Raw genomic sequence first — 72,089 nt, forward strand, 5'->3', positions numbered from 1 at the left:
GTGGTGCTTGCACATGTATGTTTGATTTATTTCACTTATGAGTATGGTCTCTAGTTGTGACCATTTAAATATAAAGGCCTCGAGTTTATCTTTCTTTATAGCTGAGTAATATTCCATTATATAAAAGTACCACAATTTTCTTATCCAATTCTCGGTGGATGGACATTTGGGTTGCTTCCACATTTTAGCAATTACAAATTGTGCTGCTATGAACATAGGTGCACATATATCACTGTGATACGATGTTTTTAGATCTTCTGGGAAAATACCCAGCAGGGGGATAGCTGGGTTGAATGGGACCTTCAGATGACTATTTTTGGATTGGGTCTTTGAATTTGGGGGTGCAGATGCTTTTTAATTCTTTATATGCTCTAGATAGAAGACCTTTGTCTGAGGCACAGTCAGCTAAAATTTTTCCCCAATTTGTGGGTTTACTTTTTACTCTGTTGTTGATTTCTTTAGATGTGCAGAAACTTTTCAGTAGGATGAGATCCCAGTTGTTGATTCTTTCAAGTGTTTCACGTGCAATTTGGTTTTTGTTCAGGAACTCTCTGCCCACCCCTATGTCTTCAAAGTTTTTACCTACTTTCTCTTCCAATAGATTTTAGTGTTTCTGTTTTAATATTGAGATCTATGATCCATTTTGACTTGAGTTTGGTGCATGGTGATAGGCTTGGGTCTATTTTCAGTCTTTGACAGGTGGCAAGCCAATTTTTCTAGCACCATTTATTAAAGAGGCTACCATTCTTCTGGTGAGTTTTTTTGGCCCCTTTATCAAAGATTAGGTGGCTGAGCATGTTTGTGGTTGTGGCTGTTTCTTCCAGTCTGTTCCATTGTTCCTGAGGTCTATTTTTTAACCAGTACCAGTCAACAGGATGATTGTGATTCTGGTCCTCTCAGGAGATAGCAGCTCCTGCTTCTGGGATAGTTTCACTAATTGTTCCCACATGGGTGTGAACTCATCATGGGGGGGGGGTCAGCAAGGTTCTGCTTTTCTTGGAAACAAAGGTGAGTGAAGGTTTATGGTGACTGGCTTGGAGGCACTGCTCAAGGAGACCTGAAACTGGCTGTAGTAAAAATTGGTTACTGAATGTCCTGAAAATTAGTTTAGTTATTCTTACCATGGTATCCTTAGTTGGGAAGCGGTTGAGAGAGACTAGGTCAATTTAGAGGTGGTAAACCTTGTAACACAGACTCTCCCTGAGTGATTAGCATGGCAGGGTACAGAGCTAGCAAGGATCTGTCTCAAAGTTTTAAGGTGATGAGGGAGACATAAGTGAAGGCAAAGATGCCTGGCATTATCCTGATTGTAGATACCCACTAGACACCTACAGGCCCAGCAACTCAATGCCTGTCACAAAGCCACTTTCAACTCACATACACCAAGCATGTGATAAGAAAACACATTTGAATAGGCTTATTAGGAAATTCAGATAAAGCATGAAATCAAATATTGATAAGGTCATATTAAAATGATAGGTAATTTTTATTAGAGTTTAAGTTTAATCCCTCTAAAACAAGGACTACATTAAGGGTTTTATGCAGTTTAATTTTTTAATATGACATTTACATGATAAAAATATCCATAAAAGTGATAATGAGAAAAATGATTAAAGAAAAGACAAATTCAGTGCCCCCAATATCTGTTTACTTTTCTCTTTTTTAATGCTTTTACTATAAATTTCAATGTCCCAGTTGAAATGTATTCACTCAAAGAGGTACTTGTCACATAGGGAGAAAGAAAAATGTTGGGTTATAACTGAGTAAACTGGGAGTCTACAAAGATAGGAAAAATATCCGTACAATCCAATAGAGAAGCAGAGCAAAAAGTATAGAGAGTTGTCTGCCATAACATGCAGATTGCAGCACTTAAATTTTCTTGATTTTCCAGTTCTATGTTTACATTTTCCACACAGGGAAAATTGTCAGGAGGCAAAAAGTTAATGCAAAAATAATTTTCCCTTTTGAAATCCACAGAAAATATATACACTGGACTGAACACATATTAAGTAATATAGAGCAGAAGCCCATAATCCTCTCCTCAAACTTAAATCTGAATTGATCTGTTTGACTCGCAAGTGTCCTGGGTTTGTTTGCTTTGTCTCTTGTTTTTGTTTTAAATTTAACTACTAAACATGATAACTTCTGGCTATTACTTCAAAAACTGTTGATAATTTTATCATGAAAGGTTTTTTTTTGTGCTCAGTCATATCTCCTTGGTTCTTGGAGCAAAGCCCGTAAAATTACTGGAAATTTGTAAATAATAGAGCATCTTATGTTATTCTTAGTGAGCCCCCCTTCAACCACACCTGAACTTATGCTAATGAGCTGGGCCTTGGTGAGCCTGTCAGTAATTTCAGGAGGGGGGTTGATTGCCAAAGGAACTTGCTGTTTGATTAGAGAAACATTCAGCCTCATCTGTCAGTCTCTGGGGAGAAGGTAGATGATAGATTTTAAGTTCAATCACCAGTGACCAATGATTTGATCAATCCAGACTATATAATGAAATTTCCATAAGAACCCTAAGCAACAACATTCCAGCAGCATCCAAGTTGATGAACACTGCAAAGTTCTCAGAAGAGAGCATCCCTGGGGAGGGCATGGAAGCTCCCCTCCATCTACCTTGTCCTGTGTATCTCTTCTGTGTCTGAGTTCTAGCCTTGATAATGAATGGATTATCACAAATTAGATGATTTCCCATGTCCTGTGAGTTGTGCTATACAATCATCGGACAGGAGAGGAGGGGTCGTAGGCACTCCTGAGTTTACAGTTATGTTATAAATATTGGAATCTCTGCTTTTATTTCTGGTACTGGGGATTGAACACAGGGTCTTGACACTGAATTACATACCTAGGCCTTTTTTTACATTTTTAAACAAGGTTTCACTAAGTCACTCTTCCCTAGATTGGGCTTGAACTTGCAATCTTTCTGCCTCAGCCCCCCAGAGTGGTAGAATTGCAGGCACGTACCACTAAGCCCAACTTCTGCTTTCATTTTATATTCTTCTCATATTGCTTTAAAACTAGATTATATCCCTGCTTGGCTCCCCATATAAGCATATTTTATTAGTCACTTTCCCATTGCTGGGACAAGACACCTGACATCTGCAATTTAGAATAGGAAAGGTTTTTTGGCTCATGTTTTCACAGGGTTCAGTCTATGGTTAGTTGGTTCCAGAGCAGAAAGATCAGGTGAAGGAGAGCTGCTCAACTCAAGGCAGCCAGGGCGCAAATGGGGGAGCAGTGCCAGAGAAGAAGTAGCCAGTGCAGATACAGAATACAAGGCCTACCTCAGGCCCATCCAGGCCCACCAAGGGTGTGCTTTTAGAATCACCTAAATCACATTGAGACAATTGAGTTCAACCACCAAACATACTAACAACTTAAAGATGGTCTACATAATGTTTGTTAGCCTTAAATTCATTTAGCCTATCTCATCTTCCTTCAGGACAGAGGGCACAAAGATCAGAACACTGAAAATAATTGTTAGGTTTTGCAGGGATGTCAAAATGCCAGCATTTGCAGTAGAATTGATCTGTAACTGATTCTAGACTCCAGCAAGTGATATCTAGAAGTCTCCATCCATTGTCCTAAGCATGTGATCACCTTGAGTTACAGGAAAAGCAGAGCCTTGCTGGCCATTCCTGATGGGCTCCCTGCCCCATTCTGAAACCACACCCCATAAAGTGAGGTGAGGTTGTGTCCCCTCCCCCAAGACAGGAGCTGTCTTGCCCCTCTGAATGGGCACTGAATTGCCCTTAAAGCAATGACGTCTCTCTCAGGACCATATCGATACTGATCAACCATACAACTTGGTCAGGAATGTTTCTGCTGTCAAGTATATAAATACTTACCTATCTACACACTTGGCTTTGCTTTCTGTAAAACCCCAAAGTTTCTGTTGGCCTCTTGGAGACAGATTTTGGCCTATTGAACCTCTTTGTGCTTTCCAGCATGGCTAAGATGATTCAACCTCTTTTTTTGCCTCTCTCCATTGGTCTCTTTGATTGGTGTTATATAGTCTGTTGTTAACCTTGGTCTTCAGGACAGCTGGACTTGGGCGTTTTCCTCTGGTAATGGTCATTCCTGCAGAAATGAAGATAGTCTGATGCCCCATTCTCCACTGGCATTTGGATGGGGACAGCTTTGTGGGAATCAACTCATTATCTGAACTCTTTACTTGAAATGTGGGTCTATCTTTACATACTTAGAAACAGAACTGAACTGAATTATTGGACACACAGTTAGTGGCAGAGAATTAGAGATTTAGGTTATATGAGTAGCAAAAATCTTTCAAGTCTACAGGCATTAAATATTTCCTAAACACATGGCTGAATAGTGAAATGATTCTCAACTCATGCCAAAATTTTTTTTCTACTACTAATGTCAAATATCAATTTTTTTGTCAATTGACACAATAGAGTAGGTGATGGGGAAATTTATTTTCCAGGAACAACTTGTATGATAAGCTAACTGAATGTATAACATTCATTTTATGTCCAAACTCATTTATCATGCTGTTGTTATTAATAATCTGTATTTATTGATCCTCTCTTATACTCTAGGTCAAAAATAGTGTTTACACATTTTCACTATCTATTAAGGATACAAGTATGTCCTAAAATATAGTAAACATGTAGTATATGTTTATTGATTGGCTTACTATGAGATTTCTATAATGGAAAATGTTTTCTATTACAGTCCTGTTTTTAAGGAGTCTTAATTTGCACCTAGTAGCTGGCCCATGGCAAGCTGCTGATACTGAATTAAAGAGAAAGGGAAATATTCAGGCTGGAGACCTCATTTACCTACCCTCCTAAAATGTTGGTGACCTTGGCTGTCAGAAATGGTATGCTCTCACAAACACCAACTCAATGAAGTTTACTCAGAGAAAATTGAGAACCCATATCTACATCTCTTAAAATATTTAGTATTTCTTGGTATTAAATATATCTTTTTTTACTCTACAAGGAAAATAAATTGTTCTTGCTGTTAATATGACATCTTGCTGACCAGCAGGATATAATTTAAATTACAAATCCCCCTTCATTTTCCTTTATTCTTATTGCATAATCACAGCTTTATTCAAATGAATAAATTTGTTCACAATGAACAAACACATTTAAGAATACATAAACCCAACATTTTGCTGGTAAATTCTTCCTGGGAGGGCAAAAATAAAAGCTTATATCAATATTTGATTTTCTTTCTTTCTGTGTATTGTCTTGAATACTTTTTCATTGTTTGCATAAAATACTTTATACCCATGAGTTAAAGGAGGAAAGGTTTATTTTGGCTCACAGTTTGTAAAGATGCAGTCCATAGTCAGCTGGTACAAGGTAGGGTATCATAGAAGAGGAGAATGACAGAGGAGAAATAATACATGGTGTGGCAGGCAGGAGGCACTCCTATTGATTTGTGCCACCCACACCCAGCTGGGTCTTCTATCTTCACTCAATCCATTCAGCCACACCCAGAACTATGCTAATCCAATCAGTGGACTGATACAGTTATCGCCCATATAATTCACATACACACACCCTTGATCAAACCACCTTCAAAAAGTTTCACCTGTGAGAACGTGAGTCTTTCCGAGGACATCTAGATACAAGCCAAAACATGTAATAAAGCACCATGAAAGAGACATGAAAATAAATTACAATGCCACAAGCAAGGAAGTGGCCAGCACTGTAACATTTGGGCAGACAATCAGGATTTGGAAGAGTAGAGGTGAGAGACGACTTTCCAGGAGGTGACTTTCCTAGTGCTGGTTATAAACTTACATTGTATTTCTCACACCCTTATTTTTAATTGAATGAATTTTGAAGAATATTTAAGATTCCAAAAGGTAATGATTATTCATGTAGAAATATTATGAATGTGGAACATAATAAGTTCTGTGAAAATTTACTTACATATAATTCCTGTTTTGAAATCTATAGATGTTTTTAAGAAAAAAGCCCATTAAACTCTTTTTGCTGAGCAGGTTGACATTTTCATTTTAGGGTCCAACGTCCCTGGTAAGATATGTCTTTAATACTGGATCAGAATAAAATACCAAATAAGTTTCTTTTACATGTTAAATAGTTTTTAAAAATAACAAAGAGGAACAACACTGAAATATTTACTATCTGGTCTTTTTAAAAAAATGTTAGCTAAACTATGGTCTAGAATACTATGTGTTGACATTTTTCAAAGAGATTTCAAAAGACATTTTTTCCATGTGAAGTATGTAAAAGTTCTTTGCTTAGACTTGTATGTGACACTATTAGTTTATCATAGTCCCAAATAATTTAAAGAAATCTCAGATTCTCGATCTTATATCACTTGGCTAAGAAATGTCCTGCCTCTCAAAATAGCTTGGAAATATGCATTAAAGTCAAGTCTAATTGATTAAATTTTTTGCTTTCTTTAAAAGTATGTTTTGGGGTTTGTTCTATTTGAGATATATTTTATTCTGTCATATGAACCTGCTAGCTTATATTTATCTTTTTAAATAATATTATGAATCAGTTACCAATGATTTTCAAGGGTTTAGGATACAGTTTTTATTTTAAGGAGATTGCTAAAGTCTTTTTCTAAAGTGAAATAGTTCCACGGTGTCAAAATTGAGCATTAAGTTTTAAAAATTTATAGTCATAGTAGTGCTACAATATTCCTATTTTCTTCCTCCTTAAACTCCAAATTTAAATTTATTAAATTCCCCTTGTATTCTTATTGATTTACATATATAAAATTTCATTGATTTAAAATTATATTAATATTTTATCTGGGAAGATAATTGTATTATTTTATTCATAATTTAAAATAATCCTTATATATATTAATGAGTTCAACTTGATTATGAATCTATAAGAGAAATTTCTAAATTCATTGAGTGCAGCGATTTAATTCTACTGGTCATAAAATTTGTATTTGCTGTGGGTCTCATCTACTGGCCATGATGTTTACACATTTTATTGCATTAAATAATAGAAGCATAATTACTATTTGTATCTATGATTCAATTTGTGTCTGGTTACATCTCAAGGAGATATTTTTTGAAAGCATGGTTTTTATTTTGTAGTATCCATCTGTCTCTAAATATATGTCTAATTTCTTTTGCTACCTTTACCTCTCTTGCATTGACCTATTCATTATGTATACCCAGGGGCCTGGGGTTTTAGCTCAGCGGCACAGCGCCTGCCTGGCAAGTGCAAGGTTGTGAGTTCAATTCCAGGTACCAGAAAAAAACAAAACAAACAAACAAACAAACAAACAAAAAACCATTATGTATACCCAAGGTAAAAATATGATTGACATGATTACTGTATCTATTGACTAGGTACACTAATGAAATTTAAGCACAGGAAATTCTGTGTATTCATAAAATAAAAATGTATTCTATCCATGGAGATAAGCGTCACAACAATCCTTTGGATGAAATTATATTATCATTCCCATTTTATTGTGATGATAGCTGAAGTTCCAATAAGCTTTGTCATAGTGTCTTAGTTCCAGCTTCATGACCATGGCCAGTTGCTCATTATTGTTCTAACAAGCTGACCTGCAATATGGAATGCCATGGTGGTACTAGACATATGCTGCCTAGTCTACAGGCATTAGGAGCCTGAGACTACAGTTGAGGTTGATTGTGTGTGAAAGGATGAGGAATCCTGACATTCGGGTGTCTTTGGACCTAGGCAGCCAAACATCATGTGTTTGGTTCAACTTTCAATACCTTGGGTGTAAAAAAGGAGCAAATGTTTCATCTTGGCTTAGAAGAAGGCTATCAGTTCTATTACAGTCTATTTGTCTGTTTATTGGAATGGGTTTATAGCAAAGCAGAAACTAGTCGCATGGTAGATAAAGTCAACAACTGCAGGACCAGTGGACTTGAGCGTAGAAGAACTGGACCTAAGTTAAGCAGAGCTGAGATTCTGCCAGGTGGGTGGGTATCCTTGAAGAAATGTATATTGCAAGTCTTTACATTAAAGAAGTATGGTGTCATACAAGAAGGAAAGACAAGCCATTTATATTTGATAGTATAAAATTTTTAAGTCCTGATAGCCTTGAAATATTTTCAAAGTAGGGAACTAGATTCTGTAAACTTGAAAAAAATAAGAGATAGTAACCTGACTATGACATAAAAATCTAGTTTCTAGAAGTGGTGCATTTATTGGTAATGACAAGGTCCAGGAAATAACTGTGGGAGAGAGACAGAGACTGAAGTACAGTGGAGATACAGATGATTGAAACTTACATAATCATTGCAAAAGTTCAGGGATCTGTAAAGTGTGATTTCAGATGGTTTCTTCTCTAAGTTAAGACTACTCTATCATTCCAGTTGCCAAGATCAGAACACTTGGCAACATTACATGTCCCTCTTTATTGTCCGAGATGATCTTCAATAAATCCTGTCCTACTCTTTATAAAATCTTGATTCCTCCCACTTCCCTCCATCTGTTTTTGCCTTTTATCTTCTATTCAGTATCAACATGACCAAATTTGTTAAACAAGACCATTCAGATCATGTCATCATATGCTCTAAACTCTCCGATGGTTTCCCATTTAGTTGAAAGAAAAGCCAGATATTTTCTATATGCATCCGTTATCTATCGTCACAGTGATGCTTTGCAACAAAATAGCCTAAGTTTTAATTAGCCCTACAACACTTTATATTTGTGGCTTTGGAGTGCATGGGGAGGGGTATGGTAGTGATAGCTTAGGATCAGGTGCATTTGTTCAAGTTGGAGACTGGGTCCAGTTCTCTTCATGCACCCCTTATCTTTACCACTGCATCCCATATGACAGGCCAAAATCAAAGTACAGTACTTCAATATAAAGACAAGTCAGTACTGTCCATTTAGATATTCTGGAATGCAGATGTAATAATCAGATTAGGCATCCAAAAGACTCAGCTGGGGGAGACAGGGAAAGGTAAGGATAGAGACCAGTAGGAAGTAGGAAGAACTTTGAATGCAGAATTGCAGTGCAGGTCTGACAAGTGCTCAGGCAGAGAGAGAACTCAAAGAAATGAATATGAAGACTCACACATTGCAATGGGGTTACAAGAAAGCTTCAACCAGATCAATGCAGAAATTAGAGTCCATAAGAGGGAATTTCAGACCACAGAAGTATGCTGCCATAGTACTCATATGATGCTCAGTGTGCAGTGGGCACTGGCTATGAAGCAAAGCCTCTGGATGACATAGGGGACGGATCTTCAGGGCAGCAGTGGGGACTTTCAGCCTAGTTCCACTCCCTGCTGCAGGTGCTTTGGAATAAGATCTGAGCAACACCTTGGCTGCAGCACTGGTTCCATTGCCACACTAACATTGTTAGGGCAAGAAAATATGACTTCCCATGGAGGTAGGAAGATAATATTGTTGAAAAAAATCTAATTAAGCACAATGTTATATGCATATCCATACAAATCAAGTTTTTTCACCTCTCTGACCTCATTTACTCCCTCATTTATTCTCTCATTGATCCCCCTGAGCCACAGCATGTCTTTATTTGTGTATAGTGCACACCAGATACGTTCCTAACTTTTCCCCAACATGCCTGCATGTTTCTGCTCATCTCCTTCTGATGCCTATTCAAACTCACCCTCTCAACAGGCTTTCTTTGACAACTTTTCTAGAATTTCAGTCCCCAACAACATAAAGCATGGTTTCATACATTGCTTTAAAAATGGATCCTATTCCCTTTTCCAAGTAGAGGTTCCATTAGGCAAGAAAAACACATGGAACACATAAATTCTCACATTTTGATGCTAGTCTCTAAGCTGATGTAGGCAGCAGGTAACCTAATTACTTCTAGAAAATTGCACTATGAATAATTAAACAAGTGTTTCCCTTCATGAAAGTATTGAATTCAGGGCATTTTGTAAATAATTCAATAAACAGGAACAAATACTACAATCGTTACTTTTTAGGAAAATTGTGCAAACACAAGGAAAAGCTCAGTGCTTCCCTTTCATCAATTCCTTTACCCCCACTGGAGGTAACCAAAAAAATACACAACGGCTGGATCTTTGATTAGCAAAGATAACGAATGATTCAGGCAAGTTTCCTGCTGCTGCAGAGGGTAGCAAATAAGTGATGTGATGGATCGGTCTGTGTGTCAACTCCACAGGCTATAGCACCCAGTTACTTAATCAAACACTAATCCAGGTGTTGCACTGAAGTCCTCTGTAGATGTGATTAACATCTACAATCAGTTATCTGTGGGTCAAGATGATTCCTGATAACATGAGTGCGCCAATTCTTATCAGCAGACCTGACTTAACAGAAGATGTGGGGTTTCCTCAAAGAAGAAGAAATCCCACTGTGTAGTGCAGCTCAGTGGCTCAGCATTTCCAGCTCGCCAGCTCACCATAGGGAATTTGGACTGCCAGCCCCCACAACTGTGTAAGCAAAGTTTTAAAAATAAATCTACTTATTTATATAAAGTACAATCCATATTTTAGACTTAATAGGTATGTGTGTGTGTACAAATATATACATACATATAGCAGTGAAGGTTCTCCCAGAACACAATCTGATTGGTACATACACCAAATAAATTCTTTAAGCTCAACACAAATGTCTAGATATATGTATTTAAAAGTTAAACTCTTTAATATAAAGAGACCACTGGGAATTGTTCTGAAGGTACTCAAAAATGAAGTGAATTTTAAATGAGAATGCTATTACAATTGAAGATACATTGCCATTACTCCCCCACAAAATACTTGCCATCACTTTGAACACATTTATCCCATCTCCATTGCCACTTTCTGAGGCAGTTCTGGAGCTCCTCTTTCATGTCTTTTGTTGCACTCTTGTAACTGCCTCCATGTCTTGAATCCATTCAAAATATTTACCTTTCTTAGTTATTCTGACTTTGGGGAAAAGGCAGAAGTTGCAAAGTTCAAATCCAGTGAATGAGATAGACAGGGATACAGCCAATATTTTCTGAAAAGTGTCAGGTGCTCTATTAGCTGCTTACACATGCTATTTAATGTTAAACCTTTTAGGAAAACACTCTTAGGTGGATCACACTGCTCAGCTCATGGTGGCTGGGAAGCAAAAAGAGAAAAAGGGGACTTGGGTCCACTTAGAGGGTCCTCCTCCTTCAGGAGACCTCCCACCAGGCCTCACCTCTGATAGTTTACTCCACTTCCCAATATTGCCATGGGCTGGGGACCCATCTTTAATACTCAGGTCTTTGGGGGATCCTTACTTGAACAGCAGCAGACTCTTTTTCCTCATCTCTGATATGGGAATGACAGGACCAGACTAGCTTATTCTGGTGGTGCCTACTATAATTACCATGTGTAAATCATTAACTTTCTGTACGGTGTTCAACAAATGTTTGCATACTTAATTTTCTAGAAATCAAGACATTCCTTGATCAGTCTTAAGCACTCTGCTTCTTCTCTTTCACAGACCTGTGCAGAAGATGCATAAGGCATATAAATAGCCCTGTAGTTCTCCGAGTCCCCACTTTCACCCTCACCATCAGTAGATTGCCCCATCTTAGAGGACCAAGGCATTGGTCAGAGCAATCCTGCCCACCACTGCCTCAAGACCCATTTTAAACTCTGTTTTTCTAAAAGTGGAATTACAAAGGACTGACTTAATTCTTTGGATATTTTATCCAAATGGTGACAGGAAACAAATTCCCAGATTCCTGAAAAACCATTCAGGTGAATTTATATTGGGACTTCATAATCCCTCAATTTCAATCCCTCGACTTTCAATCCCTCGATTGAAACACGTGACATAATCAATCACTGCTATTTGATTAAAAATTATAATTTATTATTATAGACAGCTAAGTTAGGTATATTGCAGGCAGTCTGACAGGGCTAGGCCCTTGAAAGAGCCACTGCAGAAGACAGGATACATTACAACTGTGGGAGAGAAACACTTCTAGAGGAGGGCCAGACTTCAAGACAAGAGATGAAATACATGCACCTACATATTTCCGCTAAAGATAAGGAGCACTGACTGATATTCTAAATAGGTATCAATAGGTATCGATCACCTTGAGAAAGCCAGGAAAAGCCACTGACCTGCCCCTCCAGGAAAAGTCCCTGTTCTGTTTCATGCCTGCTTGCTGCATGACTTTGTTCCCCATTTGATTCCCATTTAATCAATATTACCTGAGCAGTTTCTCATCATCCTATTGACTGACAGTAGTTTCCTCCCACCTCACAACCATCTTGTGATGTCCCATTTTCCCCCACCTTGGACCCACCTTACCTCGTGATTTAGCTCTATAAAAATCCCTAGAAAAAGCAGGGTCCTTGGCAATCCATTCAGGACCCCCTCTATGTCTCTCTTAGATAGAAACTTTCTTTCCCCCAAAATATATTCTACTCTTACCCTCCAATGTTCCTGGAATTCATTCTTTGATTTTAGAGAACACAAACTAATACTGCACATCTAGCAGGTTGGAGTTTCTTTCCCTATATAACTATGTTATTTTCTAAACAGTAAGATTTTGGGCTTTAAAATAGTTGAGTTTTTCCTATCTCACTTCTTTGAAAGAGAGAAAACAAAGCAACAATAACTAAGTTTTCATTTGTATCATTTTTTTTCTTCCTTCAGCATGAAATGATTGGATTTGCTGATGGAAGGAGAGTACTTAGGAACTGCAAGAGCACGCCTTCTGATAAATTCTTCATCAGCTCAGAAAAATGGAAACAGTGAAAAAAAGCAATAAATTCTGTTTATAGAGGAAGAAGCCAACTAACATTTTGCAATATTAACTTCAGAAGAATTTTCCAGCCCATTCTTGCTTGATTCTTGGGCATCTTGGTAGCGACACCTCCTTTCTGCAGAGCTCTAGGGAAACTCCTGACAATCTCCATCTTCAGCCCTGTGCCAACTACTCGTGGACCAGATGAACACATGGCTGATTCTTCAGTGCACCTACATCTTGACAGCAGTCAGCCTATGACCATGTATGGTGCTGACCCAAGTATTAAGCCAGCAGTGCCATGTGCTGGCTGGTTGTCTAGAGTACAGACAAGTGACTTGATCTCTTTGATTCTCTACTTTCTGGTTTATAAAATAATGCTTGGACCTGGTAGGAAGTTGCAAGAATTAAAAGAATATATGTGAGATATGAAAGAAAAAGGATGGCATGCCTTTTGTTGTTAACTATTCAGATTATTAAAATCTCTATGGAGGATATTTTTTGTGCTTGGGAATGGGTTTGATGTTTATGTTTGATGTGAAGTAAGTCTTACGTTAAATATCAGATCTAGTTCTTGGAGACTCTGACAGACTGGGAAACCTTCATGTATCTGTTACTCACTCATCTCATTAGGATAGCATCTCTTATTTCAAGGGGGTGTTCTACAAATTAAGATGTAAAATTAGAGTCTCACAGAGTTATGTCAATTACTTTATCAAAATCCTGAAGATATACTAATTAGTTAGAGATAATTATAGCCATTGTACCTTTGAAGAGGCTGAGGCTCCTGACTTCCAAATAAATTATCCGTGGACACTCAGCTGACAGAAGAAAAATTTGAATCTTGTTCTTTCTCATGTTTGAGCCCAAGCTATTTCTGTAATAGAGCTGGAGACAATGGTCCACCAAAAATTTGAGAGCTGTCTTGACTTTGTTTCTTTTCTTATACCAAAACCAAGCCACCTGTGGCTTCTTTTTAGTTCTGTCCTCAAACTAGATCCAGATCTGAGCACCTCAGTTCCATATCCATCACACTTCCCTGCAGCCCGTATCACCAGCTCTTGTCTGAGCATATGAGAAGTCTTCAAACTGGTTCCCTTTCCTGAGAAGCTGGACTGATCTTTACAATCAGATGCAAGATCTGGTGAGTAGCCTCTCATAACCTTCACAATGAAAGGCAACATTCTTACCCTCAGTAGGACCTCAACAACCCATCTTTCACTGACCATCTGACTTCTCTTATGAAAACATGGCTCTTCATCATTTTGTTCAGCCACACCAGCGTTCTTGCTGCTTCCTAAACAGGCCAAGGACTCTGCTTCTGAGTGTTTGCACTCTCTGCTACCACTGTTTTGAAAACATTTCCACAATATTACCTTGATTTCTTTTAGGTACTCAGAAGTCACCTAATCAGAGAGTACTCCTGGATACTGTATTTATGAAGCAACACTTTCTCCCTCTCCTTATAACCACCCTTGCCTTTAAAATTTTTTTGCCACACAACCTCTCTCTGTTAGCTGAATCCCAGAAAAGTCTCTTTTGTTAATCCCTGAGACAAATGGCTGTGCCTGAAACATAGCAGATATTCATCAATATTTATTGAATGAATAAATAAATGAAATAACTACCTGATCTTCTGTGTGGTGTATAGCCAGGAGAGAGGTTTGATAAATTGTGTTTTTCTTGATTCCCCGAAGAACTGCTGAAGGGAGATTGAGGCAATAAAAACACAAATTTCTCAAGGGAATGACCAGACAGAATCCTATTCGCCTCTTAAGTAATTCGCAAATTTAATGAATGAAACTTTGTCCTTCCTGGAAACTTTCCAGAGGCAGGGAGGCAATATAGGCCTGTCTCTACTTAATACCTAGTGGGTCCTGGCAGCACAGCCCCATGAGTGTAATTCTCAATTCTTGTTCAAAGAACTGAGAAGAATGAGAAATGTGCTGCACAGAATTAAGGAACTTGTATTCAGTTGATTAATTTAGTGGTATTCATTTTGCTCTCTAAAGAGATAAATGAAGTAAATGATAACTAGTTGAAGTAAATTTAGGGAAAAAATAAATAACAGTGAGTTCTTTATTAGAGTTTTATCTACAGGAATTTTATAAGCGGTGACAGGAAAAACATCTACCCACCAGGTGTCAGTTTGTGCTCATCAGATAGCAATGCTTGCCCACCAATCACAGCTCTCCCACATTCACTAATCTTCTGAGGAGGAGCTGGAGCTGCATTGCTCCAGGCTGTCAGCTCAGCTCTCAGCACCAGAGTGGAAAATGGCTTGTGCTCCAGCACTTTTCCAGCAGGCAAAATGGAGACGTTCTTCTTCTACGGGATCCGTGGTCTTTGGAAGCACAGTTAATAAACAGAACAGTAGACAAGGTAATGCATTTAAAAAATTATCATGACACTCAGAAAAGGGCCAAAAGAGAAGGATGCCTTCCCCTTCTAATTGCCAGATAACTATGGTGCATCCCAGAACCTGGAGGGAGCTCAGTATCCTGCCTTTAAATGAAGAACATATTGATTTTAAAATTGCATCTGACTTAATAACGTGTTCACATTGATACTGCCGTACATCATGGAAATGGATTTACAACTCTGGGATTTGGGTTGGTAAGTAAGTTTTTAAGAAAGAAAAAGGAAAGAAGAAAAGATAAAATAAAAGCTGGTGGAAAAAAAAAACAGTAAAAAGAAGAAGGCAGTGTGCATTTCTCCCTGCTGTAAGTAACACCTTGGAAAGGTTCTTGGGAATTAGGCAGTGTGGTAGTATTGGTCCTCTCTCCCTTCAGAACACCCTGGGGAGTGGACAGGGACTGATCTTGTTTGCGGACTTCTACAATGAGTGTAAGAAGTAATCTGGATAGAGAACCACCATGTTGGCTTGATCTTTGGAACTGAGAGAAACTGTTCGGTCCAGAGTCACAGGAAGCCAAGATGGAAACCCAGTTTTTAATCTCTCAATTATAGTTCACCATTCAGTATCATGATCTCTGGATTCAGTCTGACAATTTGATTATGAGTATATGCTTTTAGGCTGCTATGAACTACCTGCCAAAATTAGGCTGCCATGAATTACCATATCTTCTCAAATTTAAGAGCTTGTATTCTTCATGTACTATTCAATCATGAGAGTCACCATATTAAGTCTGCAAACTCATATGCTTCTACTCATAAAGATAGACTGATAAAAATATTATTTTTAAGAACTAGGATATCTATCACTTATATGACTAGGACTATATCACCTATACTCACAATGTGGTGTCAGCCACACCTTTTTCTACTGTGCACAATACTAAGATTTTTACCTTGTGTCTGACTCAACCCTGTGGAAAAAGATTAAACACACGCACAACAGAGGGCAGGCACTTCGTATAGTGGTTCTGGACTTCTGCTGCTATGGCCTTGGGCTTTGTGAAAATGAACTGTAATTCCTCGTTAGTATGCACCCACACACCCCAAGATGTAGCTGGGAAGCCAGATGATGCAATTCATAATCTCAGAATGCTAACTCAGATGCAGAAATGTGCTGGACATGAATTTGGTCTACAGGCAGAGGCTCGAGCATATGATATGCTGTGACATTCGTCACAGGACAAAAGCCGGAGCTCCCTGCCCAGAAACTCCCATCCATGACTTCACCAATCTTTCATTGCTAAATGCATTCTTGCCCTTTTATATAGTAACGTATGATTTTCTTGCCTATGTAGCTTTTGCAATAAGGAGGTTATTGCTATGTGATTTTCCCCTTTATAAAATGCAGTCAATTTCCATGGTCTATTTACAATATGTATTTATATTTGTGATAATTTAAAGTAAGAAAATATTGCATTTTCATGTTAACTAATATATAAGGTGCTCAGAGGAAATTTTAGTGGGAGATTTGATGTAAGTTTTGCTCTAGAGGAATAAAGGTGAAGCCGGCTAAAGTGTTACTCATTCATTTTCTTTAAATAGTTCACAAGGTGTTTGGTTACTTTTCTCTCGTTGCTGAGACAAAATATCAAACCCCCAAAATTAATGAAGAAAGGTTTATTTAGCTTACAGTTTGAGGAGATTTCAGTCTATTCTTGGCTGGCTCCGAGGCAGAAGACAGCAAAGCAACAACAGCAAAGGAGGGAATGGCAGTGCGAACAAGCCTATTTCCCTCCCTTATATTGTAAGAAGGCTACCTCCATCAAGGGGGCGGCACTCACGTAGTTAACCTCCTACACTTCTCACATTGACACAATGAACAACATCCTAGTGCAGGAAGGGCATGTCCTTTGCACCCTAAGATGTAGAACTGCTGAGTCACTTAGCCAAACCTTTAGAATTCCCAAGTTGACACAAGGTATCAACCATAACACAAGATTTTTCTAAACCTCCCTTTACGAATGCTGACTTCACAATTACCTGATGAATGTCTCTCTGCACTCCAAAAGAGCTGCACGGATTACACTGCAGTGGGTACATGTGTTAGAGAAAAGGTGCATTAAGCCCAAGCCCTACGGAAAAAAGAAAATATCCGACTACCAAATTTAGTTAATAGTCATCAGGAGTCACTCACCTTGTGAGGTAGGTCTGAGCAGCACTTTACCAAGTGTATTCCTTGTGCAAGCACGGTGCACGCAGGGTGAGCCGCTTGGCAAGTGTTACTCTTTAGGACGTGTGGAATAGGTTAGAAGTACAGAAATTACTGTCTCCTTTGACAGAAGAGAAACCCCAAATGGACGTTCTATGACTTCAGTTTTAACTACCTAGTAATTAAGTGAATTTTAATTTTGTAAGTCATAAGCTTAGCTTTGGGAAATACATTAATGAAATTAAAGATATTGCCGTTACCTGTCAATATGCCTAATAAGTCATTTAATTAAAAAGCCATCGTTGCTCTCCAAAGTCGTCTACCTATAAAACCACTGAATACTCGAAAGGGGTCAAATCCCTTACTTTACATTGATGGAGCAAAGAACGTATAACTTATCTAAGCCTGCACAATTCTTTAGTACTAAATGAACATTGATGACAAGCCTATGTAATGTTGTGCTTAACTAGCATTTTTCTTAGATTAGAGACAAGCTACCTTTTGGTTTGCTTTTATAGATACTTTGAAAGCTGGCTTTGGCAGTGTCACTGAGAAGCAAAAGAGAAATGGCAATTGGGTGTTGTTTTTATCGATACATTTTATAAGGTACAACATTTCACACAGGGACTACAGACTTTTTTCTCCATATATTGTTCTTGTTAAGAATCCATTTCAGTCCCAACACCCAGAACAAAACTACAAAAGCCAACCCCACCCCTTGACAGACATCCTGCTCTAATCTAATTTGCCCCTGACAGGCATCCTGCTGTAACCTAATTCACAAATGTCAACTCCTCCTGAAAATATCCTGTCTGTTCAAACAAAGCCAAAGTCAAATCCACTCCACCAAATCCACTCTGCCAGGTTTGGCACCACTCCTAATCATCCAGCCTCTTTATCTCTATATAAACCTAGCTCCCTTGCTCCTAGGCACAATCTCTATCCTTAGAGACTCGCCCACCACCTTTGCTCCAATAAAACTTCCTTTTACGTGCTTCCTCCACTGACCTTACCGTTTTCTGCTCTTCCTACCTTTCTTGTCCTCGATATAAGTAAAAGAAGAAATTTATTCACGAAACCATAGTCCAAATGTTCCATAATTTCATTATTCATGTAACTACAACAGTTCCCCAGTATTGGCTATAGAGGCCGAGAGGCCCTGAACAAAAAGCATCCACAAAGAAGAGAGGCCAGGAAAGCAGTTGCTAAGATCAGAGATGTGCGTTTCAATCCCATCCCCACTGCGCACACCTATACCACTATCAGTTGTGTCAGATTAGGTTATTTAACCTCCTGCTGCCATGGCACCATCTTTGAAAATGACCTTGAATGCATCTCATAGGGAGATTTAAATAGAATGAGTTACATAAAGCAATTATTACAGTACCAGAGACATAGCATCAAAAATATTGTATATTTGTTTTACATCAAATCCCATTCTACCTTTTCTTTTTTTTTTTTGGTATTGGGGATCAAAGTCAGGACCTTGTGCTTGCCAGGCAGGTGCTTGCACCACTGAGCTATCTTCTCAGCTCCTCAGATCCCATTCTAAATCGCATTTCACTCATTATTTTATTTTTCCTCAGAGACCAAAGCCCATGTTATTGTCTCTGTGTTACAGGGCCCCCTATTGCAATCAAGAGAAGCTCTTGAATTTGACAGATCAATGTCTGCATCATTGCTCTGCCTCTTATGAGCTATGTGAAAAGGGAAGGATCTTATTCATGGGCAGAGATGGGAGAGGTTCTGATCCTCACTTAAATCTACAAAATATAATTATCTCTACCTTCAGTCATTCTTTAAAATGTATAGCCTTCATGGGAAGAACACATAATAAGCATTTCATGGTTTCTCACCAGTGGTAAAAGGCACTTTTCAATTTTATTTTCCACAATTATTTTTAAATTTCAATTGAAATATAATACAGTGCTTTCTTATCCCACTGATCATTAGTGGCACTGTTACTTCAGAGATGTTAGGTGTGAAAAAGAAGTATGCATCTTAGAAGTAATAAAATGCAATAATAATCTCTAATTTCCTGTCCAGGAAATAAGGATGCACTCATTGCCCAGGAAAGAGCTGACAATCTGTGAAGGAAATTTTCATTCTATTATATGCTGATATATTAGACACACTATCCCTTCATTCTTCTCTCTCTTCTGGAGTATTATATATCAACACTCTTAGCCTATCTTCTTTGCAGTCTCTCCTTCCCCCTTGTCATTACACACGTTTGTGAGACTTCACAAACATGGTCAAACAAACAGGGTCACTGGCCAGCGTGGACTGTAGCTGCATGTAAAACAGAAATCAAACATAGGCTAGTTCTGGAGCCTACTGTCAGCTATCACGGCTGTCTGCTGTATTCTTCAGAGCCTGCTAAAGGGGAAGGTCCCCTATATGCTTCTTACATATTACCATTGCGGAAGGTTCTTGCTCAATCTATACAGATATCAAGAATTGGCAAACCACAGCTCATTTAGTACGAACAGCCGTGGACCTTGAATTATCACTATTTTTAGTGTTAATTGTCCTGAGCTTTAAATAACCATGACTGCAGGCTCCTTTTTCACTAGAAACCCTAGGCTGTGAAAGACAGTGCCTATCAATTCTCAGAGTTAGTGGCCTTCCTCATCACTTGGAGTATGCTGATACCACAGGCCTCAGGAACTACTTTGGCCACAGGAGATGGTGACTGTTCTAACTGTTCTCTGCTGCTAGCTGCCTTCAGTGTCAATAGTTCCAGCTGCTGGCAGCTTCTGGTACCAGTGTCCATTTGTGTTACCAGATCTTAGTGCACCAGCTCAACATGCACCACTGAAGATAGAAATCATAGAAAGCAAAAATATGCCATCCAAAAAAGGTTTTATTAGGACCTATGCTATAGCAGAAGGGGGAAAAGGGGGCATGGACTGAACCTACTAAAGTGTGTGGGGAGGTTGTTTATAAAGACAAAAAGATGGGCTCTTTCATGTGCAATGTCAGACTTTCTATTTCTTCTTGGGTACTAGAGAGGTCCCTTGGAGACTCAGTTGAGGATGGCTACAGAGAAACAGAATCATCCAGAGAGACTGAAGGAGGGAATTATTTAAGATAATCATGCAACCACAGCTGCTGCAGCATGCAAATGTCTCCCAGGGTGGCCCAAGGGGAGCCTGTGTAGTCTAGCTCATGCAAACCAATTGGGGAAGCTGCTAAAAGAAAAATATAAAGGACCACGTGGAGTTCACTGGGCCCTTTTCTGCTTCACAGGATCCTCCAACTTTGTACTCCATGGAATTGTGGCTGGGTAATTCTTTGCTAAGGAGGGCTCCTGTGTGACAGCACCCCTCAGCCCCACCCACCAGATGTTGGCAGCATTCATGTGCCCTCTCTATATTGTGAAACCAAAAAGTCTCCACACAATCAACCATATGGAGAACTATTAGATTATAGGACGTTGGTGAAGCATTCCATGAATAAAGCTTGAAAAGTCATCTGTAGTATGTCTCGGTCCCCTCCCTTTTTGCAGAAAGAACTAATATACCCCCCGTCCCCCTGATGAACGCAGTCATTACGTACTGCAAGCATGTACTAATAAAAACAAACATTTTAGAAAAGAAAAGAATTATAATAGTATGCTGCAATAAAAGTTATTTTTAAATTTTCAAAAGCTTATTTTTATAAGGGGTCTTTCTTCTTTCTCTGGGTTTCCTGATATCAGCTGAGCCCATCCCAGGCCATGAAATTCCATTGTTTTATGTTCTTGATTCACTCTTCCCTTTGTGAAGAACAAATCATGTGGTAATTTCTGAGAAATACTATATGGGCAAAATTGTAGAATAGCAAACTTAGAGACATTTTATAGCAAAAGTTAAAAAATCACTTAATAGCCTGTGACTATGCTCACACTGCCTGTCACATAGTTAGACTGCTGGGCTATTAATCTTCATTGTCCACCTCCAGCTTCTTCTTCCACATTACCAGCCAGGTCAGTTTGACCCCTCCCAGCTGCAGTGTCTGTGTTTTTCAACTTAAAATATGTACATATGTAGCTTTATTTCTGCTTGCTTCAAAGACTCTGTACTTTGTGCCCAGAATACACTGGCCCAGTCAAGGACAATTTTTACTTTATCTACTCTTCTCAGGTCCTCTCCATCCTAGGATGGTCCTGTCTAATGGTAAACAATTCCTTTTAAGTAGTCCTGCGTGGGACAATTCTGCCTGACAATTTATGGCATAATTCTTGTATTCCATGTAACTAATCATGTAATAACCTGGTACCAGCTTTGTACTTCCCACTTGAAAACTATATTTAAATAGAACTCAAACTTGACTCTGGGCTGATGATTTGGAACTGGTTCCTATAAGCCCACTAATGTAATAAAAATTGCCTTCTAACTCCTTGGGGCAAAGATTCTTTCATTTGGTTTGATATTGGTTTTTCTGCAACAATATAATATTCGTAGTTTTGTAAAATTATAACTCCAGGTTGGAATACAGTCATACCTTGGTTCATGAGCTGAATCTGTTTTATGATTTGGGAAGATGGTCATGTTTGTGTTTGTGTGGGAAAGATGAGTGTGATTGTGTTTCTCTTCCTAGGTGGAGTTTGTGGACAGAAGCAAAATTTTCTCAAATACTTTTGTTTGAGAATGGAATTGTTAAAGCCGGGCTTGATGATTCATGCCTGTAATCCCAGCACTCGGGAGACTGAGGCAGGGAGGATCATTGCAACTTTGAGACCAATCTGGGCAGCAAAGTGAGCTCAAGGCCAGCCTGAGCTGCATAGTGAGATCCTGTCTCAAAACACGCACACACACACACACACACACACACACACACACACACCCCAAAAGAGAGAATGGAATGGTGAACAGAAGCACTTGAGAACCACGGTATTTGGTATTATTTAATTCTCATGCAGAATGCTGAAGATTCTGTTCCAGCATCCTCCACGGCCAGCATTTCAGCAAACGTAGCTTCTGTGCAATGTCCTATGGCTCCCGAGTCCTCTGGGGAGCCTGCTTTTGCTTTCTTGTTCTGGGGCTTCTTGAAGAACCTGAAATATCATCACATTATACCTCAGTATTTTACTTTTGTATTTATTGAGCTGTATAATTTGAGTCTTGGCTTTCCACAATAACTTTGGAATTTTAATGAGTGGGAAATTATCCAGTATTATTACTTATTCAATCTTTTTAGGGCTGTGGAGATAGCTCAGTGGCACGGTGCCTGCCTGGGAAGAACAAGGTCCTGAGTTTGAGTCCTGGTACCAAAAATAAATACACAAATAAATAAAATTTAAAAAATCCTCTTACCCACTTTCTCTTCTTCCCATTGTTGAGTTCTTATGAGACAGTTCTGAATGTCTTCGCGTCCATTCTACAAGGTTTCTTTTTTTTACCTTTCTTTTGCATTTAAAAAAAAAAATATATATATACATTTTCAAGAACTCTATATTTTATTTTTCTTTTTATACTACTGTGCATTTTCTTATTTCATGGGTTCAATATCTTTTTATCATCTTGTTAAGGAAAATATAAATAGATTTATTTAAAATGCTATGCCTAGGGCTGGGGATTTAGCTCAGCGGCAAAAGTGCCTGCCTTGCAAGCGCAAGGTCGTGAGTTCGGTTCCCAGTACTGGAGAAAAACGAAAAAAATAAAATAAATAAATAAATAAATAAATAAATAAAATGCTATGCCTATACTTATATTTTCTCTTTTTTGAAAATAATTTCCTCTTTTCTGCCTTTTTCCTCTCTCCTTCTATATTGGATATAGAAATGGATCCTTCTATACAGTGGATCCTTCATGCAATGGATCCTTACATCGATGATGATGCCTCAGTTCACAAACTTAATTCTTCCCACAATTTGGGGACAAACCGTTCAGTTGTTGTCTAGTTCAGTTTGTGACCAGAATTGTTTGTGGACAGAATTAGATTCATGAGCCAAAGCACCATTAATTATTTATTCTTGACTCTTCAGTTGCATCTGACTGCAGTTCTGGAAACCTGAGTGGACCCTAACATTCAGGGTCTCTAATTGTTTTATTTCTTGATAGTCAGTGTTAAGAGAGGACTCTTCTGCTTTTCTTCCTGGGGGTAGAAATCTCACTGCACCATTTAAATCTGAACAAAAGCAAGGGGGAGTATTGTCTTAGTTACTTTTCTTATTGCTGAGACAAAATACTCAACACCCAAAGTTAAAAGAGGAAAGGTTTGCTTAGCTTATAGTTTGTAGAGGTTTCAGTCCATAGTTGGTTGGCTCCAAGGCTGGGTATGTGGCAGAGAGGCATTAAAGAGGAGAATAATTCATGGCAGGGAGAAGGTAGCCAAACAAGCAAGGAAGAAGGAAAACCTCTTTTTGTCCCTTACACTGTATCCAAACCACCAGGATTAAGGTGTGCCAAACCAACCAGCGGGCTGATTTATTAATCACATACTCATAATCCTAGCACCACACACTATAGATCCAGCCATCTCTGAAAAAGCTCTGCCTATGACAGCATGAGGCTTTGGCAGACATCTAGACCCAAGCCACAACAAGAATGCTTTCACCACTCTGCTAATGTTAACAGAATCCTTCTATATTCAGTACAGCGCATGATCTTCATCCCTAATTGCTAGTAATATTCCCAAATCCAAGACTGCACTCGTTTAATTGCTCCAAAAAGAGGTGTTTTGGAAGTGGTGTTTTCTGGGTGATATACTTTAGTATTTTACTAATAAACTAAAGTTTATTTGCAGAAGGAGGGAGACAAGATGAATTCAATGTCACATAGGTAGCAAAAGACTTACCAGGACAGAGGAGAGGAGCAAAAGGATCTAAAAGTCAAGCTGAGCCTTCTTAAATAACAGTCAGGTTCTCTAGCCCCACAACTGCTAGAGCACATACTGCCATGGCTTCCCAGAGGATATGCTGCTCTACCTCCAGAACCCTTTTGAGATTCTACAGCAGGAATGAGTTCATTTCTTATAGGCTTCCATAGCTCATCCTCAGCTCTCTCTTCTCCGAGTTACCTTTTTCTTCCATCTACTGTTTTTCTTCCAAAGCTTCCTGGACTTCTTCCATCTCCTCTTTGTCCTCACAGGTTCATATTTTCTGTATTCCATTGCCACTTCAACAGATTATGTCTCACTCATCAGATCTTACCAGAAGTTCAGAACAATATTTTTATTTTTATACACTATATGACATGTTTATAATTTTTGAGGGTGAAAGATGGCAAAATACATACTATTAAATAATCAAGTAAGAGCTAAAATGCTCTGCAGATGGGAACTGTGGAGCTGAATCTACTGAATGTAATAAATATACTTTCACAAAGGTGCATGTAAATGCAGTCTATAAGTTTAAAAAATTAATTGCTCAAATGCATGCTAAATAAAAATGTGATACACTCCTGAAGTCGAAGTGGCTTAAAACTCATTTTGCGTCCTCAGTGTGCCAGGAGTGCTGAATAAGCCAGTATGCCTGCACAGCCCATCAGTACAAGTAGAGGTTCGGTTGCACGTTTTATGCCTAAGCACACTTGAAGCATTCTGGGTAATATTCTTTAATGAAGCACTGGTAAACTAGAGTACATGCCGGGGAAGAGCAGGAACAGGAACACATGGCTTTAGGTTTTGACTTTTTCTTGTGGTATAGATGGTCAGTTTACCCTGAATGATGAATACTCATAAGGGAAGGATAGTAGTTTTTAAATTCTTTCCTAGAGAGAATTTGAAATAAACCAAAGGATGTGAACAGGAAGCCGCTAAAGTAATCCCCCTAATTTAGAAATGCCCATGTCATTCTTAATTTTATCAGGATGTCAGTAGCCCAGTCAAACATTGGTCCCACTTGTGCTTAAGCTTGAGATGCATCTTTACCCTAGGCCAACATATCTCTGTAACAGATGACTGCAGTTTGAGCAATAATCTTTTCTCTAACTATTTCTAAATTTACTGAAGAGTTCTTTCTACTCATAATACAATGCACTTCTTTATTTGGGGAAATATTGATTAGATGTACTGTATTCTCTACTATGTGTTCATCCCTACAAAGGACATTTTCAGCCATTTATATTGAACTAATATATTTTTAAAATATAATGTGCCTCAAAATATTAATCCAAGATGTATTTTATTTTCTGAATCATAAAATATGTAAAACCATTACAGATTTATACATTTTACTAACGACTGCCTGGGTTGGCTTGGTATGAACAGGTTAAAAATCTAAATCCCTGGAGTTTGCAGCCTGAGGATAATTAAAATTATGATATAAGGAAGCATCCTGCAGTGGTTGACAACTGCCTAGTGGCCTATAAGCTGGAGTTACTTTCCACTGAAAGCTAGAGCAGCCCAAATGACCTTTCTGACAGCCACATGGCAGAAGAAATGGAGAAAAGTTGCCTTATCTAGTCTCAGCTGTCTTAGGAGATTGCTCTCTTCATGTTGAAGGAGAACATGCAGGTCTTACAGGCTGCTTTGTCAGCATTTATGCATTTCCTGCTGGGAAAGGTAGTGTCAGAGATACTGAAATGCAGGTCTGTGTGACACACGCATAATAAAAACAGTCTCTTTTTATACATAGCCTAAGCTAGAGGTGTTGGAAATTTGGGGAGGCTGGTCCGAAGTGGATGAGTGTAGGACCAGTAGCAAAAGAGGAGAGAGAACAAAGCCACATGGAAAGGCTTTTGGAGCACCCAGAAGAGTCAGGTCCCATAGGGGAGGCAGTCTAGGCTGTAGAGCAGACAAGTAACACGCTTGGTGTTGGCTTCTAGTAAAACCACTCTCCTTTTCCAAAGCTCCATGTTGCAGGTGGTCAAGCCCATGTGCAGTCAATTCTAAACTGCTTTCTGTCTCGAGAGCTCCTTTGGTGAGCTCTACACCAAGTAAAAAGGCATTGCTTCCTGTTCTGGGATCATTATGAGTAAGAGTTCTGTCATAGCCTTAAAATGTGGAATGATAGACAGGAGTTTCTTTAGCAGTCACCTCAATACATCTCTTCCATTAGCAATTGAGAACTGTTCTTAGGTCACTCAAACATCAGTGGAAGTGAGACTTTGAGTGTTGCTAAAAGCATATGGATGTCCAATTATGTGGTTTAACTTGTCTTATTAGAGCTCTTTTTCTTCTAGAAGACAGTATCAGTGATCTAGTAGTGTGACAGTTAATCTAGACTGATAACTCCATTGAATCAGGAGATACCTAGAAAGGTGAGTGGATTAATAAGGTCTTAACTTCACTCATAGATTAAAACTTTGATGAGTTCAGAGCTGACTGGGCTATTGGAAAATGAATACTTGGGAGGAAATAGTCCACTGGAGCCTGAGAGGAAAGGGTGTACGTTTCCTCAAACTTTCCTATTCATCTGCTTCCCAGCTGATAAAATATGAACAACTTTCTTCTATCATGCCTTTCTGTCATGTCTTTTCTGCCTTGGATCTAGCAAGCCGTGGACTGAAATCTCTGACGGCATAAGCTAAAATCAGCATTCTTCATTAAGCTATGTGTGTATAATATTTTGTTTCAGCAACAGAAAGGTGACCAATCTAACTTACATTAATCTAACTTCAAAATATATTTGTAAAAATGTTTTGGACTTTATTTTACTTGCATTATCTCATTTTTGCCTTAAAACAAACTGTTGGTTATGTATTATCACTACTCCTATTTTATAAAAGTGGAATACATTATTCTCAGAAATTTGTTTTTACTGCAGAAATATAATCAGTCACCAGAAATTGGGTTTGAGAAAAACTATACCAAGTTGCTACTCCTTTATCCAAAGTTCACTAGGCAAAAAACATTTTCTATAAAAGGTTTTTATATTTGTATCCAAAGCAGTACTGTTCCTTCTTAATTGATAAAAATATGTTTCCAGAGACAACAAGCCCAGCTTATTGTTTTTATTGGCTTAGTTTCAATTTTATATCTGATGGAACTTTCATAGCAGAGAATCATAAAGATACTGAGGTAACCCAAGGTGGGATATAAACAGATACTTTCCCAAGGACATGTGGCATTTCTGTAATAGAAGGCAGCACACAGGAACAGAATGAGGCACTGCGTGGCCTTGTCAGGCCCCTGGTGTGTTTATCCAATTCTCTCTGCCATCTCTGAGTTCAAAGTGAGGATATAAATATATCACCTTCACCAGTGTGGAAGCGGGAGGCAAATGCACAGATGAGAAAAAGATAAGAACCTGAAAAATAAAATCACAGATACAATTTCATAGGAAAAATTATTTCAGGAAACCGACAGAGGATTTTATTTATAAATGTGGAACTTTCTGAGTACAGAGGGACCTGTCATACATAGTATATTGCGATGAGCTCCCGAACACTTAATTGTATTCACTTTATTACCATTTTCCTCTGGAGTGGAATGACACATGGAACTAATCAATAGAAGGCTTTTTTTGGTCAAGATGTTTACAGATATTGTTGAAATTGAATCACCTGAAATATTCTTTTATTTTTCAGCTGACTGTTAATATTGTCTGACTTTTGTGGGTATTTTCAAACTTGAGTACAGCTCACACTCTATTTTGAGTAGCTAATTCAAATGAGTGTGTTAATTACCCACAATTCAGCCTGTAAATCTGTGTCCTGCACATTACCACAGACATTAAGAAGAGGTATGTAGTTATTCAGCAAGAGGGAAATGTAAGAATTCTAGAGCAGGGAAAGTATCAGAAATGCTTGTGTGTGCACACACACACTATGTGTACAGTGCAATGCTTGATTCCAGTAAAATTATACTGAATCCCAAAATAAAACATACGCACCAGGCCCCTGCACTCAGGTCTGAAAGGACAGGCACTTTACCCGATGTCTCTGGGATCTCATTTGCTGTTCTCTTCAATGGTGAGTGGACAGCAGCCAAAAGGATAAAGTGGGAAGGTGATTGGTCACAACTTTGCTTGTCATATTCAAGCAGGCATATGCGACTCGATTCTCTTATCGTATACCTGATGCCACCAAAGGAACGTTCTCATCTTTTCTCTAATATGCTAGGTCGTTATTGTCATTTCATAGGAATGTTTGTACATTCCCATGGTCGGACCTAGGTCTCACAGTAATATCTGCTGATTACAACTTGAGTGCTATTGTTAATCAGGGCCATTATTGTAAACAAAAGGAGAAATTATTGGTTTACACAAGAAATAGAAATCAGGCTTTGACTAGGGGGCTGAACATCACAAACTTGCATGTACTTGGTCCTTCTCTGCAGCTCCTCTCTTCTCGCCTGCTTGATGATTCCAGTTTTTCTTGATTTATCCACAGGGCAGCCTCAGTTGTGTTCTCTAAAACTACTCTAAATACATGAAGGAGTGTCACAACATGGCTTGTCATACGCAAGAAGGCACAAGAAAGGGGTTTAGCCTATCTAAAGATACCATTGCTTTACACTTCTCTGGAAAGGAAATTCTGGAACCATTTCTGCCTTAAGTGCTGAGAGAATTAATAGATGCAACCCTGGAACTTCTCTGAAGTCTATCAAGGCTTCCTTATACGAAAGGTAGAGAGACAGAAACAGAGACAGAGGTGTGGAGAAAAAAATGGTGAGCTCAAGAAAAGAAGGCAGATGAGAGAACAGCCATTTGGAATCTGCCTAGATTTGGGGTCAACTTTGGTGGTAGCGCAGATGCAACAGAAATCTGGTTTCCTTGTGCTCAGAGAGGCCACACCAAGCAGCAAGAATGAGCATGTGCCAGCATCCATCTCTCCGCTCCAAGTGGTCACCCTGAGCCGCATCCTCCTGGTAGACAAAATGGCACCAGGTGAGCACCTGGCAATACTCACAAAGAGTTAGGGACAGATAATTTTATCTCCCAGAAGCAACAGAAAAACAAAATGGTATACTGTGATTTCACACACATAATTTTTTTATATGATGTAAAATTTTCAAAGAAAATGTCGAAGCCCAACAGAATCTCTGAACTCTCTGTCATTGTTGGCTTTAGCTTCACATTAAAACTACCTGGGAAGTTTTCAAAGTTCCCAACAGCCCATACCCCAGTCCAATTAAATCAGAATCTCTGGATGTTAGACCCAGGTTCCTGCGCTGTCTTTGAAACACCTGCAATCCACTGTGTCGTTGTGGTTGTGAACCACTGCCATAAATGAATGCTAGGAACATAAGTTCAAAAGAATCAACATTATTACAAAGCTATCTACAACCCAAAGCTAAAGGGACAGCTGGAGGAGACAGGGAAAAAGGCTAGAAAGCAGTTCGCAGCATGTTTTTTAATAGCTGACTTTTATGTATGGTGCATGCTATTCTTTAGAGAAAGCATACATTGTTAGCTCCCAAGTATCTTTCTTATATCAACTGTGGCTTTTATCCTTCATCTAATGAGTGAAGTTATGGGAATACTTCTGTGTGAAACTGCCTGTTTGTCAAATGTAGACTTTAGCAGCAGCGCTGTTACCTTTATCTGCAGAATAACTTTTTCAGGTATTTGAAACCCTAATTTCATTTTGACCTGATTAATGAAAAACAACAAGCAGGGAAAAACTAAAAATGAAGTTATTTTAAAATACCACTGATTCATATAAGAAAACTCAGACAAAAACTATTATTTCTAAAGTAATATGTTATTAGCTTAAATTAGTTATTGAATAAATATGATCAGCTCTTGTGGGAATTATGAAGAAAAATAGGTTTAACAATAAAAAATAAGATATAAAATATTTAAAACATGTCCTTTAAATTTGTGCCTAAAAGCTAATGTCACAAGAGATTTTAAGTCATATATAAAATGTAAGTCTTTCTTTCAAATCATAAGGATTTAATGTATATACCTTTTAAATTATATGTGAAAATAAGAAACTATAGAATTCAAGAGATAGAAAAAATAGAAAATATGCATTTTCAAGAACATTTAGGCAGTGAAATATGGGTTGATTGCATGTGGTTATCTGGAGATATACTAGGAAAATTGGTGGGGTGTGAGGAATTGAGCTAGGGGATGGACAGTGGCCACAGAACTGAAAGCTTCAAGCATATTCCCATTATTATCAGTGGGGGCATGGTGGTGCTGAGGAAGCCTTCAAGGTCCTGAAGAATGAGGGCCTTGCAATAGCCCCAACTTGGGTCAGCGACTGAATACTACACGTTTAGAAACATCATAATGTCTCAGATTGAGGACAGTTGATGAGGTCTTTGATTCTTTGGCCCTTGTGGCCTGCTCCAGCTTGAGCCTGATGAATGGAGTCCCCACTCCCTGAATCTGGGGTCACCTGTACTAGCAAGTACTAAGCACAGAGGAAATATGAGCCAGCCAGGGACGGCATCTGCCAAAAGTGTGCTTTGAAATAAAACAGCACAGGGGTCACTAAGCTTGTATTTTTTGTTTTTACAAAGGACCAGATGGTAGATATTTAAACTTTGTGTGTTACATATGGTCCTTGTCACATACTTTTCTTTCTTTTTTTTAGTGATTCTCTAAAAATATAAAAACTTTTTTTAGCTCATACCAAACAGTTACTGGACCCAATTTGGTCTATAGATTGGAATGTACAGATTCCTGAAATAAAGAAATTTTTTGCAAAATGGCAGAAAAACAAATTATAAGTGAAGAACAATCAAAATGAATAGAAGGTCCTAAGATGAAGACAATCTTTGCATGGAATATAATCACTTTATATTGTATCTATTGTAATTAAAATCATTACTTTAGAAAAATAACTGTGCATATGTAGCAGATGAGGAGAAGTAAACAAAACAGGCAAAAATAGGAAAAAGTTTAAGGCATTAAAGAGCAGAAGTTGTTTTATATTAGTAAATGTAGTAATGAAATATAAATTCAGTATAATGTAAAATCCACAATGAAGTCATTGTTGTCACAGCCTGAAGTTATAAGATACTTGACAAGCAAGATAATAACAAGCAGCAAAGAGCAAAAGTACGTATGTTGAAAAAGAAGAGGCACAGAGAGATCATTAAAGAGGTAACTTTGACCTACATCTCCAAAGCTTTAATTTATCAAGCATCAACCAAACTCAAAAGATATGGAGTGTCATAAGGCTCATGACGTGATGATTATATATTTCAGTCCACAGTTTAAATCTTTTGAGAAATATTAATATATTTTCAATGAATTAACTAACTGCAGGCCCTAGCTCCAGCCACATGGTGAATAAGCCTTCCAACAGTTAACTGCTATGGAAATCCCGGTTCTCAGAATACAGACTTCCATGGTCCTCAGGCATTCTGGAGCCTGGAAACCAGGAGATGTAAAATTTCCCCAGTCCTTAATTTTTCATTCAATCCCTTAGGCTATACTTGAAACAAGAAGCTCTTTAGTCAAGCCAGAAAGCTCAGAGCTATTCTTTATTTTCATCATCTGCAACATGAGACAGCAGATGCATTGCCCTACGTCCCTCTCCCCACCACCCAGGCTCCACTGGACTTTCTCACCCCAAGAAGTTTCTCCTTCTCTCTTCCATATGCACAGACTGTGCCTCACAGGATACCTGGATATTCAGCATCACCTACCATGCAAGTTCAGGATCTTGGAACAAAGGTAAGGAGGAGAAAGGCACATTGTTATGTGCAAAGTCTGCTTTCTGTCAAACAGTGTCCTTGCTATTAGACCATTTGCCCCATTGTTCAAACCCTATCAAATGCACAAAGACAAAGCTATGCACACCATTACTCTGTGTAAAATTAGAAGTAAAGCACAAAACTGAAATAAAAAACCTCTTAAGCTCTGTAAGTAAGAAATTACTTTCATAATGTTTCTAATTAAAAATCAAGAAAGAGGAACAAGAGATGGAGTGGGAGGGAAAGGAAGGGATTAAGAAAAAGAGAAAATTGAAGAAAAAGTGGAAATAGAGTTTTTTCACCTGGGAAGGGGAACAAGAGCTGGAGGAAGAAGGGAGGGATGGGATAGTAGGAAACAAAAAGAATGAAGATGTGCTATGTGCGTACACACAGTCCCCACGATAGTTGTAATCATGACACATGTGCTAATAAGAAATTTAAGTTAATTTTAAAAGATCCAAACTGCCACTGTTTATTTCCAATATAATGACTATAAGAAATCTGTACATGTGAACATAAAAAGTAATTTAAGGGAAATACTTTGAAAAGAATTTAGGGAGTTTAGGGTTTTGATATAGCCATTGTTATAGATGTTAAGTGAGGATATTGTGGAGGTAGGCAAAACTTCAGTAATCCTTCAAGTAACATAAAACACATGTATAAGTCCCCCAAACTTTGTGAGTAATATAAAAACGGAAAAAGACATGGGGAGTTGAATACTGGTAATCTTTCTTCACATAAAATCCAGTTAATGTCTCCAAAACACCTTCTTCCCTGTAGAATGCCATGTGAGAAGTATTGCATAAGGTAGGGCAGCTTGGTGTTGGGCATGTACTCAGTGGTAGAGTATTTGCTTAGCATGTGTGTGGTCCTGTGTTTAATCCCTCACACCCTAAAACAATAGGAAAAAATATTGAAATTCACATATCTGAAGAGCTGCTGAATCCATTGTGGCAAGAACAAGAATGCTCCATGAAGGCTTTCTGCTAAGATAAATAGCAACCACCAAAAGGAGAAATTACAAGATGGCAAAGAGTATTCCTCAAAACCACGTCACTGCCCACTTCAAATCTGCAAGAATAACTGACAAACCTAATGTAAAGGAACAAAATAAGAACCAGAAATTAGTAGCAAAATACTTTTAAAATTTCTCAATCTTGCTTGTGGTAACGTGTAAGCAAATTCAAACACTAGTGGAAGATTATTTCTCCAGTCCACTAAAAATATGTGACAAATACTGCTCATTTTTCCATTAAAGAAAGATATTGAGACTTTCATATATTTACAATGGGGAAATAAGCAATGTTTCAGACAAAGACATGTGAACAAGTATGTCTTCTACAAATAATGAAAACCAAATAAAATTTCTGGGAATTAAATAATAAAAAAGTTATAGACAATTGAACAGCACGTGCAGGGGCTAAACAAGAATCTCAGTATGATGCTTTTTAAGTGTCAGCTTTATGCTAGAATGCACACCTGTTTGGTCAATGACAAATCTGGATGGTGTTATTAAAGGTGTTTTTAGATGTGATTAACATTTAAATCAGTAGACTTTGAATTAAGCAGACTTCTTTCCAGCTAGTGAAACTCTTCCAGTTAGTTAAAGCCCTTAGGAGCAAAGATTTAAGCCTGCCAAAGAAAGAATTTGTCTACAAGGCTGAAATCTAGAAACACAGCCTGAATTTTCCACTCTGGCCTGCACTGCACATATATGATCTGGATTGTAATAGCAACCATCAGTGCTAACCTGGATTTCAGGCCGCAGGCTTACCTCATAGATTTTGGACTTGCTAGCACTAACTTCTTTGCTCCTCTTCTTTGCCCTCCCCGCCCCTCATCTCCCTTCCCCCCATATTATGATCTTTGCCTTAAGCTATGATAGAATGACCAGTACTAGGTTAAACAGCCATGTTAAATATACATAAAACCAGGGAAAAACAGGAGAAAAGCATTTTTAAACATTGGAGCAAAAATAGGAACAGACCTTCAAACCTGAACAAAGAAAATCTAATGAGTTAAGTTCGGTTTCTTGCCTACAAAACTTTTCCTAGTCTTAAGCAGAGATCTGAAGAAGCAGAGGTCAGGGCTGAAGGCACTGAAGTGGCTGAAGTCCAACGTGCATAGGATTAAGGAGCATGGATCCCAAGGAGACTGTGTTGTTGTTCTCTGTGACTCTTTGTTTACAGCATGGGCTGAGCGCCTCAGAAGGAATGGCACTGGAATGGTAAACTGCAGCAGAGAAGGGAGAGTCGAGTTGTGCTGGAGAATAACCGAACCAGAACAGAACGACCTCACCAACATTCCAGACCTTTATCAGGGACATCAGAGAAGCCACACCTGAGAGGTAGAAACCACACCCTAAAACGACACCTGCTGAATACCTGCCTTAAGCTGGGAAGAAGACTGAAGACATGATGACTAATCATCCCCAATTTTGTGAAACACATGTATGTACAGATCCGAGTGTCATGGGGATACATACAGAAGGAAAAATGGGTGTTTATAAAGAAATGTGTAGGAATCTCAAACTTACACCATAGAGGCTAAAATCAGTTATATTGAGGAAATCTTGACAGAAGTCAGATGAAAAGAAAACTTTATTATATATAAACATCAGTGATGAGAATAACGCTGAGTTACAATCAACAATATAGGACAAAAGATATTAAACAATTTGCAATCATTGAAAGAAAAAAGAAGCAATTCTCCATCTGTAGCAGTATCCTTCAAAAGAGGAGGATGTCATTAAGATATTTTTAGATAAGTAAAAGCTACTGGCAGATAAGAATCAGCGGATTGACTTTGTGAGGAATTCTACCAGCTGTCCATCAGGTTTAAAGGCAGATGATGCCAGGAGAAAAACTGTCAAAGAAAAAAAGACAACCATCAATGGCTAGCAAGAGTATGGACATGAAGATTTCTCTGAATCTCTCAACTATGTGAAAGGACAGCTGATCACAAAATGTGATGAATGTTCAAGTAACAAACATCTTATTACAGTAAAAGACATTGTCATCAACCCCCTTTCCAATACTCCCCTTCCTTTCCAAAGCACTTACTCCCCTGTTCTCACCACTTTCAGAAGCCGTACTGGAAGTTCCCTTCCATGAGTGTCTTTAGCTACGCAGTTGTGGCTGCTGGATGTAATGTAGTGATTTAGAACATTCCCTTTCATGGTCGTTTTGCCTTTAGGAAAGAGCCGGAAGTTGCAAAGTGTGAGATTCAGCAAATAAGATGGGAGAGGACACATTGTAATGTTTTCATTGACAGAAACTGCTGTAGGGCTGGGGATTTAGCTCAGCGGCAAAAGCGCTTGCCTGGCAAGCGCAAGGTCGTGAGTTCGGTTCCTGGTACCGGAGAAAAACCAAAAAAAAAAAAAGACCCTGTGACAGAAACTGCTGTAAATGTTTAGTCAATGAGGGGTGACAAAAAATTATGGTGAATGTTAAAACAAAATAATTTATTAGATTAAAAGACATTATTATTACTCCCTCTCAAAACACTTCCGCTTGCTTCCAACACACTTATTCCATCGATCTTCGCAATGCATCTTGTACTTTAATAAGTTTTCTTTTAATTTACTTGTTAACCATATTTTTATCACCCTTTCTATAAGGATAAAATAATATTTTAGAGTGAGGAAAATAAAGTCAGTAGAAATAAAAGATGACAATAATACAACTGAAATCGATGGACAGACACATCTCAGAAACGGAAGAACACAGCTGTCAGTGAAGAGCTGGAGTATGCTTGTGACACTTTGACTTCTGTGTGACTGTCCCACATCCCACCTGCTCGCACCCTCGCCCTCTGCCTTGTGGTGAGCCTGCCACCACCACTCCCCTCTGCCATCTCTACCCTTTCGGTCTGCTCTCTCACCTGACCTAGGGTAGGCATTGTTTTTTTCACACTGTACTGATATAAAGGCCAGGCTAGACTAAGTCTGTACAAACTGCTTTCTCTCAGAACACTTTTATTTCCTAAGTGCTGAGATGGATCATTCGCACTGAGCAGTGAACTAGAATATGAATGACTCTGAGCACTGCTCCTTTAAGAAGTTAAGCTGGATGCCAGGAAAACTAGCAGGCTGTGCAGTGGTGCAGGAACTTCCCAAACACCAAGACTGGTTTCCTAAGGGTCTGTGAAGTACCATGACATCACTTTCATAAAAGAAAGGTAAACTGAAGGAAATGCTAAAGTATCCGAGGAAAAGGAAGTCAGCACGACCTAGTGGCGTAACCTAGAGAACAGTTCCACAAACTGTCATCTCTTCCTCATCTGTAAAACTCTGCAGCCAAGGAAGCACTGTGCCCAGTAACCCAGCCTTTAATCATCTAAGTCTATATCAAAAGGAGTTAAAATACTCACAGTAAGCATTTGCCACAAGCTACGACAAATGGGTAATAAGACACAACTTGTACCTCATGGATTTGGGAGTTAACAGCCCAGTAACAGCAGCAGCAGGCCAGTTTGATCTATGAGAAGACTCAGGTGCCACAATGCATGCCAGAACACTAAACACAGGTGTGGTCGCTTATTTCTAACCTGAGCGGTTCACTAGGGCACTTGCAATTTTAATGCCACACTGGATCCTTTTAAGGCTGGAGATGCCTCTTTCTGCTTTCTCCATGCAGAAAAACGGTGGCTTCAAGTGCCTGCTCCCTTGGAGGTTACAGAATCCCCCACTCAAAGGGGAAAAAAGAAGCCCTTAGAGACAGATTGTCACCATGGGAACTAGAGAGCTGTTTTTCATTTGTACATGACAGCTGGGTCCATCACCTGCTTTAAAGTCCTCCCCAGTGCTAGAATAGGATGATTTTGTGGGGAGAATTTTCAACATCCTAAAAGTGGGGTTCAGCTTAACCTTTGCTTTAAAATTCTGCTTATGTATCCTCCTGGAAGTGGCCATGGCAGAGTCTGGTGGCCATGTCTGTGGCCTAGAATGGACCTTAGCAGAGGCACAGCTGGCCGTGGATTTGCAGGTCTGCTACATGCCTTGATTCTGAGTGCTGCTTTCATCTGAGTTTGGCATTCCTTCTCCCACCTTTGTCTTCATGCAGGGAAGCTGCTTTGCTTCCCTTCTCCTACAATTTCTTTCTCAAGACCGCAGCCCATCTCTCTGAGCCCTGCACTGCTCTGCTGTCCAGCAGGTTCTTCCCTTGAGCTCCCGCCTTAGGGCCAGCACATCCTGTGCTTTCTAGTGCAGCGCTTCCTTTCAGTGCAAAACAAGTACTGTGTGAGCTGCTTCTGTTTGTTATTCAATTTACCTCTCATTTACTGACATTTTCATTTCAGTGCTGTAACCCAGAATTCTCTTTGTGCAAATTAAAACATAAAAGAAATGGAGGGTCAGGTATGAACTGGTGCAGTGTTGAGTAAATTAAGGAGGAAATTTTTTAGCTCTAGAGAAACTACTAAGAAACCATTAAAAACTTGGTATGACTAAGAGCCTACTAAAATAAAGCAGAACACTGCAACTGTTTGATTAACCCAAAAGTAGTAAGGAAACCAGCAATACAGATTCAAAAATCAGAAAAGACCCATGGAGAACGCGTAGCAAGGTGGTAGATGCAAACCCAACCTCAATAATTACATCAAGTGTAATTGTTAACTAAAATAAGATGAAAAAACAGCAGCCTATATTTTGCTGTCTACAATAGGAAAAAAAAAGAAACAAAACAAAAAGCAAAATCCTTCAAACATAAAGAAAATTAGTTTGAATATAACTGAATAAAAATATATAGTGTATAAACAGTTCACCTAATCTAGCTGCTATCATTATATCGATGTCAGACAAAGTAGACCTCAAAGCAAAGAAAAATTTAAAACCTTGGGGGCTGGGGATTTAGCTCAGTGGCAAAGGGCCTGCCTGGCAAGCACAAGGTCGTGAGTTCAGTTCCTGGTACCAGAGAAAAACAAAAACAAAAAAAAACAAAAAAAAAAAAAAAGAAAAATTTAAAACCTAAAATAATAAATAAATAAAAATCTTCCAAAATAATAAAAAATATAAATTATGAAATAGATATAAAAATTGTTAATCTGCCTACATCTAATAATAGACAAGTACTTCTGATCATGGTTACATGTCATTAGAAAGTATTAATAATAAGATGCACATGAAAATAGAGTAATACAGATCTAAAAATAAATCAGATTCTAAAATAAATCAAATAACCTCTAGCAAAAGTCTTTTTGGAATTATAATGAAAACATAATTTAGTGTAATCAAAGGAAATTTAAATTTTAAAATTTAAATTAATTTCTCATATTTAAAGTCAGTAACTTAGGTTTCCCTATTAAAAAACTAAGGGGGAAAAGAGAAAATTAAATTTAAAATAAGAAAAGGAGAAAAAGTAATAGGGGTTAAAAAATAAATTGATGAAATAGAAAAGAGACAAGCAAAAGAAAAAATAACAAATTTTTAAAAAGGTTAATAAAATTCATCAAAATCTAGAAGAACAGATCAAAATTTAACACAAAAATGCAAAGAAAATGACTAATAAAAATAAATTGTAAATATTTTACAGATTATAGTTACTAACACAATAATAAGTAATATTTAAAATTTGAAATATTTATGAAATATTACAAATTTCTTTTTAAAATGCCACATACCAAAAGCAAGTAAAACAGCAACAGAGAATCAAAATGGCTCTATATCAATTAAAAACAATACATTTTTTTCTGCAAGCTCCATCCCTAAAACCTCTGGGTCTAGGTGGTTTCCTTCAACCTAGGTGGTTTCCTTCTCTTAAGCACTTAAGGAACATAGAGCACCAATCTTATTCAGTTTTTCAGAAAATAAAGAAAGGGAGATTCCTTCCCAAATTTTTTTGTGAAGCCAGTTCAATCCTAATAGCAAAGAGTGACACATTACAAAAATTTTAAATTATGGGCCAATACCTGTCTTTGTCATTTTCAAAAATTCTCATAAAATACTAGCAAATAAAATATTTATATAAAAAGAGCAATTCAAAATAGTGAAGTAAGTTTGTCCTTGAATCTCAAAGTTGGTTCAACATTTGGAAATCCAGTATGATTTGCTACTTTGACATACAGAAGAAAGATTATATGTGAATTTCAATGGAGATGGGAAAAACTTTGTAAAAATCCAACACCCACTCACTGTAAAAACAAACAAATAGATAAAAACCCTTCAGGAAATGAGGACTAGAAAGTATCTTCCTCAACTTTATAATGGGTATTTACAAATTAAAAAGGAAACACTTTATTCATTCATAACATCTCTAAAATGAACCTGAACCGTGACCAGGTGAATGGATAATGAAATGGTGATATAATCATAAATAGTGTGGAGCAGTCAAAAGAAGGCAGATATATACATATATTTACACTCTCATAGACTTATAAACAAATCTTAAAGACAGTATGCCAAGCAGAAATAACTAGACTTAAGAATACAGTATGGTTTGATTTATATAGAATGGTAGAGCATGCCAAAATAAATACACTCTATATATCTATATAGTGAATGTCCATAGTGAATAAAAACTCACTTAGAGATTTAGAAATGAGTAGTTGCCTAAAGTAGAAGTAAGGGATGATTACCCAGAGAAGACATAAGTGAACTTTCTGGGATTATGGACATGCTCTTTTTCTTGTGTAATAGGGCCATGGTTTTCAAGTGTATACATTTGTCAGTACTCAGATTTTTCCTTTTGAAGAAATTGCTCTTCACGTTATTTATTCTATCTTTGAAAAACTGAAATTGATATAGCTAAATAAAATATAAGACACAGGACAAGTTATGTTTCCTGATGAAATTGTGCACGATAGATGACAGAAGATAGATGAGTGGATAGATTAACATAAGTATCCAAGACAGTGAGAATGAGTACAAAATTATATTAATTATGGCATGAAAAGGATTTCTGGTGATTTTACCTCTGTATTTTTAATTGATAAACGTCATTTATAAGATCACTAAAAGGAAGCAAGCTTTATATTTTATTTGTTATTTTTGTTTTGCTATGCTTTTAAAGGTTATGAAAAGGAAAGAAAAAATATACAAAATATCTCATACATAGGAGATTTCTAGGATTTTTTGGAACTTCCTTTCAGCTTCCTTTTCTATAATTTATTTTACCACATCATTCTATTCCTCATCTCTTGTGTATTTACTTCTGTTTTTCTATATTCCCAACTCATTTGTCTATATCTAGATCTGACAGTATTTGATGAAAGCGTTTTCCTCCATTTAATTTGGGACAATACCAGAAATCTCCAAGGAACTAATTATCAAGTTTTCATAATAGTGAAGCTAACAGAGCCATACACAAAAACAAGATGATAAGAAAGGAAATGGAATGTGTCTCCACTGTAATTGCATTTTTTCTTTTGTCCTGATCCTAGCTCTGCCAGGACCACAGATTTTCACATCCCTCTTGGGTTATAAAACCAGTCAGCCCTGAGAGACAAACCTTGGCGGTGAACCACAATGGTAAACTTATACTTGAGGGAGATTTTCAGAAGCTTGTCTGAAAGAAACTATCATTTGCACAAACTCACAGTTGTTAGCCAAATCCTTCTGGTGGAAAAGTTTTGTTCATGATCCAACCATAGGCAGTCCAAGAGACCAGACTACCCATTCTTGCCATGATCCTGCTCCCCAAGCAGGAGAAGCAGCAGCTGGCAGATTGGCTGAGGACAGTCACTGGAGGCTGAAATTGAGAGACAACCAGAAACAGAAATCAAGAGCACAGACACTTATTTCTTGTTTTCTAGAGTTACTTTCTCACTTCAACATCTATAACTTTCCTTCCCTGCTAAAGGAACGCAGAAATGTAGACCAAAAAGGACATGGTCTTCATTTGCCAACCACTTGATGGTTTAAGTATACAATCCTAAAGAATATACAAAATGGAATAAATACTACTGCTAGGATTAAAAATTGAAAGTACAAAAGTGACAATGACATGAGAGTAACTGTATTTCTACAAATAACAGTAAGCAATTGGGAAATGTAATAGAAAAACCACTTATTTATAGGTATAATAAAACTGCAACTCTTGTTTAGAAATGAACTTCAAAAAATGTGAGATACCTGTACATTGAAAACTGGAGAACACTGCCAAGGGAGGTCAAAGAAGACCTAAAAGACAGGGCGAACCCAGGTGATAGAGGATTGAAGTCTTTCTACATTGATCTAAAAAAGCATGAGTTCTCCTACAGCAGCAATTTCATCCCCTCAGGGGGATAAAATTAGTTCTCAGAGGACAAAAACAAAGATGTTACAGTGGGTTGTTATCTTCCTAAACTGAATCCTACTAAAAAAATTTGATTCCTTATTTTTAATATATCTGATTAGAGACATTTTAAATAGCCTCCATTTTCTTTTTGTGGAAAAGGTAACAATAATAATTTTCTAGAAGGTCAGGTAATAGTGTCTTAAAAATTCAAGAAGAGCTGAGACCATACTTCTGCTAGAGCACTTGCTTGCATCTGAAGGCCTTGAATTTTACTTCACTTTCTCATCACTGCCACTCAAGACCCAACACCCACAGTTTAAAAAGAAGAGAGGCTTATTTTTGCTCATGTTTTAGCCCATAGTAGTCTGCTCCAAAGAAGAAACAACATGGCAAAGGGTCATGGTAGATGAAAAGGAAATGGAGGAGACGGGGGGGGGAGTCATCTTTCCAGCTCACATCCCCACTGGCCATATCCTGGGACCAGCCACCCTCTCCTCACACGAGAGGACGAATCCCCAGACAAATATAGGCCTGTGTGATCCAATCACCTTCCAGACACGTGAGATTCTGGGGGGAGACATTTTAGGTAGAAGCTATAACAAGTTTGATTCCCAGCATGACAAAAAATAAAATTAAAAAGAGAAAATGAAGGCAGAGAGGCTTTAAATAATTTATACTAGGAACAGAAGAGTTTGCAAGTCATTAAAGCATAATAAAAGCTATGGTGATAAAGACTAGAACAATGGTTGCCTCAGGGAAATGGGCTTGATAGGAAGGAAAGATGAGGAAACTGAATTGTTCATCTGTTGGGTAGAAGAATGCACACATTTGAAACTGCTCATTGAAATGTACACTTAAAGTCAATATTTTAGTTTATGTAATTATATATCAATTATAATTAAAACATATGGTGAAAAGGACAGAATTAAAGCATAGAATGAAAATGCATTGGAAAGACATATTACACACAAAAAAAGGAGGGAAAAGTCTAAAGCACAGACTTTCGGGAGGCACATTTGTGTGATACAAAGACGGAATATAAGAAAGTGATGGCTAAAAGTCAGAGGAACATTTGCTGAAGGGGAAGAAAAGGTTTTATACTTTTCTGACAACATGGGACTTCTGGAGTGACTTGGCAATATATTTTGACCTTGTTGGTCAAATGTTAATAAAGATGCTGTAAAAAGAAAATTGAAAAACTTATTTCAGAGGACATTGGCTAAAGCAGCTCTGGTGCCTCAGATCCCTGACAAGAAAACTGAAGCCCAATGTAAACAGCACAATGACCAATTGGAAACTGTCAATTAACCTCTAACTGGAGATTTTCCACCAGATCGTATTCAAATAAGGCAAAAGCTTGGCTGTAGCTGATCAGGTGATTTTTAAAAAAAATTTTTTTTTAAATACAGGCACCTGGGCAGGTCACTGTGACTTTGTAGGGTGAAGTGGAAGTTTAATGCCATGACATCAAATGATGAGCAAAGCATAAACCACACCATGAAGTGATGGACAAGCCAAGAAAGGAGTGTGGCTTTCTTTCTACATGAGATTAGGAACCACTAACAAGTTAGGGTGCTGCAGAACAATGTCCTGTTCTTTTGTAGGAGATTCATTTGGCTATTAGAATTTTATTAAGGGAAAACAAGAGTAGCAACAGGGGAGGTGTTATGATGGTGAATAAAAAAGGCTAGAGACAAGGATGGGGAAAGGAGACGCTAGGAAGGAATGCCTTCCACATCTGTGGTTAAGTGGGTGAGCAGACATGAGGTACTGATGATTCTGATTGGGTCTTATCAGGACTAACTGAAGAGATGATGATGTCATATGTGAAAATGGTGGTTGATGGACATAGTGGAAGTCCCGGGAAAGAAAATTCTTAGCTACTTTCAGGGGATCAGAAACCAATATACCTACAAACATCTGGAAAGGAAGGGAATCTCTACTCCCTGCTCTCCCAGCCCACACTGGAATGAGAATTTGCTTATGCAGTAGTCTGATTGCTGTTGCTATAATAAAATACTGAGGCTGGCTAATGCATAAGGAAAGCAAGTTTATTTAGCTAAAGTTTTGGAGGTAGGTATAGATCACAAAGCAGGGACTGATGTACGTTGAACAGATTATATGACCAGGCTGAGATGCTGAGGAGGGCTCAGGATTGCTCTTTACAACAACCTTCTTGGTAAAACTAAACTGAGGCCCAGGAGAACTACTTCATCCCTTCTGGGAAGTACCTGTCTTTTCTATGTATTTTGCTATTGTAATTTTATCATATTGTGTTGATTAATTTTTTAAAATATTCACTGTTAAGTTGAAAAGCAAGGACTCTAGTTACACTGTAGCACTGATTCATCTTTCCAACATAGCACAGTGACTAACAAGAAACCAGCATTAAATAAATATTTACTAAATGGCTCTTTTGGACAAAATACCAATTTATTCCTGTGCAAACACTGAGAAACAGCTATATACTTAAAGCTACCTATTATAGTGAAATGTGATGGTGTAACTCATCAAGTCTGTACTGATCACCTACTATGTGCCAGAGTTCAATGTTAGAACTACAGAAGCTAATGAGCAAGTGGCGCTCAGCACAATCCATTCTCAGTCTAGTGGGAGGGTGACATTTGAACAAGTGATTAAAATAAATGTTTTAAATGTCAGAATGTAGTTATGAACAAAGTGATGTGGAAATGCAAATGAAGGAGAAAATTATTCAGCTCAGTGGGGCTTCCCCTAAAGAGTCACCTTTGATCTGGCCTCATGAATAAACAGCAATCATTCCGTTAAAAAAATTTCAGTGTATCTGTTACCTGGATTTCTTGAAGAGTCTTCAAACTTCGCAACTTGTGGTCACTGTTTTTGCTGTGAGAACATCCTGCATTAGGAACATGGTAAGCTAGGAAAGCTGGTTGCAGCCACCACTTCACTTGATGTCATTTACCCTCTTCCTACCCTCCTTAGAGAATGAGTCCCAAATGGAGAGATCTGCATGGTTCAGCCTTTCAATCCACACTGCCTGAAGGATCTCACCCAACACTTCTCCTAGGGGTTCCCAGTTTCCTCATCTGTAAAATAAGAGACAGGCTAAGTCTCTACTGCCTTTCCTGGCAGCAGGATATGGTAAATTAGTGGATTGGGAGAACGTATCTCAAGAATTATGGATATTTATGAGAGGAGGTTATTAAGGAGAAAGGTGGGAAGATAAAGTTATATATATTTGATTTCTGTGTTAGGATTTATTTTTAGGATTAAGGGAATCAGTGTGACAGCCATATGTTTTCTGTTGCTACAAAAAATGCCCAATGCTGGGTCACTCATAAAGGAAAGAGCTATCCTTGGCACCCACAGGTCTGGTGAGGGGACCCTGGCTGTCACAGAGAGCAGGAGGAAGGACACAGTCCCACAGAGCTACATACAGAAACATGTGCTGAGCCCAGTTTACAGCTTTCTTACTGAGCACTAATCCAGTCACATGGGATCTGCCTCACACACTCCCTTGAGCACTCAACGTTAATCTTTTCATGAGCATGGAGCCCACACAACCTACTTACCCTCTACTCATGCCCACTTCTTTTAAAAATATTTCAACATTTTTTTTCATCTGTATATGTATATAATTCACAGTAAATACATTCATCACGGGAATCGGCACAGATACACATCACATCTGGAGACTTTTTACTTCCCCTCCCCACCCCTCAGCCTGGTCTCTCCTCATCTCCACATCCCTCCTCATCTCCACAAGGTCTGCTTCCCTGTTTCCTATCATCTTTCTTTTATTTTACTCTTTAAATTATTTATATTTTGTGTTCCTTGTGTAAGAGAAACTATGTGATATTTAATCTGCTGTGTCTGACTTATTCCACTCAACAGTATGGTCTTATGGTATGCCCATTTTTCCATGATGGTCTCAAACTTATCCTTGTATATGACTGAGTAGTACTCCATTGTGTACAGAGTCTGCCAAAGATGTATACACACTTAGGGAAAGGAAAAAATTTTATAAATATTTTAATATTAAATTTGTTGAGACATCATGAGATTAATACAAATTATCTTTGGCTTCTACAATTAGAAGAGCTGCTGAAAGTGGTGGCCACAAGTTTCCGAACATTCACTGGTATGGTGAACTGCTGCTTGAGTAACCTTGGTCATTGAGATTGCTGCACATGCATTTTCAGTTTCTTCTTTAAGGGCCAGCATGTTCTAGGGTCCTCCCTATGAGGGTAAAATTCACTATTCATTATTGTATTCATTTTTCTATCCCTGAAGTGCATATACATTTTATTGGTGGATTCTGTATATACCATATTTTCTTTATCCATTTGTCTCTTGATGGGCACATGAGCTGCTTCCAAGATTTAGCTATTAAGAGTTGTGCTACTGTAAACATGGGTATGCATGGATCACTCTAATATGATGTCTTTAAACACTTTCAGGAAGACACCCAGAAAAGTTACAGTTGGATCAAGTGAAATCTCTATCTTTCATTTTCCAAGAAATCACCACATTAATTTCTACAGGGGTTGCAATGGTTTTCATTCCCTCCAAAAATGTAGAAATGTCCCTTTTCCCCAACAAGCCTGCCAGCATTTATTGTTCTTTGAGTTCTGATGATGGCCATTCTCTCTGGAGTAAGATGGAAGCTCAGTGTTGTTTTGATTTACATTTCTCTAATAGCCAAAGATGCTGCATTTCTTACGGTTCCTATCACATCAACACCGTCACAGTAGGGCATCAAGCTCCCAGTACTTGACCTTTTGGGGGATGAATAAAACAACCCAAACAACAGCACTATAGAAGGAAATTCACAGAAATGTTTAAGAAAAGTCAAGTATCAGTGATAGTAGCAAAAAATTCTTCCTATTTGCAGTTATAAAAATTATTTGGAAAATGTTATATCACATATAATAAAATAAATTGCATTAGAAAAGCTTTCCTTTTTTTATTTAGTACCGGAAGTCGAGCTCAGGATCTTGTGCTTCCCAGGCAGGTGCTTGTACCGCTGAACTATATTCCTGGCTAGGGAAGGCTTTCCATCTACCCTAATATGCTAATTAATTTATCCTCTTGGACCTGATTTAACAACCTTTTTTTTTTTTTTTTTTGATTTTTCTCCGGTACTGGGAACCGAACTCACGACCTTGCGCTTGCCAGGCAAGCGCTTTGCCGCTGAGCTAAATCCCCAGCCCCCAACAACCTTTTTAAAAGAAGATCTTACAAATGCCCTCTTCTCATAGTCCTCTTATACTCCCTGCACCTCATTCCCCAGCTCCTGTCTGCATTTGCTAGCAAGGAAGGTAGCATGGGAGAAAGCAAAGCCTTACAACAGCTGTTTCCTGTCCTGCTGGTGTGCAGCAAGATAAACAAACCCGGAGTGCAACCGTCCCCTCCAGTCCTCAATCTTTCCCTAGTGCGAAAGACTTTCTACCAATTTGAATATATATTCAGTTTCTGAATGGGGCTCAGCAGGGTCAGGCAGAGTGTGAAAATGACACACTAGAGGGTCTTAATCTTCAGAGCCTGCCTTAGCCTGCTCTTGCTTGTACCCTGGAGGATTTCCTCTGCATACATCTTAGATAAGTATCACAATACCCTGGACTCTTATCTATAACGAATGTTCCTACATTCATTTGTGCACAGCTTGCTTGGAGAAAACCTAACTGAGACATTTTGAAATGGAAACTGAGAAGAGGAAAACAAGCAGGAGATTTCCCTACAAATGTAGACTCTGAAGCCCAAAGGGAATTGTGTTTCCACTTATAATGCAGAAAAAATTGGCCAGCTCTCTGGAAGCCTAACAGGTGTTTTCCCTGGCTAGACAAACAGGGAGCTGCAATGGTTACATAAAAACAGTGCAAATTGTAATGTTCTGTAGGTCACCTACCCACTCTGGCTTTCCTTTCTCAGTGATCTACAGTTGCAGCAGAACTCCAAGATGACTGTCTAGGTGACCCTGGATTAACCATGGTCAGCAGCAGTCAAAAGGCCACCAGCCCCTGAGACGTGGTGTGTCCACAGGCAGAGCTTCCCCCTGCAGCCTCCCCTTGGCCAGCAACAGTGGTCTCAGAATGGACCCTGGATTCTGTGTTCTGTCGGGACAATTCCAGCATTCACTTCCGGTGTTGCCTTCAAACTGTGGTGCACTGCTAGTAGCAGCCTTTTGATCAATTTGTGGCATTTCCTGCAGGTGTTACTTTCTTGTCCTTAATCTAATGGAAGGAAATGAGACCAAGAGAGCTGAAATGAGCCCACATTGCCCAGACTGGGGCTGGCACTTGCCTCTGTTTGCCCACTCATTGAGCTCTCAGCTTCTGCAGTGACCTCAGTCCCCAGCCTGCCCAGGGCCCTGGAGACACCTGGGAAGCATGCAGTCCCTGCCGCATTCCTCTGCATCTCATAAGCAAGACAGTGCTTGGCACTGCTGAGGAGCAGAGAAAAAAGAAGTAGAAAGACAAGGTCCCCATGTTCAAAGCAGAAGACAAAGCAAGTGAAAATGGCCCAAGGAGAGAGGCATCCAGCTCATTTCCTCTAATTATATCCCATTTTAGCAGCTTGTTCTTGAATTTGGAGTTTTATAAAAAATGGTGTAGTGGATTGACATCCGGTGGTCAATTTATAATCCCTAGCTTAACTGAGTAAGTGTGGTGCTGGGTGTGGGAGGCCCACCTGGGGATTGTTGCCAGCAGCATAGGATGCAGAATTGAAGAAGAAGGGAGGCTGTTGGGAGCTGAGAGAGGCTGTTAGGAGCTGGTAGAAGCTGTAAGGAGCTGTCGGTTCTGTTGGAGGAGTTTGTCGTGCTGGCTTTCCTGATGAACTCAGCTGTTTTCATCCTCCGAGGAGCTCAGAACCTTGTTGTCACTGAGAATAGCTTTGGTTCACTTTAGGGTAGCTCTGATCCTCACTCTGAGCATTGCTTCCTGGCTCCAGAGGGGAAGAAGGTACACAGCTCAGTCTTCTGAAGAAGCTGGCTGCATTGGCTTTCCTGATGGGAGCTCAGCTGTCTTCACCATTGCAGGAGCTCAGGATCCCACTGTTGCAGAGGATGGCTGTGGTACCTTCCTGGGGAGCTCTGGTTCCTCCTTTGAGCATTGTTTTCTGGCTGCAGCGCAGATCCCTCAGCTTGCTAGCACAGATCCTTCATCCCGCTAGCACAGACTTCCTAGATTCCACCACTGACCTTTGGGCCTTCCAAGCGCAGATCCGTAAAATGGGCCTCCATGAGACATTGTCATGGGCTCTAGGCCTCCAGCTGGATTCGTGGGAGGCATTGTTATGAGCTCTAGGTCTTCAGCGGGACTCATGCAGGACATTTCCATGGGATCCAGACCTTTGGCTCGATTTCTTGGTCTATAGTATGTAGACAGATTTCCTGCACTCTCTCATATATCATTCTTTAGGTATCTATTAAATAATCTTATAAAATACGTGTCCTGTTTCATATTGTACTCCCTTGCAAAAATATTCCCCAAACCATAACAAAGAGTAAATCAATCTAACTCCAACAGGATTGAGACAAAGATAAAAGATCAATTATTTTCTCTATATTCAATAATTTTCACTATTGCTTAAATAATGATAAGGTTTTGAGACAATATATTTGTTTGCACTAATTTTTATCAAACAATACAGGAAAGTAAATACATTGTTGTCATCACTGCACAAATACTACTGTAAAAAATGTTGTTGCTTTTGAAATTAATAAAAGTATTTCAGAGATTAACTCTGCATGGTGGATCACAGTGTTTGTTATACCACAGTGGAAAGAAATTCCTCAAAAAGCCAAGTAGCCTTTCAGGAAGAGGCTTTCACCCAACCTCAGTGAATCCACATTACCCAAACAACATATGTTAACAAAATCAATTAGAAATCAGTGACTGATGAATCATCTAACCTGTGTATTGATGACCTGAAAGGGAAATATCTTTAATTATTCCTTGGCCTAAAGAAGAAAGTATAATAGAAATGATCACAAAATTCAGTTCTAAATGGTAGCATTTGTAACATATGCCATACCATTGTGACTTCCAGCTACACCAATACATAAATGTAGTTAATAATAGGAAAAGATGCAGTTAATAATAAGCAAAAAGCAAATATCTAGCATTTGAAGTGATAAGCTCAAGAAGATTGAAAAAAGTTACTTCCAATCATCCGCTTTACCTCTTTTTTGAGAAATAGAAAACAAATAAGTAGGTCCTAGTGTTACACAAAATTAAAGATGAGACTATAAAAGCAGTATCCAAAGTTGAAAGCAAGATCTTGCAACAGATACTCAAGGAAATGCACAAACACCCAGCAAGACCAGTAACACAGAATTCAAATAAAGATGATATTGTGATTGAAAAAGGATCCAAAACAATACTGCATGAACATCAGTTGAAGCGATAAACACACACACATATATTTCAACAGATTTTAAATGAATTACATAGTACATTTTATAGGTCGCTGTAAATATACAAATTGAATTAAGGGAATAAAAATGTGGATCCTTATTTTCAATAGCTATTTCATTTTAAAAACTTTTTTCACTCTAATAATAAATTCATGCATATGTGCGTACACACAAACACACGCAAGACAAAGAAACCATATTCAAATAAAATCTCATTGAAGATAAGTAAATAAAGTTGCTTCAAGAGCAGAAAATTTCCACACTCCTATGCATGATTATGCAAAACTTATTTCATGAGCAAGTATAATTGATGTCAAAAGAAGATAGGACTATACAGTGTATCATTTTGATATAATGTAATTATTTCATGTGTGAACCAAGGAAAATATTAACAAAAGTCATAAATAAAATACGGCCAACTGAAATTCAGTAGTGTATTAAAACAAACATGACCAAGTTGGATGTATAATAGATGTACAAAGATAGTATAATACCATAAAATATGAATGTAATTAATCACATTATGATTTAGGGAAAATAAATATGATCATCAAAGAAAAGTGATACAAGTAGGATAAATATATATGTATATATGTATATATAATTAAAATTATTTTGAGTCACTATCTCACAACATACATGAAAATTAATCCAAAGTACATAATAGAACTAAAGACAAGAACTAAAACTATGCAACCTTTAGAAGAAAATAAAGGAGGAAATTATGATCTTGAGTTCGGTTATATCTCTGTTATGACACCAGAACTGACAGTAGTAAAGGAGCTCAGCTGAATCGAAACTAAGCATATCTGGGCTTCATGAAATACTATCGAGCAAGGGGAAAGGCAAGCCATAAAATAGGACAACACATGCAAATCATGTATCTGATAAGATAATTGTATCTGTAAAATATAAGCATAATATTATTGAAATTGAACCATTGTGTCAATTTTAATTCATCACAAGCCATTTTAAATGTAAAAGGGAATCTATAAAGTACATAAATTAAAACCTACATATGAACATATTAATAAGTAGATATGAGATTTTAAAACAGGAACCAAAATTGTACAAAACTAGTGCACAACATTATTTGCTTTTGAAGAAATGAAGAAAGGGAATATTTTTTATTTTTTTAATTTATTTTTTGTTTGTTTTTCTTCCAGTACCAGGAATCGAACTCATGACCTTGAGCCTGCCAGGCAGGAGCTTTGCCACTGAGCTAAATCCCTAGCCCCAAAGAAAAGGAATAAAGTTAGAATCACAAAGTAGCTTCAGATTTAATGTTTAAATACAAAGATAAAAAACTAAACACTTATCTTTATTGTCTTTCTGTAGTGGGTACATTGGTATCTGTTGTTATTTATAGTTTATCAATGTTCAAATTTATAAATTAATTTCTGGGTGATTGCAATATTTTTAAATGCCCATCGGATTACTAAACTATAATTTTAAAGAATAATGTTATAGAAAGTTAGTAAATTAACTGTCCTAATCAAAATTTATTAAGCAATAACATTAATCTAAGCATATATATGAATTCATTTCCTCCCACAATCAGAAAGTGCATTTTAATTTATCACAGTAAGTCAGAAGATATTCAGAAACTCTAGACTATTTAACTGAAAAGCATATTTATGACATTTTTGTTAATGATGGAAAATGAAGCATATCTTAGTTATTACACAGAATTCTTATGACTATGACTCTCTGAGTTTTCTTTTTCTTGAGAAAAATTTCACTATATTATGCATTTCAAACTTAGTATTATAAATATGATTTTCACTAAATTCTAAGCTTTTTACTAAAATCCATCCCACGTACAATATATTTCATCTTTATTCAGCTCTATCTAAAGGATCCACAAGAACACCTAAAACAGGTGTGATGTTCAAAAGCCTTAATAAACACTCATTGAGTTAATGAGTTAATTAATATAGCTATACAAAAAGTTCTTCCTTCACCTTGTTCATGATTTTCAGGATGAAGTGGAATGAAACCATCCGATGCGATTCTCCTGTCATGCTTGTCCTTCTGACTTACCTCTCTAACCAGATATTGCTTGAGAAAATTATTGTTTCAGTGTTCTTTGTCTACTTCCCTCAGTATCAGTGGGGTGAGGGATTGAAAAATCTCTGGTCTCTACCATCCAATTGCCCAACAACACCATTTCAGTTAAAAGTGCTTTGGTGTTTGTGGTACAAGCACATTTTTATAAAAACTGATTAAATGCAAAATGCCATCTTCATAGCACCCAGCATACAATAAACTATCAGTGAATTCTTGGTGCTATTACAGTGTTAGTTGGTTAAGTGAGAATGACAGAAGGGAGAAAGGTGTTCTGTGCAATTCATGCTCCTTGTGACAAGGAAGTCAATGCATTATTTTAAAGTAACATACCTGTAGTATCGGTTATATGAGATTGTTTAAGTGAGACATCTCCACAACTTATTCATCTTAGAATATGGATATTGGAATTTCATTTGATTATATGGGATGACATGCATAGTATTGAAAAGAAAACTTCCAGCCTATATTTATGTTTGAGTATGTATCAACTGGGAGTGGTTCTTAAATATCCTAAGATTTATGAATAATATAAGCATTTGGTATTTGCATAAAAATTTAGTGTTCTAAATAATGCTTGTACATATTTAATCACTGACCAACTATGTAAAATTTAGATGAATACATAATCGTAGGTCTTCTGTTAACTTTCATTAACAAAAGAGTTGAGAAAAGAAAGAATTGGGAAAGGAAAGAGGATCAATTACTCATTTGCAAGAATTATCTACTCGGTGCCTTACTCCAGCAGTTTTTAAACTGTTTCATATCTTCATTTTTAATCTTAGAACTCAAGATGTATTTTTAAAAAGCTTATGATGCAGTATAAAGCAAAAGATCATTGAGGGTTCCATTAAACTAAAGTTCCCACTGGAAATTATGTAAAGATGGGGAGGTGGAGAGAGACAGAAGCATTAAGGAACAAGTTGGGCTCAGACCTACAGGGAAAGAGAAGTCCTGTGCTTTATGCATGTTAGACATCTGGGATCCATGAATGGCAGGAGGGTGGCACACCTGAGTCCATGAATGGCAGGAGGGTGGCACACATGGGGTCCATGAATGGTAGGTGAGTGGCACACCTGGGCACAGGAGAAGGAGAGGAAGCTGCCTGTGTTACCAGGGAGACAGCAATCTCCAGGGAAATTCAGGACTACCAAGTATCTTGCCCAGCAATTCTTCTTGATAATTATTTAAGCACTCAACCCTTGTATATATCCAAGAAGGTAAATAAAAACAATGACCAGCACCACCAACAGCTAAAGTCAAGCATTCGTGTTAAACTAAAAGTAACCACTGTTAAGAACAGTGGCATGGAACTGAACTGATAATTGGATTATGTATGGGAAAAGAGGATAGATATTTTATGGACTATGGATTGCTTGCAGAATGCAGAAATGGAAAAAGGACAGAAAAATGAGCCAAAAGCCACCAGTGTTGGAAACTTGAGCTCTGGTGTGAGAGACCTTGCTGAGGTCTGATGGGCCAAGGCACGAAGTCTTCATGGACGAAGCAGACTCCAGAGCCCTGCGTACATGGGGAATCTTCAGATATGGGCTGGGCTAAAAAGTCTGGTGATGTTCTCCAGCCTCTTTTTTTATACCTCAAGCATCCAATGCACTCTATACTTCTGAAACACAGAGTGCCTCAAAGGAAGGATAAAAAAATTACCATAAATATTTAAAATGTGAACTCCAAAGAACCTCTCAAAGCATAATTTTCCCCATATCTCTACCTGAACTCCCTCACCAAATCATGCTACCCTCTCAATTCTTTGAAGGCTTCTCTTGACTCAAAGTGAACCGGTTTACCTTGCCCTCCTTCTGCCACACTGAAGAGGACATGATGATGGTATCCTAGAATCAATTTAGAGCTAAGAATCTCTGAAAACAACTCTCACTCGGCTCTAAAAATATTCTTCACTGAAGCTGTACATTTTCTTAGAGCTATTGCCCTCTTTCCTTCTTGCCCATCAAACTACCCCTTATCAGCAGAATTACTTGCTGGGACACTAGCAGCCAAAACTAGAAATGCAATATGCCTGTGCCTCATTAGCTGGAACAGCCAGACATTTAATAACTATCTGTCACTTTAACTTTGTTCTGTGGTTCTCACTATGTCACATTTAAGAGTAAAATAGAACGATGGATATTTAACTCAAACAAGAGTGATGTATGGCGCTGTAGAGGTACAGTATACTTGGCTTGATATCTTCTATAAAATTCCAGCTAGCTTTGTAAAGTCTGACTTAGAATAGCCAAACATCAGCCCCAATACACCATCAAGAATGCACCATTTCACATAGAACTTGAAAGCATGAAGACTTTAGCTGATTTTTCACTCTTATTTATTTACTGTGAATTTTGACTATATTAGATAAAATGCAGATGATAACAAACAACAGAAAAAATAAAAATAAATAGTAATCTGTCTATTGCCTAAGGAAGCAGTATGAATGCTTCAAATGGTAATTTTAAAAGTCATTAAAAACATACACTACAAACATTTATTCAGTGTATGCTATTACATATAACAAATTAGCATACAATGAATACTAAAATATCATCATTGAAGTGTAACTTGGTTCTACTTTTCTGAAAAGCTATTTAAAAATAATTATTAGACAATGTTTGTGCCCATTAACACAATATTTTAATTATACTATCAAAATTTTCCATAAAGAAATATCAAAGATTCTTCCAGAAATTTAATAAGATTTGTAATAGCAAATCATTCACAAGCATTTTAAAACCTTAAGCTAAACTAATATGATTATATTTGATAAATACATAACAACACAATAAAAATTGAAATCACACAAAAATATGCTTGTTGCAAGGTGATGAAATTTCATGTTGATCAATTTATTCTTTGTGATTTTCAGTGATTAAGATTCCTTGTTTTTTTGAGACACGGTCTTGCTATGATCCAGGCTGGTCTCAGACTCACTCTGCATCCCAGACTGGCCTTGAACTGCTGATTCTACTGCCTCATTTTCCCACTGTGCTGGGATTGCAAGCATGTGCCACCATGCCTGGGTGAAAGATTACTTTAAGAAGTGTAGACATATAATTAAAAAAAAAAATAGAAAATGCACCATATGTGTGAAGAACAGATATTTCAATGAGCTTTGAAGTTGTGATTCTATTCTTTAATTGAATGGTTGTTATCTTGGTATTTGTTTTTTATGATGATGATGACACTTTTATGAATTACTTTGTGTGTTTGAGATAATTTAAAATATTTTGGGGGAAAAACATTTTAAACTCAGGCACCGGCGACTGCTTGGCCTTGTGGCAAAATATAGAGCAAGCAGGCTCCTGTGAAAGAGAGGAAGATGTGTTTAAGTGCAGACATGTGTGTTGGGCACCATGGGGAGTGGGCAGGAGTTCTAGAGAGAGGAGAGAGAAAGAGTAAACAGATACCAGTCTCGTTTTATGACAGTTGTCCTCCAGGTAACCAAGAACTCACTCATTCCTGCAAGAAAAGCATTATTGTGAGAGTACCACCTCTGGTGACCCCAAACACCTCTTAAAGGGTCCAAAATCTCTGAACACTTACACTGGAGACTGAGCCTCAAACCAGTTTTGGTAGAAATAAACAGTATTTTCAATGTGATGCCAGAGAAATTTTAGCTTACACAATGTGTCAGCTTCCTCCAGTTTCTTCAGAAATGTTCCCATCCTTCAGAGCTCTCCAATGGAGGGGTAGTTGTGGAGAAATCAGTTGTGTAGATCCCTGATCAGATACTGTGAGAAGCAAGTCAAAATATCAGTATTTAACCAGAGTGATAATGACTGGTCAGTCTAAAACACTGTGTATTTATTCCTTTAAAATGTATAATGGTGAATACATTTTCTAGATCTTTGACCACATGCATCTCACAGTGTGAAGTTCTTCTTCCATAGTTCACTACAGTTTTGCTCATAGTTACTTGATAAAGGCATTGGTGCTCGGTGCCTGCAGATGGACAAAGCGAGGGCAGATTGCCTCTTGCTACACATTCTCACCTCCTTGAAGGTGGGCACTCTCAGGCCCATTTCAAAAGTTCTAGTCCCAGAAAAGAATAGATGGCAGAGTCAAACTGGATATATAAGGAGTGTGTAACAAGAAGACTATCAGCAAAGGTATTACAGAGTTTTAGGGAAATTGATAAGGACCGATACAATATCCCAGGGCTCATGACAGCAGAGACCAACTAATAAGCTTAAATTGGAGGAAGTGTCTTTTTCTCAGTCATATGAGTTGTTAATGATGAAGGTATTTTCCATATATTTTAGGATTGGAAAAATAAACAAATACATAAAAATAAAGACAATCAGATTTCTGATGGCTGAAGAAAGTTTCCAGGTTTAATTATAAACATGGAAGGAGGGATACCAGAACAAATCCTATGATTTTAGCGTCATCACTGTAAAATGACAGAACTTCCCCACTCTCCTTGCTGTGTGAGTTTTGAAGCAACACCTCAACAGTGTGGGGCCACTTTATGCACTAAGAGGAGCCAGTGCTCCATGGAGAGATGGCTCACTTCAGGTCTGGGGCACTACAAGTATAAGATGAGCCTCAGCACTTGCACTGATCTTTAATGTAAGAAAGCATTTGAAAGGTGTCGGGAAACAACTAGAAGTCTATAAAGGCAGCTCACAGGGTCTTCGGTGGCTAAGATTCTAACAGTTGGACTGGTCAGCAAATAATGCTAGTGACAGTTACTACTCCACTGAATAAAAGAAGTCAAGCTCATGTAAATGAACAAGCAGATGGGGGAGCAGAAAAAAGAAGAAAGGACTACTAGATCCCAGAAGAAACCACAGAATAGGAGCTGTGACCTGCCATAGAGGCATGCAGCTAGAGTCGGGGTGTCCCAGAAGGGAGACAGCTGGAAGATGAGGAAAAATGACCACTTCATTCTGCTCCACCCAGACAGTCTTCCCTGCTGGGACCTGACTGCCAGAAATGACAGGGCAAAAGCCAAAACTCTTTCAAACTCAATCTTAACTTTTTTTGGTGGTGGAGTGGGAATTGAATCCAGGACCTTCACACTGAGCCACAGCCCCAGCTATTATTTTTTTGCTTTGAGACAGGGTATGATCAGTCATTCAGTTGCCCAGGATGGGCTTAAACTCGTGATCCTCTTGCCTCAGCTTCCCAGAGTGCTGGGATTACAGATGTGAGCTACCATGGCTGGTGTCATAATCTATCTTTCTAAACTTTCCTCTACCACTCTATGCAGCCTTTATAAACTAGACTGCACTGACATCAGAGTACGCACTGTTTGGAAGGCAATGGCACATGCCCCTGTGGCTTTTCCTACCTATATTTTTCCTTGCTTGGGATACTCATTTGTAACTTATTCCACATAAGTTGTCTTATAAATTCTTAAAGACCTATGTCAAATACAAGTGCCGTTCTCTTCTCCCCGATCTTCATTAGGAAGGTGAAATCAGAACAATTTTTGCTTTAGTTCCTACAAATTAAATAGCAATACGTATCATGTAGTATTTTATAACTACTATCAATGGTAAATATTGCTAATGGATAAAGACATACATGTGTACATAAAACTCTGTCTCCCAGCCACGCTGGGACATTTGTATGCTTTCATTGCTGACATAGACTTAAGGTATTCTATAAATAGTGGATAAGGTGAATATGAAGTCTCAAGGTACATAAGAAATCTAATTCACACCATTCTTCATGAAACTCTGTATTTAGTTACAATATTTATAGAAGTAATTGCTCAAATATCAAATACTTCCACATCCAGCTATTTGAACCTAACCACCAGCTTTATATCCATTTAATATACAAGATTTTCTTCAAACAAAGTGTTTCACTGCTACAACAATAAGATGCTCTGGGAAACTTATATAATGACATTGAAACTAACCGATATCTATCTGTCTGTCTATCTACCTACCTACTTATCTATAATCGGATTTGATTGTTTTATGACATCATATTAAAAGAATGGGCTTTTATATCCCATTTTATAGGCAAGAAAATAGAGAAGCAGATAGGGTAACAAGCTTACATAAGGTCAAATATTTTTAAAGGAAGCAGACCAGAATGCTTATGGTGGAAGGTAATTTCCCTGAAGAAAAAATAGAAATATAAATATACAGACAGAATATCCTCACAAGAGTTTTGAGAAAAACCAACAATCTTGAACTTGTGACTGAAATACCTACATTCCTCTATTCTTTCCAGAAGACCATGAACAAAGATTGGAGACTCTGCCTGTCAAAATGTAGGACAATTTTCTCTTGAGTTGGCTTCTGTCCTCCTCCAGGACATGAGTAAATGAACTTCTGTGTAAGCAATGTAATCCTTCCAACATGAAAAGAAAAAAGGAGAGAAATGATCGTTTCCCTCACTGAGCAACTCTGGTTGGAGAAATAAATTCCCACCAACTTCAAGCACAAAAGAAACTGTTCTTGCTAGAACAAATTGGAGATTTGTCCATATGAACTACTCAGTAATTACTACTACCAGAAGTGTTTTATTTTGGCAACTTTTGCTATTGGAAACAAAGAATCCCAAGTTGGTCCCAAGAAGGGGGAGTTTGTTCCAAATATCAACAGAAAAGTAGATGCTGTCATGGAAACATACCAATGGAAGTGTTACAGGAAGCATCTGAATACCTCTGCCCAAAAGGACAGTTCTAAGTGTCTCAATAGAAAACAGTCACAGGATTTTATTCCAGTAATTGGCCATGAACATGAGTATAGTTACCTTTTATAGTCCTGTCTCTTTCTTGTCTGTTTATAATTTATAGGTTTACCCTGTTTCTTGCCCAAATTCTCATGAGTCACAGTTACTGACTTAGAATTGTGCTTCCAAAACTTAACATAAATATAAATCACCTGGGAATCTTGATGAAACGCAAATTAAACTAGGATGTATTGGTGGGAGCTGAGATTTTCCGTTTCTAACAGGCTTCCTTATGATGCTAAAGATGCTTGTACACAGATGGTTTTGGTGGTGATAGGCATGCCAGGCCAAACCAATGTCTTATTATCTTTAGAACAAATGTATCTCTTTTGTTCACTCACTGGGGGCCGAGGTTTGCGAACAGGCTTCTTACTGTACCAAGTATAGATCTTTCCATGGGAGTTATAAAAGCAAAAGAGAAAGTCGGGCTGGTCCTCTAAGTTGTACCTCCAGGAACAGTTACTTGCAGTGAGCTCTGGCTTCCAGGCTGCCTCACTCTGTCCTGGTCAGCTCTGCCCTTGAAGATCCAAAGAGAGTCAGACACTTGGAGCCCACCTGCTCACCACATTAACTCTTGCTTTACTTGTAGGACATGTGGAAATAAACTGGTTTTGCTACAGCCTATTAAACAGTAGGGAGAACTGCACTCACCGGTAATTTCAATCAACATGTGTGCCTTCTTTTGGGAGCAACCACTTTGGCTATGGAGGTGTAGGAGCAAAGACTTCACTCTCAGTGTTTCTTCCCTGACATTATGGAAAATTTAGGATGCAAATATTTTCAGTGCCAATTTCTTCCTACCCTGCCACTGGAGGGATCATCCTAAAGTACACACATAAAACTAATCATAGTCATCCATGATTCACTACAAGGGAAATGACCAAGCTCTTGAGCTCACTGAGGTTCATCAGAACTGATCGCAGTTTGTCATGTTATGTCATCTCCCGTAACCCTGCTACATCCCCTAGGGCATACCTTATTATTTGCCATTGACTTAATTACAGAACCTTCCAGATGGTATAATTTTGCCATAGACTTCTTCTTCCAAAATATACCTCTATATTTCCAGCTCATATTTCTGCTAATCCATTGATATTTCCATCCACAATTAATGACCCTTTTTAAAATTTCAACACTTAAATACCCAAAATATTACTTAGCACTGTGTACTCAGATTTGCATGTGCATTTGCTTATAACAAATAATTTAAAACCTGATCCATTTCATGGATGAGCACTGTGGTCCCTCAGTATGTATTTGTTAAATGAGCGAAGGGGTAGAAATAAAGAATCACATGGTTTGAAGGGGAAGAGTTGGAGAGGCAATGGTTGGGGAGTCTCAAGGAAAGTGCGGGAAGAAACAAAGAAAAACAAGAGGCAAACCACAGAGTGGCCACACAGACTGGACACACAGGGGTTTCTATTGCCATTGGCTTCTCACTTGACTTGCTCTAAGTCTATTTGCTTTGAGTAAATTTGAATGGCTTCTCAATCTTGAGGTTCATAGTTGCTGGAATATTTATTTCTGAATGAAGACATCTTTTTCTTTTTATCACTAAAGATTCTAATGCTTCCACAGTAGATGGATTCAAAATCAACACCAAAGGGTGACTCATTAAAATGGCAAGGGAAGTAAATCAAACATCAAGTAAAATTGATCCCTTCACCCTGGCTGTTTCTTGATTGTTTCTTAGAAAATAAAATATTTAATCTATTCCAGAATTTTGGAATTCTGAGGCTTCGATGGCTAAAACAGCTCTATAGCAACAGTTAAGATCTATGTTTGCCTGGAAAACATTTATGCTCATGAGGTCAATGGTTGAACTTTATTTTATTTTACTTATTTCAAAGGAAAGAAATTGATTTTTCTTTACAATAACTGTTTGTCTTCTCATATCATCCCCTAATTTTCCATGAGTACAGTTTGACCCATCTGAAACAATTTTTTAAATCTCTGTTTCCCTTTGGAATAGAGCAATGGTATAAATGCATTTGCTACTCAATATGTAGTCTAGGAGGAAGGGTAGTCTCCAGTCAGCAGGAAGAAATGCACTAGATATTATGAGCTAAAAATAGGACAGAAGGTTGTGTGTGTGCATGTGGGTGTTTATCTATTTGGATGGTCTGTCTTTCTTTCTAATGAAGCATCTCAGTTCCCCGAAGAAGGAATGAAAGACACAAGGGGTCAGAGGAGGAGAAGAGAATCTCATGGGAAATGCTTCAGTCCTGCCTCTGTACTTTGATTCCAGCCAGGCTGCTAGTTCCCCTCTCCCATTACCCTCCTCTTCCCTCCCATTTCGCTCCTTTCCCCTGCCCTTCCCTTCCCATTCCCTTACCCTTTCCCACCCCTCGCTTTCTCCCCTCCCCTCCCCTTCATTTCCCTTCCTCTTCCCCCTCCCTTCCCTTCTGGGGATGCTGGCAGCCTTGTAGAGCTTAAGCACCATGATTAGTTCTGAGGATTTTGAAAGCAACAGAAATGCTAAATATTCACTTGAATTTCATGGAGAGACCTTGTAACTGTTCATTTTGCATGCCAACTTGACTAGATTAAGGAATACTACAGAGATGGGAAAGCATTATTTCTAAGTATGTCTGTGGGAGGATTTCCACACCAAATTGGTGTGGGAGTGAATAAACTGAAGGGGAGGACCTGCCTTCAAGCTGGGAGAGCAGCATGCAATGAGCTGGGGGTCTAGACGGAAAAAAAGTTGAGGAGAGGAAAATCTGCTCGCTCTCTGTCCCTTGCTCTCTCACTCTCTCTCTCTGCCTATATCTTTCTCTCCCCCAGTGTGTGTGTAAGCCAGAACACCCTTTCTCTCCTGTCCTTGATCATCAGAATGTGAAGCTCCCTGGACTTTGGGCTCTGGAACTGTCACCAGGCCACTCAGCATCCCCCCAGGTCTTTAGCTTTGGACTAAGCTACATCAACACATCCCCATGCTGGATCACAATGCTACCAGCACACACTTCTGTCTCCAGTTTGCTCCTGAGGCTACATGCAGTAGCTCAGCCTTCTTATTTGAAGGAGCCAGCTATTTCCCTTCTCATCTACTTATCATCATCTGTCTATCATCTATCCTACTGATTTTTTTTGGAGAACCCTCACCAACACACACCTCCCTGGCACTCTGCAAATGTCCATCTTCCACTACAGGGAGCTGGCCATGCATGCAGTGCCCGCACCGCAGCCTGTGCTTTCCCATAGCAGCACCGTAGCCCACATCCAGTGCCCTGCAGAGCTCAGGGTAGATGAGCCCCATGGAGCTGAGGATCTTTGTGGATGTGAAATTATTGCAGCTTTCTTTGTCAAAAAACTTTTCTCCCCTGTTTGCCAGGTTCTGGGATTCAGTAGACTTTTTCCAAAAAAATCTTTCCAGATTCGTAGCGTCCTCAGTAAGGAACTGGATTAGACACACCAAAAAAAGTAGTGAGGTTTTACATTTATTAAAGGTAGGAAAAGAAGTGTGCTCTACAGAGTGAAAGCAGGCCAGAGAGAGAGAGAGAGAGAGAGAGAGAGAGAGAGAGAGAGAGAGAGAGAGAAAGGGAGAGAGTGAGAGAGAGAAGGGGAATACAGAATGGCCATGAAGTTCATGGCAGAGATCTTTGGTATCCCCAATTATTCAGGTTGATATCAGTTCAAGGCCATCCTATCAAAAACTTGCTTGATTTTGCACTAGAATTGACGCTAGCACTTTCTTATTGGTCCCAGGTCCAAGGTTCTGGGAAATTTCTTCTGCACAAGTGACCTGGATCTCTGTATTTTTCAGGTTTTTCCCACTTGCCCTGCCAATAGGCCATGCCCTAATTTCCCACCTCGCCTCAACTGAGTGGCATATTTGTCAAAAATCAGGTAACTATAAATGTATGGGTTATTGCAGGACCTCATCTTTATTTTATTAATCTATAAGTTAATTATGCCAGCACCACAAATTTTGATTGCAATTGCTTTGTAATAAATTTGAAATTTGTGTGAATCCTTCTACTTAGTACCTTTTCTTAAAAGTATTCTTTTGGCTCTTCTATGTCCCTGAAATTTCAAATGAATTTTGATGTTATCTTGCCAATTTCTTCAAAGAAACAAGCTGGTATTTTTAAAGAGTTGTATTGAATCTGTAGATACATGCGGTAGGCATACATCTAATAATATTAAATCTTCTGATGCAGAAATATGGGTTATTTTCCCATTTATTTCAATCTTCTTTAATATATTTCAACATTTTGAATATTAAGAGTACAGGTTTCACACTCCTTTAGGTGAATTTAATTTAATATACTGCATTATTCTGAATACTATTATAAATGGAATTGTTGTCTTAATTCCATTGCAGATTGTTCATTGCAAGTACATAGAAATATAATAAATTTTTCTACATTGTTCTGCCTTGCAAGCTCAATGAACTGATTTTTGCTTCTAATAGTGTTTTAGTGGATTCCTTGGGATCTTCCATATAAAATATTATGTCATTTGTGAACCAGGAAAAAAATCTCTGAGCTAAGGGCAAGGGCAAGGTAAAAGGCCTCTGGAGTCAGGGTAAGGACCTTGGCAAACTTTTCACTGCTATGCCTCTGTCTGGCAGAGGGTGAGGGGGAAGCGGCCTGGGGCTGCTTGGCTTGTCTGACTAGGCATGAAATCATCACTCTGCTGCTGGATCAAGAGGGATCAGGATCCTGATATACCAGATTCCCATACTTGAGGTTCAGCTGCTGTCCCACGAGTGGCTTGGTGGCTTGGTGGAAGGGAGGACACTCTGCTTCCCCGCTGCTCTCACTGAACACTGAGGGTCAGTAAACAAGTAACTAAGCAAGATCAAAGTGTCGATGTCCTGCTCCTCTTGGAGAAGAAGTTTAAGTAAATGCTCAAGGTCAAGAGTCCTGTGTTCTTGGTTAGGATATTCTAGTGTGGAGCCTCAGTGTCACTGCACTGGGTGGCAGGAGGAGACAGCATTCATTTTCCAATTTCTGCAGATCATCTTCCTGAATTCTCATGAATTTTCTAGAATTCATGTTTCTTCATTTGCTCTTTGTCACTGGGATCATTTCCAGATATTTTAAATGGAGTTTTAAAGATACTTTCTTCTGTTTTCTGAGGAGTGTGTCTGCACTTCTCCTCATATTGCCCTCAGGAGTCGGTCCTATAGGTGTATCTTGACATAAAGTCTTACTGGCCTTCTTTTTCATGTGAAGATGTAAGGATAAATTTTTCTACACAGACAAAAAAAGACCTCTACTTTTGACTACAGAGTGGTAATTTCTGTTCTGTTTTTAGAGGGAACAGACTGGAGGTTACCCCAGCTGGAAAACTTAGAGCTTTACCATTTTTTAATATTTGAATTACTTCCCCCATTTCTCTCATTTACATGGATATTCATATACCTCAGAGTCCACTTTACCTCACTGCACCAGCATTCTAATTTCTTCCCCTAATTTCTTCACACACTAATAATGGTATTATTTTATTAAACTAAATATCACACCACTTCTCTTTGAAATCCTTTTAGTCATTACCTCTGCCAGAAGAATAAATGACAAGCTCTTTGGTTTCTCATTCATGAATCTTTATGAACAATCCTACTGCAGCTTTATCTTCTAATAGTCCTACTTTCACTTTATATTTAAGATACAGTAAATTACATTCAATTTCTAGGACTTGGGATTTTTTGAGTTTTTAAAAACATTGAACATAATATCTTTTGCTAGAATATCCCATCTATTTTTTTGTGTTGTTGTTGTTTTTTCTCTGGTACCGGGAACCGAACTCAGGACCTTGCACTTGCCAAGCAGGCGCTTTTGCCGCTGAGCTAAATCCCCAGCCCCTATCCCACCTATTTTTATCTGCTTTTTTTTTTTATAACTTCAATTCATTTTTTGGTGACAAAACTCATTTACTCATAATTATTAAAAAATTTAACTATGTCATAAGCCTCTCTTCTATCTTAGGCACTGGAAAATTACCAAAGGAAAATCTTCATCAAGTAACTTGTGACCTAGTGATAAAGACAGATTTTGAACAAATTATTAATCTCATCATGGGATGGATATTACTAAAAGAAAGAAAATTGACATTTATGTGGATTGAAGTTTTTCCTGAAGAACTGGCACTTATGTGAATGTTAGCTACATAGATAAGTAAATACAGACAGAAATATGAAGTGAATGATGTAAGGCACAGAACAAACTTTGGAGCCAATGGCAATATTCAGGGCAAAAGTCAATGAATTATGAGTACACTGAATGAAGATTTCTATAGCTAAAGTGTAGGAAGTTGAAATAATACAGCAAGATCCTGAAGGTCCATATTAGTTATGCTTTCTTCAGACACTACATGTTCTAAGGAGGCACATTCCATAATCATACTTAGTACTTTTAAAACACACCAAAGTCTCCTCCCAAACCTTAAAGAACATGAATTCTTCTTTGGCCCCACCAAGCTATACAGATAGCTCTGCCACAGCATCACCATGTTTAAGGATCTGATTTCCATCTTGGTGTCCTCAGATAGATGGTGAGCTCCATAAAGAAAGCCCTATTTCTACATTTCTGCATTTCTACGTTTACACATCTGACACAGAGGGCAGCTCATAAAGAATTTAAAAATATGTGTGTTGATGAAAATAAATGAACACATAAATGGAAATAAATTATAGAAAATAAAAGTTTGTTTTTCCTTTTGATTGTAAAGGGCTGAATAAGAGCTACTTACAGATAAAAATCTCTAAGTTGCTAAATTGGTGTCTAACATTAGTATGAGACATCTATCCAAATGTTTTATTTTCCTCATTGGTAAAATACTATTAAAAGACTTGTAAGTAGCTCTGGTACTGTTCAAATTATAAGATGAAACACTATCTTCTCTTAATTGTATGGATAGTTTTAATTTATGCATAAAAGTGATGCATAATTTCCTTGGGGAACAAAGATCTCAGTGTATGTTTGTGATTTTGGTAACTTGGCTCTTGAGAAATAAATTAATTTCTATATTTTGAAATAATGGGAAATGAAAAGGGAAAGATTACAGCTCATCCTTCTGGATGTCATTTATTTCATTCTTAATTACTTTCATAAACAAACAAGTCATTAAGTACATTAATTAACAATTTAATTAATATTTTATTATTGATGTTATACTTGGGATGGAGTTCAGAGGTGAGAGCTAAGCATACAAGATAATTAATAAAATGAAGAAATACCAAACACAAGGCAATTAATGTGGTTCACTGTGTTGTAAAGATTTATTTAATGATGTGAAGAGACAGACAGACATATGAACACTAGAAAGAAATTTATGAGCAGAGCCAACTTGTAGATGGCAACCAGAGTATTTTCAGTGATCTTTTCCTTTGGCTACTCTGCACATTCCGGGATTCCATGGAGCACTGCTCATTGTATCTCAGTCTCTTACACACACGCAGAACGGAGATGATATTAGGTCCAACTTGTGTCAATCCGAGCTTTGCTATGGGTTTTCTGAGAAAGAGTGACTCTATCTTTCCAGTGTCTTACCTGGGAGTTGTTGGTAGTGACATTTTCTGTCCTGTAGAGATCATTTGCTTTGTGATGAGAGAAATCAAATTGACAATCTGTGAGAGTGTGGGACAGAAAAAGAATGTTCACATGTTTGGGACCAGAAGATATGGAGTATCATGTCTACCTTTGTCTTCTTAAGAGTTGAGTTATTCAGTCCTTTTTTGGAATACAGGAGCCAACAATTTCCCCTTTTAACTGAAATAGGTCAAATTGAATTTCTGTCTAGGTGATTTATCAGTGAGTAAAAGGGCAAGTTTCATCACAATATGAGTAGTTTGATATCACTTTTATGGAAATGAAAATTTACAGGGGGCTGGGGATTTAGCTCAGCGGCAAAGCGCCTGCCTGGCGAGCGCAAGGTCGTGAGTTCGGTTCCCAGTACCGGAGAAAAACCAAAAAAAAAAAAAAAAAAAGAAAATTTACAAATATGTGAATGTCAAAATCATCAGAGAAGATACACAGCAAAGTATTAACAATCACTTACCCACGGAGTAGTGAAGAATAGGAGGATATGCTAACATGCTTATCTTGGAGACTTCTATATCATATAAAATTTTAACAATGAACTGTAGATTTTGGAATCAAAAAAAGAATTTTATGAGCTCGTGAACTAAAAACTTCTGAAATGCAAACAGAATAGCGAACAAGGGCTTCACAGCCTCTCACAAGTGTTTGGATGGCAAACGCACCTGTGTCGACTGCTCCCACAGTGCAGCCAGCAGACTGTGATTGCTTCTGACACAAAGCCGAGCTGCAGAGCTACTTCCCTACTCACAGATGCCTAATTTATGAACACCTGGCACATAAAGAGCAAAGCTATTGGCTCAGGCCAACTTACCTAGAGAGAGCATGTCATTATGGGAAATACTCTTTGCATTTTGCAGTCAGATTGCTTAATTTTAAGGGTTTTTCCATATAATTGCCAGGTGTGGAATATCAGGTGGGTTACTCAACCTTCCTGTGTTTCCCATCAATAAGATGTACTAACAGAGTTTTTAAGTGCTGTGCAGTGTAATAGAAGCAACGCATGACACAGCCTGTGCAGACAGCACACTCTCCCATGCTCCTGAGAGCTATTAAAGTTGTTGGAAAGTAGCTTGTTCTCTACCTGTTCAAGGTCTGTCTTTCGCTACATTCTTTCTCTAATGGCCAGCTTGGTATCTGTTATCAGGTAACAGAAGCAACTCCTGTGGGAGTAATGATTTTCCTGTCACGGTGACAAATTCCTAACTGCTGGAATCAGTTTCCTCAGCATAATCTTGCCCTGCATATCTGCACATTATTTGACTGGAACAAAGCTACCCATAAATGTGTTAAGTGGACTGTGATCAAAAAAGAGAGTTTTGTTCTCATTCACGTATACTATTTCCAAAATTCTATAATGCACATTTTACAAATTCCTGAAGTCATATATTCCTGAGAGTAGATGGAGTCTTTCAGTCTGCACCAGCCAGGCAGCAGGCCAGGAGTCACTTGTGGTGAAGGTTGCACTTGCTTGATATGACCAAGCTTGGTGCTACATGTCTGTGATATCTTCACTTTATGTGTTATAGGCATGGTTGGTACAAGATGCATTAAGCTTATGAGTATACTCAAATTGAGTATACTGTGACCAAGCAGTGACATCAAACACGCTGTGTGGGGGTCTTGGCCAGAGGTATGTATGAGATGCATATGTAAAGATCAGGGAACTTTTGCAGCCTCCTCCCCAAAATGCATGGTTAAAGATTAATAGACAGCGTACAGGTCCACAAGTCCAAGTAGGACCAAAACACATTACCTTAAGAAATGTGTGCTCTGGCCCTCTCCTCCCCATAGTCCTATTTATTACTCAAATTGGCCCTAATGTCAGTCCTATAGTAGAACACCCTGTCCTTCGCGGACCTCTACATGACTTTCTGCAGAGGTGTCCTTTTCTCTTCCTTCATACTTGCTTCCTGGACCTATCAATAAAGAGCCACAAAAGCTTCAGTTGGGGGCTATTTTTTCCCAAGACGCTCTCCCATTGGGGGTTTTTGAGTAAGGCAGCCCCTTTGGGCCCTCAGAGTTTAAACTGGACATTGACTCCGAGCAATCTCTCACCCTTTGCTCCACACCATGCTCGTGAAATGTGATGACACTGCACATTTGGGAAGGTATAATGTAGAGCACTTATATATTGGAATTCTGTATCTAAACACATCTAAAATGAAATTTCTGCATAAGAAAGCACAAGGTCAGAAGCTGTTTGCATTTTTTTTCTTGATATCATATACATAATGTCACTATGATAGATGGTGACTGCTATGGTTTCCATCTTAGATACTCCCCAACTGTTTATGTGATGAAGATTTGGTTGTCTGGAGTGGTACTATCAATAGGTGGTACAATCTTGGAGAGGCGGAGACCAGTGGGAGCTTTTATTTCACTTAGCATTACAGTCTCAAGGTGCGTCCATTTTCCTGCAAGTGACTCAACTATATCCTTCTTTATGGCTAAATACTATTCTATTATGCACATACAGTACATTTCCTTTATCCATTCATCTCTTGATGGCCATATAGTGTTCAGCTCTTATGAGTTGTGCTGTTATGTGTATGCATGGATCACTGTAACATGATGACAGAACAGGTAGAACTCTGTCATGAGATTTCTATTTTTAGCTTTTTTAGAAATCTCCACATTAATTTCCATAGTGGCTGTAGTAGTTCCTATTGCCACCAGCAAAGTAGATGGATTTCTTTTATCCGGCATCCTTGCTGGTACTTGTTTTTTCCCAAATTCATGATAATGCCATTGTTTTGTGGAGTAAGATGGAAGTTCAGTCCTGTTTTAATTTGCATTTCAATAATGCTCAGAGGTATTTCACATTTTTTCCATGTACCTATTGGCCATTTGTGCTTCTCCTTTCTAGAAGTGTCTATTTATTCCAGTTGCCCAGCTTTCAAGGTCTTTTATTTGAGGGGTTCTATTTTTTTTTTGAGTTCTTACTTTCAAGATGTGAGTCCTTTTTCTAAGCATTAGCTGGCAACATTTTTTCCTACTCTGTAGGTTGTTTCCTTTGTTGTATAAAAGCTTTGTAATTTGATGTAACCCCTTTTATTCATTCTTGATGTTATTTCTCATGCAACTGGGGTTCAGTTCAAAAAGTCTACTTCTATGTGTTGAACAGTTTTACCAATTTCATCCTCCGTCAGACTCAGCGATTTTGTTTTTTTATATCCAGATCTTTGATGTATTTTGATCTTATTTTGGTGCATGGTGAAAGGTATGACTCTAGAATCATTCATTTGCATGTAGATAACCAGCTTTCTAGGCACCATTTGCTAAAGAGACTATCTTTCCTCTAGCTTATGTTTTTGTCAAAAATCAGATGGCTGAGGCACCTGGATTTTTTTCGACATCTTCATTTCTGTGACACTGATCAACAATCTGTTTTTTGCACTTGCTCTATGCTGTTTTTATCTCTGTCACTTTGTACAGCTTGAAAGCTGGGATCTTGATGACTCCCTGCACAATTTCTCTACTTAGTTTGTAGCTGCTTCTCTAACAAAAAGAATATTAAATTGACTACAGACATTTATATATTGGCTAACAGCACAAAAACAAAAACAAATCAGAGAACTAAAATGCCTTCTTAAGATCTCACAAAATGATGCTTCACTTTTTATCTTCTGTAGATTTCTTTTCCCACATTTCCTATTGTCTTAGACCCAAGCTCAGTTCTGTGGTTACAGAGATCAAATTACCGGAACGAAGAGACAGCTGCATGTGTCATTCTGGATAATCAAAATGGAATGCCTCTTTTGTGCATGTGTGTGTAAGCTGATCCTTTGAAATAAGACTTTTGAGGGGTACTCTGATAAACTGTAAAGAACATAGTGTCTGATACGGTATGAGTAGAGAAGGAAAATTTACAAATGATGCCCCAATTTCTTGTTCAGATAGCTGAGTGGATGGCTCCATCTTTCAATGAAATAAATAATTCAGATGCAGCAGCAGGTCTGAGATCACACCAAAAAATGAGTACAGCTTTGGACAAGTGAAGTTTCAGGTGTCTGAGGGATATCAATATGACGTCCAAGAGGCAGTTGGATATATGATCTGGTGTATGATCTGGTGCTTAGAAGGGAAGAGTGGGCTGGAAAACAGGTTTGGAAATCATCAACATCTTGTCAGGAGCCTGTCAAGTACGAACTCAAGTGAAGGGCCCAAGATTCATTCTGTATCCAGCAGACCAAATAGAAGATTCTTAGTGCCTGCAGTGCATTTCTCTCTGAGAAATGGCATTCTAATAGTGGAAAACTTTAGCGTTTTAAAACTCCTCTCAGTCCCCTTGTGAGGTGTAGCTTTTGAAAAGTGATGATACTATCTCTATCTGTGCTATAAAAATCTATATTTATCCTAGTAAAGTTGCAATGGAGATAATAAAAAGAAAACATTGCACAATATTTTAACTTAATGAAAACAGCTTAGGCATTTCAGCCCAGTCTTCATAATTATCGACTTAACCTTTAAGGAAAGAGTGTTATGAGAAAAGTGTTAAGTGGAAGACTACTTGAATTTGTATATGTGTGTTTCTTTTATTGTGGTAAAATAAAAATAACAAAATTTACATTTTAACCATTTTAACATGTACAATTACTGGCACTAATTATATTCAAAGTACTGTGCAACTATCACTACATGTTTAATGATTGGAGAGTTTCATTTTAGCATGAAAAAAGAAATTCTTTACTGAGATACTAGTAGTGTATGTGTTTTAAGTGAAATTTTGTCTTGAAAAGGAGCATGGTAGAAAGATAGAAGCATAAAAATGGAGAGTTTTGAGATCTAATCCCACCCTTTCGAGACTGCGATCTATGCCTTTGTGTGTGGCACATGTGTAAAATTAGATGAAAGTATCAAAAGTATAGGGTTTGTGAAAACATAAAATCAAATTGTGTGTGTGTGTGTGTGTGTGTGTGTCTGTGCGATTTATCACAAAGTAGACATTTAATTCATGTGAATTTACTGGCTGTTCTCTGCACCTGAAGCCCAAGTTGCAGTGGGTGCATGTTTGACATTAATTCTCCCTTGTCTGTGCCCTGACACTGACAAAGTCCCCTGACAGTGTCTATACCCTTTAGAGTTGGGCATCTCCCAGGAATATGAAGGCAGTTAAATGGCAATACACAGTCAAACAAATAGCAAAGGTTTACTGTGTTCTGGTGGACTAAAAGAGTTCATTTTAAACACAGAATATTATCTAAATAGATTTTGAAATGTGACAAAGGGATTTAGAGGAGCCACAGAATTTAAGAAGTTTCTGAAGTGGTACATATGGGCTTTAATCAGTAAGAGATAATGGGGCTGAAGTTAAAATGTCAAAAGCAGGATTATATAATTATATTGGAGAATAAGGAAAAAAGCTAGGGGACGGGGAGAGAGACACATGGAGGGGACAGAGGCAGGAAGACTGGTTTAGTCAGATTTATTCATGCATTGCAGGTAATTTTCCAGGGAAATTTGCAACATCCTGTTTATACAAAGTACAGGGAAACAAGTTGGGGAAAGGTAACCCAGTAATCAGGAGAATGGCCTGGATTCTTCATTTCCTAGGGTTGGAGCTTCACCGGAAGAACTATCCTGGAGGTTTGGTGGGAAAGCGTATGACCACGCATTTTAAGGAGAGGAAGGGAGGAGAGATTTCACCCCAGGGTCCAAAGCGTTCTTATAAGGGTGCTCCTCACCATGTGGAGCTGAAAGCAGAAGTGTAGAATGACACCCAAAAATAAACTTCTCTGCTTCCAACATATGTACTCACCTGCACTCACTAATGCATTTATTTGCTTAATCAATGAATAAAATTTGAACTTCTACTATATACAAGATCAAAGATCCCCCTCACACTTTCCATTAGTTATTAGGTGGTAGGAAAAACAAGAGGGAGAAAAGACAAAATTTTACTGTGAGAAGGGTCTGACAGCTACACAGGAAATTCTGGAAAGTGAATCTCTTTTTAGCTCACCCCTGAATTTGAAGTCCCACATGCATTTGACTTTCTGCTTTTTGGGAAGCAACCATCTTTGTATGTGGGTGGGAACTTACTTTAAAAAGTCATTGATTCTAAAGGTTGATTATCAGATATTCCAAACTTAAATTACATTCTCTCAAAAACACAGTGCCGTGCATGGTAAATAATTCCCAATGTTTTGTCTATAAATACCTCATTAATCTCCAATGTGGCAGGAAGTAAAAGCTACCAGTAGTTTTGCAACCATGCAATGAATCTTCCCATTGTGTCCTCAGGGCCCAGGGCTAGAAATACTGCCTTAATTGGATTACAGTGAAATTGCTCTTAACTGTGGAAATTCAACTAAACAACACAAGAAAAAAGCTTGAAATGAGGGCAGAAAGACACAGAAATATCTCAAACAGCAAAAACTGATCTGGTC

The sequence above is a fragment of the Chinchilla lanigera genome, unplaced genomic scaffold (assembly GCF_000276665.1).
Source record: "Chinchilla lanigera isolate Chin_1 unplaced genomic scaffold, ChiLan1.0 scaffold00109, whole genome shotgun sequence".
Lineage (NCBI taxonomy): Eukaryota > Metazoa > Chordata > Mammalia > Rodentia > Chinchillidae > Chinchilla > Chinchilla lanigera.